Consider the following 72,089-nt stretch of genomic DNA (forward strand, 5'->3'; position numbering starts at 1 on the left):
CTGACTTGACTCTTAAGAGTCCGAAGATATATTTCAATGATCTGATTAATTTTTGTGTTACTTCAAATGTGTTCTTTGAACAACAGAGAATCAATGAAGTCTGGGGTATTTTCAGCTCATTTACAAACATTTTGGAAGCATTCTGTGAAGATTTTTCCTCTAAATCTACAGATTATGTGAATATATTTGGGACTAGGAAAATGTTTTCCTTTAAACTACAGGTTCTTATTTTTTATAGTATAGGATAATTGCCATAATTTTTTTTCCTGTTATGAAGACAAGTGCAACGAGTGTCAGGGTGAGAATCATAAAGACAGGTGTTGCCAAAGTATATATACTACAAGGAACCCTACTCTTCTACATTTTTTCTGTTCTGCAGGTTAGAATTTGAAGATGCATGTACTTATGACTACATTGAGGTTTTTGATGGTTCACTGGATGGTGCTTCCTTTGGAAGATTCTGTAAAGGTCCCATTAGGACACTGACATCAAGCACCCACCAAATGACAGTTTTATTTAAAACCGATGGCAGTATCACAAATCGAGGGTTTTCTGCTTCCTATAGTACCAGCCACAAAGGTAAGAAATATCCAGGACTAATATTTTGTTGTAATAAGTAATGTAATCTGTTCTTTCTTTTTTTTAACGTGCCACTGATTTGATCACTTATTGTTCATTGTGTTCCCCTTTCACTGGAGCTAAATTTGGAAAATTTCCATGTGCAGGTCACCATATCCCAAGCCATATCTTATCAATCAAAATGGAACAGAGGGCTGAAACAATTATAGAATTAATTAACCTAGTGATAAGATTTTTTGGAAACAGCATCCTGCACAAAACTCCCTATAAGAATATTGCCACTGATCATTAAAACAGCAAAAAATGGATAGGAACTCAAACAATTAATATATTTTTTGGTGTGTTTCCCAGGTAGTTCCTTGACATTAAAAGGTTCCGACAACAAGTGTGAAGGCCGAGTAGAGATTTATAATAATGGAATGTGGGGGACCATTTGTGATGATAACTGGGACCTAAATGATGCTCAAGTAGTCTGCAGACAACTGGGCTGTGGGGAAGCTCTCTCTGCACCAGGAAATGCTTATTTTGGCCAGGGCTCGGGACCCATATTAATGGATGAAGTACAGTGTAAAGGAACTGAAGGCTACCTTTGGCAGTGTCCCCACAGTGTCTCTCATAACTGTGGCCACCATGAAGATGCCAGTGTCATCTGTTCAGGTAACATCTTTTTCTCATCATCTTTCCCATCATGGAATAAAGAGTTTCTCCCTGAGAAATGACATGGGCATATTTATTACAATCAATATTTAAAAGAGATAAATTTAATGTTCTATAATTGGATACAAAAATTTTGCTGCAAAAATACAAGATGAAAGAGGCATGGTTAAATATCAATTTATTTAAAAATAAAAGGTCTAAGAGATGTAGGGGATTCCAAGATCAATGTGAGTCAGCAGTTTACTATGACAGCCCCCCCAAAAAAAATGAAATAAGAAATAGATACAATCTTAAATTGTACCAAGAGAGGTATACCTTCAATAATAAGGTATTGAGAGTATGGCAAAATAACACACTGATCAGTTCACATGTGGAAAATCATTTTTAGTTTGAGATAATATAGTTAGGACACTGATAAGATGGATACCAAATAACGGGCCTTGGGACCATCTTATATGAAGATAAGCTGAAAGAATTAAGGATGGCCAATCTAGAGAGAAAACTAAAGGACAGGAAAACTGTGTTCATATACTTAAAAGTCTATCAAATGAAAGAAGGCTTAGATATCTTCTTTTTGGTCTTATAGGGAAGGACGACAATGGAAGGAATATGAAATTTTAGGCTTGATGTAGAAAGAAAATGCTAGCAATCAGAACTATTTTAAAAAATGGAATGGGATGCTTTCCTTCCATAAATGCCTATAACACTAATCATCCATAATGTTATGGCAGGGATTCTTTGTAGGTATGTGGATTGATCTAGATAGCTCCAGAAATCCCTTCCATCTCTCAAATTCTATGGTTTTGTGGATCAAGTGTTATCAAAATAGCAAATAATGAAATTAAGAAGATTCTAGGAACCAAATTGCAATAATATCCTTTTCGAAAAAGCCTATTCCATATGAAATAACCCACTCCTCATCCTTTTTGATCTCCCTGCTGATTTGAAACTGCTGTCTATCCTCTCTTCTGAATCATCTCCCTTTCTGGGTTTTCATGATAACTCATTCCTGGTTCTCCTATGTCTGACTACTTCTTCTCTATCTCCTTTGCTGGTTCATCATCTGTATTACACCCCTTCCCTCTGAGTCTTCCCCAAGATTCTCTCCAAGGTACTCTTCTTTTATCTTTCTACATTCTCTCTTGATAGCATCATTTCCCATGCGTTATCATCTTTGTGCAAATAAGTGGTAGACCAATATATCCAGCCCCAACTTCCTACCTGAGTTTCAATCCCAAATCACTAGATGCCCATTGGACATTTCAAACTAATTATTATTGATGTATCTCAATCTAGACACACCTTTTTCCCCAAAATCCATGTGTCTTCCAAACTTATACATTTTCATCTTTTCCCAAAAAATCCATGTGTCTTCCAAACTTATCCATTTTTATCAAGGCACCATTATTTTTCTAATCTCATAGATGCATAACTTTAATACTATCACTCTCAATCTGCCCACACATCCAGTTAGCAAATCCAACACAATATCTAGCCTATCTTACCCTTTCTCTCTATTCACACAAAACCATTATCTTTATTTCTGCCCTCATATCTCTACTAAGCTATAATGATAAGCTCTTATATGATCTCTGCCTTAAATCTCTCACATTCCAATCTATTCTCCACAAGGCTAATAGTGATATTCCTTAAGATCTGGCCATGTCACTTCCCTTAAGACTATGCAACAAACTCTCCTGGTTCTCACTGTCTCTAAGATAAAATATCAACTCCTCTGCCTTGTAAAACGCTTTATGAATATGCTTCCAATATAATTTTCCACTTGTACTATATATTACTCTCATATGAGAGAATGTAAATTTCTTAGGAATAGGGAACTGTTTCATTCTTTGTATTTGAGACTCTAGGATCAGCATAGCCATTGGCACAAAACAGATGCAAATTCCTGGTAAATGATTAATTAAACTGAAGTTTTCCCCCTAAAAGTACCAACCTTTTTCAAAATGTTAGCCATTTTTGCGTAGAAATTTTTCCAAAATACTTTACACACTTCCCTATCTCCTTAAGCAAAGGATACTGAATAGAATAGAACTACTTCTTGAAGATTCCATGATAACAGCTTCAGGAGCTATTGAAGTGGGTAGGATTGCTTATCCTCAATAATAAACAATTTCCATAGTACTGCAGGATTTGATTTTTCGTTGCTGCCTTTTAATTTTTCTTTCTTCTCTTTTGCTGTCATTCCTCAATGCTAAAGAAACCCATGCTTCTTTCTCACTTCTAAACCCTTCATTTATTCATTCACCAAGTATTTATTAAGCACCAACTATGGGACAAGCAATGTAGTAGGCACTAGGGATACAAAGTCAATATCGAAATATTTCCTATCTATTATTTATTATTTAAATAATATTGGAATCTTAAATCTACTATAACCTGAGGAATAGAAAAAGAAACTTGTTGAAGCTTCAGGAAAAGAAGAATTGATGATTTGGGAGGCAAAGGATGGTTACTACTGAAGTTACCTTGGCCTACATGTTAATAAATGCTGAATGAGGGCCTAAAAGTCTCTCTTGTGAGTAAAGTACATGAAGCCTTGCTCTAGCCCATCTACCTTGGTTGCTTTTTTTACTTTTTATATGATTCCTGGCTGGGTTATTGACAGATAAGGTTGCCAGTTAGGTGATTTCTTGGTAAGATTTCTTGCATACTATATACAAAAAGAAGAATATAGAGAAATACGTGTAAGGAATCAGATCCTTTAGAGATTTAAAAAGCAAAAAGAATGGGCTTAAGGACATTGTAGGACAAGCAAAGACTGCAAACGTGATTGATCTTCATCTGTCTCCTTTCTCAAACAGAAGGATATGATACCACTACTTATGCTACTACTACACCTATCCCTACAACTATTGGACCAGGTAGGTCCTAAGAGCTTGTCTAGGCTCTCTTAAGAGCCAAAGTCAAAGGTTAAGTCCAAAAGATTTATTTAGTAATGGTCATTGAACTCTAGATCTTGGTGGTCAGATTAAACTTGATAGAACTGAAATTTCCTATGAAAATCACCACAAATACCTCATAATGGGCCAAAAGTAAATGGGTCTCAAGAAAGGAGAACTAATTTGGTTGTTAATTGTTTTTCAATTGTGTCCAATTCTTCATGACTCCTTTTGGGGTTTTCTTGGTGAAGATATTAGAGTAATTTACCATTTCCTTCTCCAGTTCATTTTACTGATGAGGAAGCTGAGGGAAACAGGGTTAAGTGACTTGCTTGGAGTCATACAACTAGTATGTGTTTGAGGTCAGATTTGAACTCTGGAAGATGGGTCTTCCTGACTCCAGGGCTAGCATTCTCTATCCATGGTGCCTCCTAGACACCCTCAGAATTAATAGGGCCATTATATTCCCCAAATTCTACTATAATAAATGAAAATCAAAGTGGTGAAATAGAAAAAAGAGAGATGGCTTTGAAGCTAAGAACACCCAAGTTCAAGGCACCAGCCTCTGATACACATTGGCCATATGACTCTGAGCAGAGGCTCTCGCTGTTCCAAGCTAGGAGGATGGAAGTTGCCAAGAATGTGCCAAATCTGTATTGTTCAAAAGAGATCTCACACTTGAGAGTTTCCTACACCAGATAAATCACGATTCCAGTGTCTGTCCTCCAGTCAACAGCAGGGAGAAAACCCTACACCTGTGTCAGGAACTATACAGGTTTCAGAAACAAAAATAGTCTGTGCCCTCAAGAACCTTATATTCTTCTAGGGGGAAACACCACATGCTCACTTCTCTCCATATGGGTCAATAGGCACTTGGACACATTTTCAGACTTATCAAGATAAATGTTTTTTTTTTTGTCTTCTTAATTTATCTCACTTTTGACTCTTTTCTTCAACAGAATGCAATACAGGGATGGGTAAGTCCAATCTTCTCTTGGTTTAATGAATGGAAAAGCATTTAATCAGTATTTCCTGTGTGCTAGGCACTAAGCTAATAGTGCCTAAGGTGATTTCTTGGTAATTTTTTGTATACTATACACAAAAAGAAGAATATAGAGAAGTACATGTAAGGAATCAGATCCTTTGAAAATTAAACAAACAAAAAAAGAATGGGCTTAATGGAATAAGCAAAGACTCCAAATGTGATTGATCTTCATCTGTCTCCTTTCTTAAACAGAAGAAGAAGATACCACTACTTATGCTACTACTACACCTATCATTACAACTACTGAACCAGGTAGGTCCTAAGAGCTTGTCTAGTCTCTATTAAGAGCTTTTTTTTAATTCCTAATGGTCATTGGACTCTTGATCTTGGTGGTCAGATTAAACTTGATAGAACAGAAATTTCCTATGAAAATCACCACAAATATCTCACAATGGGCCTCAAGGAATGCGAATTTTCAGTACAAAAGGGAGATAGTCCAAACCTTTAAGAAATTTAAAGGGACACAGATAAAAGTGTGATGGTTAGAGAAGTGAGTTTTTGGACCAGAGAGTTGTAGAGATGATGAGTTCATCCATAGAGCAATCGCTTCTGCCCTTTCTAGACATGGTGGTACCAAGGATGACCTCTATGCCCAGAGCAAAAGGGAAAAAGTAGATAGGAGTGGGATACATACATGACATCAGGACAGACAGGAAGATAGCCAAGACAGAGAATTAGATGGAATATAAAGCAGTTCGGTCTAGGGGTCAGCTAGATATGATGGCTAGATGCAAGATCATGCAAAAAGTTACTGTTTTATATTCCCAAATTTCCAGAGATCACAATCTATAAAAGACCCTTATTATGCCCTCTTTCTCAAACTACACTCCTACCTTTAACCAAAATTGTTGAGAAGCCCTGACTTCTCTGGCTTGTGTGAATGACTGATGGCAAATATCAACCCCCACAAAAAAATCCAAATAAGTATTGCAGTAGCTGTCTATATTTTGTCTTTGTATTATAATAGCACCTAGAATTTGTCATAGCACTTAAAGATTTGCAACGTGATTTACATGGTCTCATTTTATTTGATCCTCAGCAAACCTGTGAGGTAGATGCTCATTTACATTCATTTCGTAGATAAGGAGACTGAATCTTGAATAACTTGTCCAGGGTCACAGAACTAGATTCTGAGGCATGATTCAAACTCTGGTCTTCCTGATTTCAAGAATAATGCTCAAAGAGCCATAACACCTAACTGCCCTCTAGGCTCCTTATTTTATATTTTAAGATCATATGTACATATGTACAACTGTCCATTTTTTGATGTACAAAAGTCTTAAGATTTTAAAAAAGTATTTGTAATATATGCTAGTCATATGTTATGGTTAACCATCACTAATATTAATATTAATTATATATTTTGCTGATTGTTAATAATAGTGAATCATTAATACTAATAATATTAATATAAACATTATTAATGAAGAAATTACTTTTTTTACTATTACACAATTCTTTTAAAATTGGTGTATTGTAAGATATCTATCCAAAAAATGTTATGTGACACATTTTGTTTACAAATGTAACATGTGTAATAAACAGAATGTGTTTAGCTGGGGGGGGTGATTATTGAATAAATTTATTATCTTATTTCTTCAGAAACTGTTCAGGGTGCTAGGGATATAATAATAAAAATTAGATAGTTTCTGTCCTCAAGGTGCTTACATTTTCCTGGAATAATTATATGGGAACACAAATAAATATAACATAAGGCAGGATGAAACAGTATGAAATAAACAAATAAACACAAGACAGAAAGAAATCATTTTAAAGCACTCAAGACAAACAGGGCAGGTCACTTTGAACTTCAGAGTTAATAGATTGCTTTTTCATTTGAGATATCTAATAATTTTTAAAGTCCCATAATTCAGACTCTTCATTAACTTGGACTCACTCTTCTCTCCACTTTGATTTAATGAAATTTAACTAGGAGTATTTATAAAAGGTTTTTCCTTTCATTTCATAGGTCTCTTTGAGGATTGTGGAGGCTTTCTATATGTTTCTGAAGGCTCATTCTCTAGTCCATTTTATCCAGAAGACTATCCTAATAATGCCCATTGCGTGTGGCAAATAGCAGTGGCCTCAGATTCACACATAAACCTCACCTTTGTTGATATTCAGTAAGTAAACCATGGCATGGCAAAAAATGACAATTAATACCCAAATTGAAAATGGCTGCCATCTTTGCCTTTCCTCCCAGGACTGTGAGGCAGTTCTTTTAGCTTGTTGCTAAAAGTCTAATTGCTATTGTGATCAATAAGGCTAACTTCATCTGAAACCAGAACCAGGCAGGGGATAGTGGGATTCACTTGGCCATGGCCCTTTCTGTAGTCATATCACATTGGGATGAGGGGATAAAAATCTCCTTGGGGAGAGCAGATTCAAAAATTTTATGTCAGATTCTGTAGGCTTAATCATCACTAATTTATTAAGTGCTTAGTATGTGCCAGGCTCTGAGTTAAGTTCTAGAAATGAGCTGAAAAGAGTTTCTATAACTTGGCAATTGCCTATGGGAAGAAGAAGAAGCTACTCCAGGATCAGCTCCATGGTACATACTTGATTAATCTTGACTAATTCTTTCTCTATAGTAGACAATAGAGAGATTTAGAATCTAACAAAAACAGAACTGGGGCTGGCTGATTGGTATTCCCAAAATCTCCCTCGCTGACATCAATTATAATGGTCCATAGAATGCTAATGTCAAGATATTTGATATATTTTATACTCATTTCAACTATTTCTCTATCACTTTTCATTTCTTTTTAAAATTTTAAATTTATAGAAATGCTGATGATGATGATTTCTCAGCATTTCTCACATATTTTGCTATTCTGATAAAATTAATTACCTCAATTAATTATTTTATTGATTGGTTTGGGTTTTCTAAATAAACCATCACATTATTCACAGGAAAAAAAATTATAATGGTCCATATGGGAAGAGAATCTAACCTCTCCATTCCATGGCATCTTATAAAAATGTGCCAATGGTCCTAGGTTAGGGGAAGACAAGAATGAGTTATTAGTCTCTAATCATAACCTTTGCAAACCCCTCATGAGGACTGTATTGACCCTGCCTTGAAACATTGGCATGAACTGAAGATCAAAAAGCATTCAGTTTCTGTGGAATTGTTAAGGCAAATAGGATAAAAAAAATAACCTACAACATATTCTAGTGCTTGCTACAGTGGGAAGATATGTGTGCTTGTGTGTAAAGACTAGTATAAGAGTGAGGTATTGATATATAGTTATTGCAGATTTATACAAATATAGCACAATCGATAGGATATCTCCTCAATTCTCTTCAGGTTAGAAGGCTGCAATTTTGATTATATTGAAATCCGAGATGGATCACCAAATGGGCCTCTGTTGCAGAAAATTTGTGATGGCTCCCCAAATACAATTTTATCAACATCAAACAAGATGACAGTTATATTTAAAAGTGATACAAGTATCCAAAAACGAGGATTTCAGGCTCGATTTCATAGTTTTCACAAAGGTAAGTGTCTTAATTATTCCTTTATCATCATTAAAATAACAATAATCCAATATTTCCCTAGCAATTTACATTATATTATCTCATTTAAACTTAATTTTAAAAGTCCCATTTTGAACCTCTAGTCCATCACTTTTCATCCAAAGAGATGGAAAGCATGCTTCCATTATCAGTCTTGTGGAATCATGTTTACTTATTGCATTGATCCAAGTTCTGATTCTTTTCCAAGTTATTTTCTTTTATATTATTGTTATAACTGTACCAGTTATTATCCTGGTTCTGTTCTCTTCACTCTGAGATAATTCATATATGTCTTCCCTGCTCCTTTTAAATTTTTCATTATTTATTATATGACAATTATTATATTAACATAACACAATTTATTCAGTCATTTCTCAACTCATACATAACTATTTTGTTTCAAGTTCTTTGCTTTAAAAAATGCTGCTCTGAAAATTTTGTATATCCAGATCATTTCACTCCATATTTTCTAAACTCTTTAGAGTATATGCCTAGTAGTGGGATCACAGGGTCAAGGGGAATATTGTTTAGTGAGTTTGGAGGTTTAGTGCTTTCCAGAATTCATTTCCAAAAATGGTTTTCCAGAATGGATGGAGAAATTTGTAGCTCTATCAACAGTGCATTAATGTGTCTATCCATAGTCCTTCCAACAACTACTATTTTTCTTTTTTGTCTTTTTCAACAATCTGATAAGTAAGAAATGGAAGCTTAGAGTTACTGTAATTTGAATTTATCTTATAAGTGATTTGGAGCATTTTTTCTTATGGTTATTTATAGCTATTTCTGTTCTTTTCTAGATGGCACCTTGAGACTAGGAAATTCCTCCAACAGATGTGAAGGCCGGGTAGAGGTTTATCACAATGGACTGTGGGGGACAATTTGTGATGATGACTGGGATCTGCAGGATGCCCAAGTAGTGTGTAGACAACTTGGCTGTGGGGCAGCTATTTCTGCCCCAGGAAATGCCTATTTTGGCCAAGGATCTGGACCCATTGCTCTAGATGATGTCCAGTGTACAGGGAAAGAAGATAACCTCATTGACTGTCCTCACAGAGGTTGGTTCTCCCACAACTGCGGTCACTACGAAGATGCCAGTGTTATCTGCTCCAAAGTCAAATAATAACTTTTTAAGCTATTACCTAAAAAAGTACTAAGCAAAATTATCTTCTAAGGAAATAACACTGTGATCAGTCAATTTTGTTTTTGTCCTGAAAGGACAACACTGAAAGAACTAGAAGCTTACATGATCTGAATGATTTGAGACCTTAAGCTTGTACAATTCCCTGACTCCCACTTTTCTTCTATTAATGAGCTCCATGACATGATTATGTTGGTCTTTCTTGTTTCTCACTGCCCAAACCACACAATTCCACCCAAGCCTCCCTGATTCTAAAGCATTGTCTTTCTCCCCTTCTTAGAAATGATAGAATCACCTACTGGTATAATTGGAAAGCTCTCCACTCACTCATCTAGTCCACTCACTTTCTTTGATATATGAGGAAACTGAAGTCCACAGATATGAAGTTATTTAACCCAGTTCCTATATCTTGGACTAGAACCCCTGGCCTCCCATCGCCCATTTCAATGTTGTATTATAATATTCTATGTAGTCATGTTCTTGGAAATCATTGAGCAATCCCTCTTTAAATATTTATTCCTTTTCATGATAGAGAAAAATGAAGTGGGGTTAAGGAACCAAATAAAAGAGCTTTGGTTTCCCATTCTCTCTTCTGATAGAATCACTTTTACCAGTTCTTTTCTCCGAAGAATGCTCAATAAATCTTGTCTGGATTAGATGTTGAATCAGGCTCTGTTTCTTGCCAAAATGACAACTTGGAATCAGAAGATCTGAGTTCAAGTCTTTGATCTATCATTTATAAAATGTGTGATCCACAGATCACAAGGTACATAACCTCTCTAGGTTCATTTTATCTTTTGTAAAACAGGAACAATAATACACTGCTACCTTCCTCACTGGGTTGTTGTGCTGGATGCATTTTAAAAGACTTAAAGTGCTATACAAATGCGAGGTATGACTATATTTACAGATAGGTTCCCATTGGTACAAAAAATTAATCCTATAACGTGTTGCATTATTTGAATTTGAAATGTATGTTTACATTGGAATGGAACTAATTACCATATTTATATAATTACAACAATGGGGTAAATCTGAATTCACATTAAACACTTTACAGGATTCATTACCTGCTTCCCTGACTTTAGATCTGGTTGATGGATGTTCCCCACTGGCCAAAGTCTCTACTTCTCTAGTCACTCCACCTCCCCAGAAACAAGATTCTAAACTTCAGGTTATTCCACAAGGACCTTAGAATCTCCTTCTTCATACCTGGTCACAATGAGTACATATTCTTCCTTTAAAATCTTATTTTTGCTCCTGGATTAGAAATCCTATATTTTATCTGTCCTCCAAGGATTCACCTCCTAGTCCTGCTGCCCCAACCTGACAAAGCCCAAGCCTAACTCACTTTCTTTAGCCTCTTGTACTTAATGACTCTAGCTTTTGGGAGTCCTTTCACCTTTGACCTATCATTCTCTTCCAGGTTGGTTTTCCTAGGTACAACAGCTGGTTCTGTCCTTCTGGTACTTAGTTTTTCCAATTCCTGCCCAAGACTAGCACCTGGGAATTGTGTTTTCCAAAAGTCATAGAGCCTGAGATCTTAAAGCTTAGATCTCCATGATTCTCCCTCCAAATGAGTTTTGCTAGTGAGATTTTCCTGGTTTTTGTCTGATCAGAATCCATATCCTGCTCAACCTCCTTTTCTCTTGCTTGTCAAGGAAACTGATCCCTTAATCTCCTAGGGCCAACTTTTTCTTCCTTTCAATAAAAAGAATGCAAATTATAGTTTTTGAGTGACATGAATTTTAAACCATTAGTTCCTGTGCACTTCAGTTTCTCTCTAATCACTGACTCTAGAATAAAGTAGAATGAAAAGGGTCAGAAAATGTGGGTTCAAGTCCTAGGTCAGCTCCTTGGGTGGCATGAGGCAAGCACCTACTTACCCTGGGACTCAGTTTCTGATTGGGACAGGACTCTGCCCTGATTAGACATAAGAGCACAGGCCCAAGCTTCTGGACTCTTGATAGGAGTACACATCCTACTGGACACACAAGACACCATTCATTTGTGTGCCTATGAAACTGTAGAGATGGAAAGTCATACACTTGCATGCTGTGATAATGAGATTAAATCTACCTTGCCCGTTCTCAAATCTAATCACCAAAAGTGTAATCAACTCCACTTAACTCACAAGTTGGGAGGTCTATGGCCCACTTGTGCTAGAGGGAATGATGAATCAGAATTGACTAACTGCCTCCTGGGCAGTCCTAAGAAAAGCATCTGTTGTGTTGGACATGTAAACTAGGAGGAAGGCACAGGAAGTGATGTGTAAGAGCCCCTTTAAAAGAGAGTCCAGTGAGTTCAGTTTGGCTCTCTTCTGGTTTGTGTCTTGGATCTGAAGACTCTCTTCTGGTTCATGACTTGGATCTGAAGGAGCTCTTCTTGTTCTGGACCTGGGACCCTAAGACTTTAGTGAGACTGTTCTTAAATCTTTCCTTTGGAATTTCACATGGTGAGTGTAAAGACTGAATCTTCCTGAACTTCTCTTAAGGAACTTCCCTTTCAAAAGAGACTCTGTGACTGAAGCTTTTGCTTCATTCACCTCCAGGGCCCTCCCGGCCTCTGGCCCTCTGACTTTCCAGCCTTGGGCTCAAGGCTGAGTCTCCCTTGGCTGAAGACTAATTAGATCTGTCTGGGTTAAACTAGGGGCCCATAACAAATTACCTAGTGTGTTCGCTTACTTATCCTATCTTATCCTCTTTCTGATTTTCTTATTTTCTCTACCTCTCTTCATTTGTAAATAAACTTTCATTAAGGTCATTTGACTTGAGGTTATTCTTTAATTGGGGACTGATAATTCTTCAATTCCCTGGAGACCAAACCTTTTAATATCCAACTATCCAAACCCCTTTTTACCCCTTACAATGTCTTTGAGTAATAAATTGCCTAACTCATGATCTTTCAAGCATGTGTGTTTCTTCTTGGTACTTCATTCAAGAACTTCTCAGAATATTTCTAGATACAATTCACACATATAAGTTATCAAAATCCATTCTCCATGACTGGGCATAGTATAGTGGTAAGGGAGTCCCATTTATGATAGGGTTATCCTCAATTTAAAAAGGGATAGACAACTCATATTCAATCCAACTCATATCCAATCCAAGCCAATCCAATGAACATTTATTAAGCACTTTTTATGAATGATGCAGTATTAGGTGCTGGGAATAAAAATTAAAAGGCTAGAAACACCTGAAAGGGAATATTTTATACCACTTGCTCTCATAGTACATGTTTCTTTCTCTATTTCCTCTTTTTTTCTTTCTTCTTCCCAGCTTCCTTATCACCCCTGCTCAAAATATTGTGCCTCCACCATATATACGTGCTACATTCCCATGAACAGTTCCCTGGCATTTAAAGTTTAGGATTCTCTCTAATGAATAAAACTGTTCAGTTGTCTTGCAGAGGAACAATAGTAGTCCAGGAAAGGCATGGCATCATTCCTGGATATGATCTTAATTGCTCTAAGAATTCAGGAAATATCCCTTATACCAGAATATCTAAAAACCAAACCTGCTATTAATAATGAGAATAGAGAGTTTTACTTTATATCCTATTCTTAATGGAAAAGCTTTCAGTGATTCTTTGTTATATATAAGGAAGAAATTGGTTTCAAATAAATGCTTTTTATCACAATTAAGGAAAAGTACTTACTTTCTTGGGCAGCTAGGTAGTGCAGTGGATAGCCCCGTGGGTCTGAAATCAGAAAGATTCTTCTTCCTAAGTTCAAATCCAGCCTTGTACACTTACTAGCTATGTAATCCTGGGCAATTCACTTAACCTTGTTTGCCTCAGTTCCTCATCTATAAAATGAGCTGGAAAAGGAAACAGCAAGCCTTTGTAGTATCTCTGCCAAGAAGCCACCAAATGGGATCAAGAAGAATTGGACACATGTCAAAGAACCCAACAACGGCAACCTCCCTTCTTATATTTTTTAGGAATTTTTCAGTATTAATTGGTATTAAGTTTTATCAAAAGCCTTTTCTGCATTCTCTCATACTCACTCTCACAAGTCCTCACTGAGGTTGAGTCTCTGGAGAACAACTGGTTACTGCTTTCCTCAGGGTTCTAGCAGTAGAGGGAAGTGAGGGAGAGAATAAACATTTATATGTGCACCTAATAAGTGTCAGGTACTTTGCTAAGCACTTTAGGGAAGGGCTAGTTTCTCAATCAGTCCCCAAGTGTGTTTCCCTCAATATCAGTCACTAGTTAGTATCTCTCCAATATCTGCTAACCAATTGATCTCTCCTCAATATCAATTAACATCAATTAGCTTTTTAAAATGGATTATTTACTGAGAAATTGTAGCAAGAATCAAAGTACAAAAAAATCTCCCAAATGGGCAGTAAACTTTCCTCTACTACCTGAGTCCCTGGGGGGAGACCAGGAAGAAGAACTGCTCTCCCTCAAATCCATTACTGGAAGTGGGCTCACCTAACCTCCATGTAGAAATACAGCAATCAAAGAATCACAAGTTCTAAGGACTGGGTCTTCACTTGCCAGTCCTCTTTCCACCCCATTACAGTTACCAGCAAATTTTCCCCACAAATACTTCGATTCCCACTCTTACCTTCAATTTTCCCTTAGCTGCTCCAACTTCTCTACTTCCAACAAAGATATTTATATTTATTTATCCTTAGAAATTTTCACTTGATCTTACCACTTTTGAAAGATATCATCCTGGTGGGAAGATGATGGAATAGGTCATTTACTAATGTTGAGTAACTGTATTCTGTCACACCCATTACATTTTATTGCTTGTTTTTTTTTATTTGTTTTGCCTTAAGTTTGTAAATAAATCTAATCCAGAGTATTCTGTTACAAAATGTTACCTTCAGTTAGTATGTTTTAGTTACTAGCTACAAGTCATGGTACAATTTCTTCATTTGTATCCTCGTCTCATGACTGAACTAAGGATAATGCTATTATAGAAGTCCATAGTCAAGTGGGACATACTCTCTTCCAAGGCAAAACCACCGGACCTTATGGATGTTGGGTCTGTCACCAGATCCATCGGAGCTCTGTTTTGTTGTAGGCAACAATTCTAGTTCATATGTTGTTTACAAGAAATGCATTTGAGTCAGGGAGACACACACAGAATAAGGGTAAGGGGATGGAGCAGAATCTATTGTGTTTCAGTTGAAGCAAAAAAAAAAAAGAAGAAGCAAGAATATCAATCAGTATCTCTGATGAAGCTAAAGCAAACATAGATCTAATTAAAATCCATAAGGAAGGAAACTACATCTTGATAAAAGGTACTGCTGACAATGAAGTAATATCTATAATAAAAATAGGCATCAAATGGTATAGACTTCAAATTTTCAATAGGGAAATTAAATGCGCTTCAGGAGGAAATAGACAATAAAATTATACTAGTGGGAGACCCCAACCTTCCCCTCTTAGAACTAGGCATATTTAACCAGAAAATCAACAAGAAAGAAGTAAAGAAAGTTAATGAAATTTTGTAAAAGTTAGATTTAATAGATCTCTGGAGATGACTGAATGGAGATAAAAAGGAATAAGCCTTCTTTCCAGTAGCACATGGCAGACACAAAAACTGACTATGTAATAGGGCATAAAAACTTCACAACAAAATACAGAAAAACAGAAATAATAAATATATCCTTTTCAGATCATAATGTAATAAAAATTATAATCAAAGGATCTATGGAAAGAAAAATTTTAAATTAATTGGAAACTAAACAATCTAATTCTAAAAAAGGAGTGTGTCAAGGAACAAATTATAGAAACAATAATTTCATTAAAGAGAATAACAAGGAGACAATATTTTATTAATAATATTATTATATAGCATGTATGCTATATAATAATAATGATATTATTATTAACAATCAAAATTTATGGGATATAACCACAGCATCACTTAGGTAAATTTATATCTATGAATGCTTACAACAATAAAATAGAGAAAAAGTATATTAATGGCTTGGGCATGCAACTAAAAAAACTAGAAAAAGAACAAGTTTAAAATCCCCCATTAAAGACTAAATTGGAAATCATAAAAAAATCAAAGAATAAATTATTAAAATTGAAAGTAAGAGAACCATTGAATTAATAAATAAGATTATGAGTTTGTCTTTGGGTAGGGGAACAAATAAAATAGAGCATTGGTTTATTTGATTAAAAAAAGGAAAGGAGAAAATCAAATTACCAGTATCAAAAATGAAAAAGGTGAATTAACCACCAATGAAGAAGAAAGTAAAGCCATCATTAGGAGCTATTTTGTCCAATTACATGGCAATAAATCTGACAATCTACGTGAAATAGATAAATATTTTCAGAAATATAAACTGCCTGGATTAACAAAAGAGGAAATATAATCCTTAAATAATCCCATCTCATGAAAAGAATTTGAACAAGCCATCAAAGAACTCTCTAAGTAAAAATTCTGCAGGTCCAAATGGATTCACAAGTGAATTCTATCAAACATTTAAAGAACAACTAATCTCAATACTATATAAACTATTTGGCAAAATAGGCAAAGAAGGAATCCTACCAAGTTCTGTTTATGACACAAATATAGTGCTAATACCTAAGCCAAGAACAGTTAAAATAGAGAGAAAAATCACAGACCAATTTCCTTAATGAATATCAATGCAAAAATCATAAATAAAATATTAGCAAAGAGACTACAGCAATATATCATAAGGGTCATTCACTATCACCAAGTGGGACTGATATCAAGAATGCAAGGCTGGTTTAATATTAGGAAAACTATCAGTATAATTGACCATATCAACAATAAAACTAACAGAAATCACCTGATTATCTCAATTAATGCAAAAAAAACCCTTCAACTTAATACAAAACCCATTCCTGTTAAAAGTATAAGAAAAGAAAAAAGTATAAGAAAATTTCAGGAATAAATGGGCCTTACCTTAAAATTATAATGTATCTATCTAAAATCATCAGCAAGTATCATTTGCAAAGGGGATAAGTTAGAAGCCTTCCCAATAAGATCAGGGTAAAGCAAGGATATCCTTTAGAACCACTACCATTTAATATTGTTCTAGAAATGCTAGCTTTACTTATAAGAAAAGAAAAAGAAATTTAAGGATTTAAAGTAGGCAATGAGGAAAATAAGCTATCACTTTGCAGATGTTGTGATAGTATACATAGAGAATTCTAGAGAATCAACTAAAAAACTAGTTGAAATAATTAGTAACTTTGGCTAAGTTGCAGGAAATAAATAAAACACATTAAATCAGCAGCTTTTCAATATGTTACCAAAAAAATGCAGCAACAAGAGATGGAAAGAGAAATTCCATTTAAAATAATGCTAGACAACATAAAATACTTGAGAATCTACTTGCCAAGACAAACACAGGAATTATATGAACACAATTACAAAACACTTTTCACACAAATAAAGTCAGATCTAAACAACTAGAAACACATTAATTGCTCATGGGTAGACCAAGCCAATAGAATAAAAATGAAAATTCTACCTGTTTATTTACTTATTCAGTGTCATACCAAAAAAACTACCAAAAAAATGACAAAAATCTTTTTTTTTAACAAAAGGCCAAGAATATCAAAGGAATTAAAGAAAAAAATGTGAAGGAAAGTGGCCTAACAGTACCAGATCTCAAAGTATACTAAAAAGCAGTAATCATCAACAATCTGGTGCTGGTTAAGAAATAGATTGATGGATCAATGGAATAGATTAGGGGTAAAATGGCCTTAGCAATCTAGTGTTTGATAAACCCAAAGATCCCAGCTTTTGAGATTAGAACTCACTATTGGACAAAAACTGCTGAGAAAATTGGAAAATAGTATGGTAGAAACTAGGTATAGACCAATATCTCACACCCTATACCAAAATAAGGTAAAAAGGGTATATGATTTAGACATAAAAGGTAATATCATAAGTAAATTGAAGGAACATAAAATAGTTTACCTCTCAGATCTATGGAAAATGGAAGAATTTATGACCAAGCAAAAGATAGAGAACATTATATTTTGTAAAATAAATAATTTTGATTGTATTAAATTTTTAAAGTTTTGTACAAACAAAGTCAATGCAACTAAGATTAGAAAGGAAACAAACTGGAGGAAATGTTTTATAACATGTCTCTAATAAAAGTCTGATTTTTCAAATATGGCTAAAATAACAAAAGGGCAAAGCAACAAATGTTGGAGAGGATGTGGGAAAATGGGAGCATTTTTTAAATTTGAAAATCTTTAATTAATTAACTTAAAATATTTTTTCATGGTTACATAATTCATGTTCTTTCCCTCCCCACCTCCCAAATCCCTCCCATAGCCAACGAGCAATTCCACTGGGTTTTACATGTGTCATTGATTAAGACCTATTTCCATATTATTAATATTTGCACTATGGTGATCATTTAGAGACTACATCCCCAATCATGTCCCCATCAAATCATGTGATCAAGCAAATGGTTTTCTTCTGTGTTCTTTCTCTGGACGTGGATAGCATTCTTTCTTATAAGTCCCTCAGAATTGTCCCAGATCACTGCATTGCTGCTAGTAGAGAAGTCCATTATGTTTGATGGTGCCACAGTGCATCTGTCTCTGTGTACAATGTCCTCCTGGATCTGCTCCTTTCACTCTGCATCAGTTCCTGGAGGTCATTCCAGTTCACATGGAATTCTTACAGTTTGTTATTCCTTTGAGCACAATAGTATTCCATCACCAACAGATACCACAATTTGTTCAGCCATTCCCCAATCAAAGGGCATCCCCTCATTTTCCATTTTTTTGCCACCACAAAATGTGCAGCTATAACTATTTTTATACAAGTCTTTTTCCTTATGATCTCTTTGGGAAATAAACCCAGCAGTGGTATGGCTGGATTAAAGGGCAGATAGTCTGAAAATGGGAGCATTAAGGCACTGTTGGCAGAGCTGTGAACTAATTCAAACACTTTGAAGAGCAATTTAGAATTACACCCAGAGAGTTATAAAACTATATATATATGACTCTTATACCTCTTATGTAACTCTTATTGTAATGAATAAAGGGGCTGTAGCTAATAATGATAATAGAAGGAGGAGATAGCTGTGAAGAAGAAGGTATGGGCCAGTACCAGGGCTGGGCTTGAAAATGAATGTAAATGATCAAGGATCCAGCACCCAGGCTAGCAGAGAGATAGGAGAAACTCTTGCTAGGCACCAAGCTCCTTTAAGATGAATATTCTACAGCCCCTGTCCTGATGAGGAAGTGACTTCCTATTGGTGTATATAGAAGTTTGACCAGAAGAGAATATGGCACTTCGTGTTCAATCAGTAATGGAGTTTATCTCTGCTGTAGCTCTTCAGAATCTTTAGGTAGCTGTCCCTTCTTGGCCTTAGATGGGGTAGGCAGTAATCACAAAGTTCTTAGATTAAAGCTAAAGAGGTTTATTGATAAATGGGGTTTAAGTGAAAGGGTATTGGAAAGAGGGTTAGGTAAAACTAAGAACTAAAGACAGATGACTTCTCAGACTTAAGATGCTGTAAGGTTTTTCCTGAATGCTCTTCTCCTGACACAGGGCACACAGTCCTGGGTCAGAATAATGTGGTCTCTTTGGTAATAAAATAAATTATTCTTTGGCTAAAGGATGGTTTGGTTTGCCAGATGTGATGTTAGTATTGCCCTGCAGAATTGGTTTCACCCTATTCTAGCCTAATCTACCCACATTCCCACTTCCTCCACCCTGGATCCCACACCCAAAGAGGTAGAAGGGCAGAGTGAGAAGAGAAATAAGACGGGGTCTGCCAGCTCTTCTTATACCTTGGCTTCCAACTGCCAGGTAGCACCAGCCAGCTGGCTCATGCCAGGTTCCACATTCTAAATAGGGCAAACTACCAAATTGCCTCATGCAAATAATGCAGTATGATTTTGCATATTACATTGTATACTCTTAGACAAACAATATCATTGCTAAGACTATTTCCCAAAGAGATCAGGAGAAGACAAATAGAACTCATATGTTCCAAAAATTTATAGCAGGTCTCTTTGTGGTGGCAAAGAATTGGAAACAGGGGATTCCCCTCACTTGGGGAATGGTTAGACAAACTATAGTATATGATTGTGATATAATACCACTGCACCATAAAAAACAATGAACAGACTGATTTTTTTAAAACTTAAGAAGAATTACATAAGATAATGAACAGTGAAATGAGTAGAACCAGGACAACATTATACACAGTCATAGAATTAATCCTGGAAAAATAAAATGTGAATGTTACCTCCAGAAGGTTAACAGAAAGGTGAAAAATGAAAGACTTGATTTATATGTACATTTTAGCCACCTTGATGCATCTTTTGTGAGGTAGGAAGAGTGGGGAAGTGTTGGGACACTGGTGGATGGGATTTATTATATAGCTATGACAAAATGTAAGCTAAACTTACAGATTTGTGGTTTCATTTGTTTACTATTTTTTCTTTGTATATGGAAATGTTTGTTTAATTCAGTTTTGTAAATTTTGGAATAAAAAAAGATATAATCCTACATTTTCCTTGAGAAAAAAATAATGAGAAAGTTATTTATACTCAATGTCTCCATTTCCTCTACACTCACTCTCTTCTAAATTATCTGGCTTTGAACTTCTCTTCATCTAGCTGAAATTACCTGCTCCAAAATCACCACTGGTATCATAAAATGATTTTTTAAAAAATTGAATGAAATATCCAGAGCAATTATAGAAAAGAAAAATATAACAGACAAAATAGATGAACCTAATTATAAAGATTTTTGCATGTGAAATGCCAATAACTACAGAAGGAAAAGAAAAAGAATGAACTAGAGAGAAAATTTTTGCAATAAGATTTCTTTGCCATACAAAATATATGAGGAATTGGAGCAAATTTGCAAACGTAAAATCTATTCCCCAATACAGAAGTGCTCAAAAGATATGAACAGTTCTAAAAAAGAAGGGACAGCACTTAAATGTCTTATCTCTGGTGGAGCAATGAATTGATATAATCTTTTTAAAAGGCAAAAATACTCACACTTATTGACCTACTAGAACTATACCATAGAGATGTTATGGATGGAGGTGGGGGGTTGAGAATTATCATTATGAATAAACAAAACATCTAGGGGCTGGAAGTAGAGGGTCAAGTATACAATTCTGCCAGGCTGAAGCCTTGTTCCAGTGGAAGAGTCAAACAGTAGTTTTGATTATGAAACCATTGGCATGTCTTCTAACCTTGTAAATGGTAAATGAAGTGAGAACAGGTTGGTTTCCTGGAGACAAAGATAACTCGATTTCAACAGTGACCTATGGAAAACACCTGCTATTTTCCCACTTGTATCAATTATCTGCTTGTCCCAAAATCTGACAAGAGCTTCTGATCTCAAATAGTAAAGTCACCAATCTTCATGTAACTAAACAATTACAAAACAGTATAAAAGATGAGAGTCTCCAGGGTGAGTTAGCCACTTACAAGAATGGCGGCAGTAAGAAGGCTCATTTCTTTAGCCCTTTTAATTTTGTCATGTCAGGCAGAAAAGAATCTGATGGAACCTCAAGGTAAGAAAACCAACCTAGAAGACCTAAGCGGGCAAATTGCTTAACCTCCATGACCCTCCATTCTCTCATCTGTAAAAATGAGAAGAATGCACTCCATGATTCTTCCCAGCTATGCCTTGCTTTAACTCCAAGACCCTGGAAAGACTTCAGTTTCATACTTTTCTTTGAAAAAAAAAAAAGGCGCAAGTGGGGTTAGTCTCTTCTTGTCAACTGAAAAATGAGTTAGTCAACAATATGATTTCTGAATAGAGGTATAGTTAACAAGAAGTCTTTTTCATCATAAATACTTGACTTTCTTATAAATTCACTGTATGGTAGTAGTGGGGGGTGTATATTTGTGTGTGTGTGTGTGTGTGTGTGTATCATTCCTTTGCTCTTCCACTTTAATAAAGGTAAAAATCTTATATATTTTCAACATATAAATTTCAGGAGATGGAAATTAATTTCTAGGCTGAACTAGTCCCTCTATTGTTTTAGTTTTGCCAAAGGGCATTTTTAAAAATTGAGTTTGTATTTGTTTGTATTCATTGTTCATTATGTAGGGAAGTGGGGGTGGACGGAATGACAATAATTACTAATCAATACAGTGGGCTCTGAACCATTGTCCCAAATCAGGCAAATCAAGCTGCGGTGCCCAACTGGGAGATATCCAAAAAGCTCTGATCCTGAACCTCAATGCCAATGAAAGCTGCACCTGGACGATAGAAAGAGCAGAAAACAAAACTGTCAGACTCATCTTTTCCTACTTTCAGTAAGTATCTTTAGTCTCCAAACCAATGTCGCCTGTCTTCCCTTCCGATGTCTCCCCAGGAAATAAACCAGATTTCAGGTCATGTAACCAAAGCACAAGGGCAAACCTAGAGAATCTGGCACCAGGGCTGGATGGAACTGTTCGAACACTGGGTGTATTGTGATGAGATGGGGCAGGGAGGTGTCAGAAAAGAAAGGAGACAAATTATAAAAGACAGCTGAAACTAAAAAAGGATAGAAGTTCCAAGGAAAGAAAGATAGGATAACCAGGGAAAAGCAATACAATGTAAAGATAATAATATAACAAATAAATACGACTTTAGAAAGTGAGGAGAGATGGGGCAGCTAGGCTCAGTGGATTGAGAGCCAGACCTATAGATGGGAAGTCCTAGGTTCAAATCTGATCTCAGACACTTCCTAGCTGTGTTACTCTGGGCATGTTGTTTAACCCTCATCGTCTAGCCCTCACCACTCTTCTGCCTTATAACCAATACATAGTATTGATTCTAAGATTGAAGGTTAAAGGATTTTTTGGTGGGTTGTGGGGGGGGGGAGCGGTTTAAGCAAGGAAAGAGAAGAGGAAGGAGAGAAAACAGAAGGGACGAAAGGTTCTAATAAGGACTGTTGTAGGGAGAGTTATCCCGAGTTATCCTACCTAAAGCAGATCAACTGGTCACATTACTTATGAGTGAGGCTAACCTAATCAGAGTCTGAAGATATATTTAAAGTAAAGGAGAGGGAAGACTGAAAGGTTGATTAACTTTCACTTACTTTCAAACTAAATTGAAGTTTTAAAAAGGCACAGGTCCTAAATTCAAGTATAAGTCAAGGGAAAGAAAGGAAAAAAGAAGCAAGGGCAGTTTCTTTCAAGACAACATCGATAGATTTTTAAATTCTTAGGAGCTCACTAAATACACAAAACATAGATTACTGGACCTAAAGGCAGGAAAAACTGGGTTCAAACACCCTCTCTACCTCTTAGTAGCTGTGTAACTGTGGATAGGACAGCAAGCCTCAATTTCCTCATTTATAAAATGGGGAAAATAATATCTGTTGTTCCTACTTCTTGGGGTTGTTGTGAGGCTCAAATGAGAATAAGGTATGTCAAGTTCTGTGCAAAGTGCTATGTAAATTTCGACTATGATATAATGTGTAATAAGGGAGAATATGTGTTCCCTTTCCCCTAAGAAAGGAGAGCTAAGGGGAGAGCAAAAATAACATTAAATTTGTTCATTTCCACAGAAAATTAACAAAGTAGAATCATTTGCTAGCCCTTCACCCTCCCCATTTAAATATGTTTCACAAAACAAGATGGTAGGAAGTGCAATCTCAACCCAATAGGCATTTATTAAATGCCAATTGTGTGCAAATTATGCTGCTTGGTGCTAGAGATATAAAAAACAAAAATGGAAACAAAAAATTGTCATATGTATATATTTTTGACATTTTGTCATTTCCATATATGTGTATGTATATATCTGTGTGTACTTATATATGTATGTGTATATATCAAACAATTCAAGGAAGGAGAGAGTTCTAACTGCTAAAGGTAGGAGAAAGACTTTCTGTGGAAAATGGTAGGTGAGCTCTGCCTAGAAGGAAACTTAGAATTCCAAGAAGTAAAGATGGTGAGTACTTTCCTCTATGCAAGGACTATAGGGAGGAGATAAATTGCTGTCTTAGGGATGCAAAAATAGACTGTTTTGTATGCAACACAAAAATCAGGAAGGGAAATGATATGAAATTAGCCTGGAAAGGTAGGTTGGAAATAAATTATAAAGGACTTTAAATGCCAAGCTAAAGACAAGATCAGAATGTAACAACAACAAAAAAGTTTAGAAAACCAAAATTTAGACTAATTCCATTTACACAGACTTAAACTTATTAGATAATCAGGTATCTTTGGAAATCAATTCTAAAATTCTAAATTCATTGGGAAATTATTTTTTTAATTTCATCAAAAGCTCAGCAATCATATATTTACAATAAATTCCTCCACTTTCTTCCTATCTTCTTTTTAACCCCCCCCCCCACAATCCAGTTAGTGGTCTTACAAAAACTTCTCTCTCCAAAGTTACTAATGATCTCTTAACTGCCAAATCCAATGGCCTTATCTTATTCCTCACTCCCCTTGACTTCTCTGCAGCCTTTGGAGCCATTGTTCATTCTCTTCTAAATATTCTTTTCTCCCTAGGTTTTCAGGACATCACTTTCTCATGGTTCTCCTATCTGAAAGTTCATTCTGGGTCTCTTTGCTGGATCCTCTTTCAGATCAGATCAGATCATGTCCTCTAACCATGGTTAATACCTCAGAGCAGGGGTCAGCAATGTATGGCTTTCGAGCCATATCTGGCTCTTTTGAGGGCCAGATATGGCTCTTTCTGCAAGAGCCATAAAATCAATTTTTTTTTCAGGTACTGTTACAGGAGCACACACTGGAGCACTGCACGGCTCTCACAAAATTACATTTTAAAAAATGTAGCGTTTATGGCTCTCACAGCCAAAAAGGTTGCCAACCCCTGCCTCAGAGCTCTCTCCTGGGCTCTCCTCTCTTCTTCTTCTATGCTGCCTTGCTTGATCTCATCAGCTCTCATGGATTTAATTACCATCTACTCTGCCCCAAACTATCTGTAGACTCTAATCTCACATCTCCAACTGCCTTTCAGACATTTAGAATTGGATTCCAATAGACATGTTAAACTCAACGTGTCCAAAATATATCTCAATGTCTTTTCCTTCCTTCTACCTTCCCTGTTACTGTTGAGGGCAACATCATCCTCCCAGTTCTTCAAGTTCACAACCTAGGAGTCATCCTGGGTCCCTCACTATATCACAGTCCCCATATCCAAGATGGTGGCAAGGTCTACGGATTTCACCTTTGTAGCATCTTTCAAATGTGCCCCCTTCTCTATTCTGATACTGCTACCATTGTCATCCAGGTCCTCATCACCACGTCTAGATTAGTTCAGTAGCCTGCTAGTAGATCTCTTGTCTCATCTCTCTCCACTCTAATCCAACTTCCATTCAACCACTGATTTTCCTAAAGCATAGTCTGATCACACCAGCCCCTCTACTCAGTAAACTTTGATGGTTCCTTATCTCCTCTAGGATCAAACACAAAATGCCCTTTTTGACATCATTCAAAACTTTATTTAACCTATCACCCTCTCACCTTTCCATTCTTCCTATACCTTTTTGGATAGATAATCTTCCATCCAGAAACATTGGCTTCTGGGTAGTTCCATGAAAAGGAATCAGTCTCTTGGCTCCAAGAATTCTGTCTGGTTGTCCCCTATGCCTGCTATACTCTTTGTCCTCCTCCCTAATTACTGACCTCCCTTACTTCCTTTAAGTCCCAACTAAAGTCTCACCTCCTACAGGAAGCCATCTCCAACCACTCTTCAATCTAGGGTCTCCCCTTGATTAATTATTTCCTATTTATCCTGGAAATAATTTGCTTTGCATGTATTTGTTCGCTCTTTGCCTTCCCCATTTTATTGTAAACTCCTTGAAGGCAGAAACTCTCTTTTGCCTCTATTTGTATCCCCAGTGCTTAATAGAGTATCTGGTACATAGTAGGCATTTAATAAATGTTTATTGAGTGATTTATTGAGGCCTCCGTTCCACCTCTGCTACTTACTCCTTACATGAAGTTGAGAAAGTTGCTTAAATCTCTCTAAGCCTCAGTTTCCTCATCTATGAAAAAAGTGATTAGTTGATCTTTAAGTTCCTTTCAAAGTTTAAGCCCTTTGATGCAAAGATAAACACGAAACTTTTACAATATGCTTGGGAGAGATGAGACATGTAGACAGATACTTATATCACAGTATGGGTACCTAAAAGAGTTTTAAAAAAAAACTACTCTGAAAAACCTTAAGAGTGAGAGATTCCTTATAACAGACACCTTGATTCAGCTGTAAAGGACAAAGTTCAAATTCAATAAACAGTGGTGAAGAAAAAGGCTTTCTGGGTTGGAGGATAACATGAGTAAAGATATAGAGCCACAAAAGGGCAAAGAATGGTTTGGAAAATGGCAAGTAGACTAGCTTGACAAGTAGCATAGAGTAAAGGAGAGGGAATAATACAAGAAAAAGCTAGTAAGGTTGTGCCACCAGATTGGAGCAAGGATTAAATGCTACTCTTGGGGCTTAACCTGGTAGGCAATGGTGAAACATGGAAGGTTTGGGGTAAAAGAGTGACAATATCAGGGCTGGGTCCTATAAATATTGTTCTGGATGGCAGTACAGTATACATTTTGGATCAGGGAAAGGGTTGATGCAGGAAAGACAAGTTGGATGGATATTACAATGGTGGGACCAAGTTATAAGTGAGATGATAATACATGTATAATGCAAATCAAATTGCTTACCATCTCTGAGGAGAGGGGAGAAAGGGAGGGAGGCAATCTGGATATTATATTTTTGGAAAACATATGTTGAAAACCATTATTATATTTAATTGGGAAAATAAAATATAATTGAATAAAATCATTTTAAAAAAGATGTAAATGAGGAATTTGTGCATACTATATATAATATGTGCAATTTCTTCTTTCAGAGTATATACCCTATCAATGCCCAATCATTTCACAAGTATTTTTTTGCCCACAGACTTGACCCAAATGCAAGTTGTGAAATTGAAAACATCAAAGTTTATGATGGTGCCAGCACTGATTTGCCTCTTCTTGGGAAAATCTGCAGTAAAGTTGACTATGTCCCAGTATTTGAATCATCATCTAACAGCCTGACATTTCAGATATCCACCAGCTCTTCAGTAATTCAAAGAAGTGCCTTTGTTTTCTATTACTTCTTTTCCCCAGAAATACGTAAGTTGGTGTTGTTCTAATGAGAGAAACTTGAAGAAAGATGCCAGGAAGGTTTTAAAAGACCCCAAGCACAATGTGCTGAAGTTTCAAGCTAGGAAGTTCTCAAATATGGCTAGAAAAATGGTGGAAAGGTGGAAAATCTTGGGGAAGTTTGTAGTCTGGTTCAAGTCCAGTTACTGGATCTTTGACCTTGGACAAGGCCCTTTACCTTTATTAGGGTTCAATCTCCATATTTGTAAAAGAATAAAAACATTAATTTCGTGTAATATTGGGATTTTGTGATTTCAAATGATACATAACTTACGTTAAGTGCTTATGTTACCAAATGCAAACTATTATTGATAGCGTAAAATTAGTCTGGATGACAGGGGGCTGAAACAAATCAGATTTTCTCTCTCATAACCTGACTAGAGATCCCACAGGAATGTAAGGGAACCAGACAACTGTAAGATTACACTAGTGGTGGGGCCACAGTCAAATCTCTTCATCTTTCTAGAGGAAGGGAATAATAATTATTTTATAATCTAACTTCATGCTAGTCAAGGTGCACGAATAGTAAGTCTGGTTAATATTTGACAAAGGGATTGACCTTGCTTGCACCTGGATTAATGGATTTAATTCTTTACTTTGTTGTTTCAGAGATTAATAACTGTGGAGGCTACCTTGATGCTTTTGGGGGCTCCTTTACCAGCCCTAATTACCCAAAGCCACACCCAGAGTTTGCTTATTGTGTATGGCACATACGAGTCGACAAGGGATATAAAATAAATCTAGATTTCAAAGAGATTTTGTAAGTATTATATCCAGTTCAACTTACATGTTATTGTAGTTATGCAAAATGCAGTACATCTCAAGTTTCTTCTGTAAAGAGAAGAGAATGGGTTCTTTCGATGATGTGATAACAGGATTATGTTTTCAAGGAATTACAAAAAAAAAAAAGAAAATTGATGATGATGATGATGTGTGTGTGTAGGCATATATGTATAATATATACCAAGCTCTATATTTGAAAAGGGTTGGGTTTGGAGTCAAGATCTAAATTTGAATTCTAGTTGTTCCACTCTATTAAGAGGAAATATGAGCTGAATAACCTGGGGTTAATTAATTTATCCTCAATGGATCTTAATTTTGTCTTCTATAAAATGAAGAGGTCAGACTAAGTGATCTCTAAAGCTCCTTCTAGATCTACAGTTATGATCCTGTGAGCTTATGAGTCTAGTGTTAAAAGTTCAGAAAGCATCTTCATTGGCAAGCAGCATAACAAGGGAAGGAATACTGGACCCAGAGTCAGAAAACTACTTTATTTAGCTCCTGGCTTTGAAGCTTACCAGTTATGGGTCTACAGGGAAAGTCACCTTCATCTCTGAATCTCAAGCTTCCTCCTCATGAGGAAGATAACAACGCTTGGACTTTACAGGGATGCTATAGAGAAGTTCTTTGTAAATCAGAAAGTGATTATGTTAGTGTGAATTACTGTCATTTACTTTTTAAAAAATAAATCACCATTGCAGAAACATTTTAATCATCTGAGCTTTTTGGTTGTCAGACAGGATTGTGGGGTCAATAGTTATTTGCACTTTGAAATCTATATATCACATTTCCCTGATTCTCTAGCTTAGAAATAGACGACAACTGCAGATTTGATTTTATTGCTGTTTATGATGGACCCTCCACAAATTCTGGCTTACTTGGAAAAGTGTGTGGTCGGATCACAGCCACTTTTCAGTCTTCTTCAAACATCATGACAGTTGTGCTCTCTACGGATTATGCCAATTCTTATCGTGGCTTCTCTGCTTCTTATGCTCCAGTTTATGGAAAAGAGGTCAACAGCAGTAAGTCACAGTCCATGTTCTCTTATTGGTTTTGAGCAATATTAAGGGCTGCGTGAAGTTATTCCTTCAATAAACTATTTACTAAGTGCCTAATACATACATTGCAATAGATTTGGCATTGTGATAGATTAAAAGATCATTAATGAATTTTTCCTGCCTTCATGTTCTAGAATCAAATGTTTTATCCTTAATTGCCTGTGATTTTTCCACTGTTCATACACCAAAAATACAAGGCCTCATTTCAAGCTCTGGAGCTGGGGTTCTTAACCTTTTTATTGTCATGGTTTCTTTGGCAATCTGGTCAAGACTTTGGGTCCATTCTAAGTGATGTTTTTAATGGCATAAAATCAGAAACGGCATTACAAAAGGTAACAATTACACTGAAATATAGTTGTCAAAATAATTTTTAAAAATCCACAGATCCCAGGTTAAGATCTCCTAAAAGTTTGGGAGTTGAATTTGTCTCTTTAGTCATCTTCCTAAATGTGGATAATACAAATCAATATTTTCCATCCTTCAGCTGTGGGAGAAACAAATAGGATAGGGGGAAAATAAAACTCCCCACTTTGTGGTCCGACTAAATCTCTTTAGAAATTAGTTATATCCCATTTTTAGTATCTTATAAGTCAAACTGAACAACACCAGTAAGCAGTCTCTAATCAGGGGATTTATTGTTAGTGAATTTGGAATAAGCAGTAATATATTCTATAATTAATAAATTTTAAAATCTCAAACAAAAAAATTTTACTTTGCATTTTAGAACCATTACTGCAGTAAGGGCTAAGCAATGGAGATTAAGTGACTTTCCCAGAGTCACACATCTAGTAATTGTTTGAGTCCAGATTTGACCCAGAACATCCTCTAAGTCTGGCATAGTAAGGCATTTTAAAAAACTCAGGTTTCCTAAAGCCAAGTCCTTCAAGTACAACTTTAATATATCTCTATGACTTAAAAGTAGATCATCTAGAACAGGGGTCGGCAACGTATGGCTCTCGAGCCATATCTAGCTCTTTCTGCAGGAGCCATAAAGTCAATTTTTTTTTCAGGCACTGTTACAGGAGCGCACACTGTGAGCACTGTATGGCTCTCACAAAATAACATTTTTAAAAATGTGGCATTTATGGCTCTCACGGCCAAAAAGGTTGTCGACCCTTGATCTAGAAGGTTACAACGAAAAATATTAGCTTTACAGACTCTAATGTGCAACCTAAATTCTTTGGCATCGAGAGAATGCTCGTAACTTTATCCATCTCTGCTACTCACAATTTGAAACAAAATGCCTTTCAGCACTTCACTTTCAAAGCTATTCCTTTATGACAGAGCTTCATGAAAACCAGCAGGCTTCAACTTGCATAAAGCATGACTGTATCCTCTTTTCATTGACAGCATCCTTGACTTGCTCTTCTGATCAAATGACTGCTATCATAAGTAAATCCTTTCTGGAATCCCTTCACTATAATGCAGAAAACTTACAACTGAATGATCCGCTTTGCAGACCAAGAGTATCGAATGTTTTGGAATTTCCTATCCCTCTGAATAAATGTGGTACAATTAAACAGGTAAACAATGACACTGATGTGTACTAATGAGTTTAAGAAATATCCAAGTAGATGCATGTGTCAGCAATGGAATCGAAGGATGTTTTATTATCATTCCCCGAAGTTTAATATTTATATACATGATCCAAAACTGATTAAACATTAAGGGACCCAAAGTTTAACAGTCTAGTGATTATTTATACATTTAATGTTGGCAGCATCTCCTAAATTTAGAATATATCTGCTCAAAAAAGTTCAAAGTACTTTCTACCATATTATCATTTATCTTTCATCCAAAATTATAAAACAAGATAATAAAGATATTGTCTTATTCATTCAGTAACCAGGGGGGGCACAAAGACAAAAATGAGGCAATTCCTGATCACAAAAAGCTTACCTTTGTAAAGAGAGGAAACATGGATAAGTAAGTCAATATTTCAAGTATAGACAAAAATTCAGGAAAAGATCATTAACTTGGTCAACTAAGACTTTATGAAAGATGTGGTACTTATAATGGTCTATAAATGTGTAAAAAGAGAAAAAAGAAATGAGCTTTTATTAAGTACCTACTGTATGCTGGGCACTATGCTAAGAGCTTTACAAATATGATCCTTATAACAACGCTAGACAGAGGTGTATTATTTTCCCCATTTTACACTTGAGGAAATTGAGGCAAACCAAAATTAGGTAACTTACCTGGGGTCAGAGAGCTAGCCATTTTTTAACTCAGTAGTACTGGCATGGAAAGTATGCTAGACTGAGAGTAAGAAGTTAGGAGGTTTGGGTTTGGCTCTGCCACTATTTATATTCCCATCACCAAATCACTTGATTTGTCTGAATCAGTTTATTCATTTGTAAAATGGACCTAAGTACCATCTGCCAAATCTACCTAATATGGCTGTGAGGCTTATTTAGGATAATGGACTTGATACAGCTGTTAAAGTAAAATGATAAACAAATAGAAGTAGAATTACTAAAATTACTTGGCCAAGATAACATGATTGGTATCAGAATTTAGAAATGAGGGTCCATAGTTCCTAAAATTTTCTCTCCTCTAGCAGAGTGTGAGCTTTTGGGGTGGAAAAAAACTGAACTACTCAAATGGGGAAAACAAAAAGAATGATATTACAGAGACAGTAAAAATGAATCAGATTAATTGGTGCTAGAACAAAGTATAGCCATGGTGGTGTCAGTGTTTATGTGACAAAGATAACAAACTTATGGAACTAGAAAGATCCTATAGGGCTACAACTAGATTACCTATGAAGCATTTCTTTGTTGTTCACTGAGCGTAACAGAAATATGCTACACAGTATTCAATGAACAAATTAGGAATACAGTTCTATCCAACAAATTCATTATTCTATTTAACCTATTTAATTCTTTGGAGTTATTTTTTCTAATTGTCCCATTATTTTCAGATGCCAAAAAAAAAAAAAGTTTGTAGTGCACTGTTAAACTTGAAAAATTTTTATCCAAGATTTAAAGTGGGTTGTATCTACTTTCAGAAATGTATTGAGTCTATGTCAGAATTAGTGTTGAAATTGCTACATAAAATGTTACTTGCATCTGGTCCTACAGGTCGAAGATCATACAATTACTTATACAAACATTATCAGCATTACTAACTCCACCAGTTCTGCAGTGATCACTCGTCAGAAACATCTCCAGATTATTCTGAAATGTGAGATGGAAAACAATTCCACTGTAGAAATAATGTACATAACAGAAGATGATATAATTAAAAATATAAGTGCCTTGGGGAAATATAATGTGAGCATGGCACTTTATGAGTCAGAATCCTTCAACAATCCTTTACTCAGCTCACCATACTATGTGGATTTGAACCAAACACTCTTTCTTCAAGTCAGTCTTCATACACCAGATCCAAATCTAGTGTTGTTTCTTGATACCTGTACAGCATCTCCCACATCTGACTTTGCCTCACCAACATATGATCTAATCAGGAGTGGGTATGTATTTATTCAATCACATTTATCTATAGCATTATTTCTTAAAATTTTAGGTTTTTTTTTTACATTATGTACATTCCCCAATGTGTCTTTCTCTCTCCTACTTTCAGAAAGCCCCCATAACTAAAAAAAAAAATCACCAAAGCTGACTAGCCAACCATGACATCAAAAAAAAGTCTGTGATGGCATGCAGTGTTTCACAGTGCAAAGGATACTTTTTCACATCTCTCTACTTTGGGGTCAAGCTTGGTCAATATAATTTTGTTGCAGTAACAAAATTAAAAATGAGTACTATAGAATTATAATACCCAAGGAAATAGCATTTTTCTTATAAATTAGAAGTATTTTAATAAATTGTATACTAACCAAAAAAAAGTTTACAGTATAACTTCTTGATGTTAACCTGGAAGGTTCAAGAAATTGAATAAGAAATTCTTTTGATCTAAACACTTTTCGGTGTTAAAAATATGGGACTAACAATTTTTAATCATATACTTTTATGTAGTACTGTTAAAAGGTCATTCACAAGATAAAATATGTTCAGTGAAATCCTCTATTCTTTAAAAAGAGTAGATTGGAGATCTAAACACAGGATGATTGCTAGTGAGAACAAATTTGTTTTTATGATTGTTTTATGCTCATTTAACTTCAGCTTTTCTTCCAAATTCCTGTGTATTTTCACCATAAGCCCAGTAATTAGTTTAAATGCTTGCCAATCTCTGAAAATAACCTATCCTTTCAATATGTCATTCTATTAGCATATCTCCACAAAGTATTACTCTGATGCTTCATTCAAACATGGAGGTGATCCTGTATTCTCAAAGGCAATGGCAATGGAACATGAAAACTCCCGCAGGTTTTAACATGCTAGAAGCTTCAAATATGGCCATAGTAACATTTTATTTGCATTCTGGGTACAAGTCTGTTCAAATATGAAGAGGCATATAACCAGTAGGCTGACTATGTGTTGATAAATTATTTGATTCATGACAATCCATGAATCTAAATAAAATACAAAATACAAAATGACTTTCTGTCCTGTGTAGCCCCATGCTACTTCTGTAGTGACCATGACTGAATGGGGGGAAAAAGGGGACAGTTTTTAGATCTTATATTAACTTTTTTGTGGGTTCTCTAAATGGAAGATTCTATCCAATGACCGACATATAACTTAAGAAACTGAATCATGTCAATTTTGACATTCTCACTACAAATGAAACGAAAGACAAAAAGAAGATATAGTTATGGGTTCTTCTAAGAGGCAAATAAAGGAGATGACAAAGTTGGTTTTCTCATGCATCTTCAAAGGAAGCAAGAAATATCATTTCATGGGATATTTTATCATCTCATATTACAGCACTCATATGTATTTGCAAAAAAGATCACCTTAAAAATAAACTTCACTTTGAATGTCAACATTTTGTTATATACTGTGAGGAGGTAGAGGACTACAAAGAACTCAAAAGAACCTTCCAAATTTGGTGACTTAAAATGTAGAAGACACCATAAAGGAGAATGGCAAAAAAATGTTGGAAAATAGCTCAAGAGTAAGAAAAAAGGGTCAAAAGAACATAGATGATAAAGAAGCCTCATACTTCTATCTTATCAGTCTGTTTCTTGAGAAAAGAACTGGAAGACAAAGAACATAGAAAGCCCTAAATAACATATGACAAAATTTAAATGATTCTATTTTAACAGGAAGTTATGAATAATATGGAAGTTACTCTCAAATAAGCTTTTTGCATACTGTCAGACCAAACCTGTTAGAAAAAAGAACAAAATTAATAATAAAATGAAGAATATGAATACAAGTTATGCATTTTAAAGGCCTCCAGACCTATGTAAACAAGCTGTTGATGCCCCACGAATGGAAAACGGTAGCAGAAAAGGCAGTAACTAAACATTTCCAAAAGAAGTTGGTGTGTAAAGCAATCACTATCACAAGGATTCAAAAAAAGTCTATAGCCAGGTTGAGTAATAAACGCGACTACCTTAGAAAGTAGCCTATAAAAACTTTCAGAGAATGATGAAGAACATGAGTAGTATTTTGACTCATAAAATGACAAACTCAGAAGGGAAAACTAGTTTAAAGTACCTTTGACAAGAGTATGGACTAAGTAATCATCTCATTGAGGAATGAAACTGAATAGGTAGAAATGAGAAAAAAATAAGATATTTTTAACAAAATGTTTTCCCAACAAAGACAGTTGACTTGACCCACCACATTAGACTCTAATGGAACATTCCCAAATGCACTGTATGAGGAAATAGAAATGGAACTGAAAAAACATATGCTAATCAACTAGACTGGATCAAATGGACCCACAATCAACTGGACAAGAAGCATTTAAGTTATTTAGTTACTTAAGTTATGAAGTTATTTAAGCATTTAAATTAACATACAGATTGTGTTAGAGGCAACAGTTTTGAGGACATTGAAGGACTAATTTTCAGAGTTATCTGAAAAAGGGGAGAAGCATAAAGGCAATCAGATCACAGACATTTAAAAATACTACCATCACGGAAGGATGGGATGCTTTCCTCCTAGAAGTGACAATTTCAGAATGCATCTGCCATGTTCTTGTTCTTTCCTCTTTTTTTGACTAACAGACACAAAAGAAAACATAGAAGCAGAGAATTTTCTCTCTGTATGAAGTTCATAAAATTCCAGAGCTGAAAAAGATCTTTATTAAACTCATGACTTTGATTTATCATATTAGCATTCTGACAAATAGCTAATTAATGCAAACTTGTTATTCTTTTTTGTTTGTTTGTTTAATTCTACATTCCCAAATCTTATTTTATTTGGGGAGAGGTGTTCAACCAGGCCAATGAAAAAAATGTTGTCATCTGTACCCAATATTTAGATTCAGCTAAGCAGTGATTCCCAAACTTTTTTGGCCTACCGCCCCCTTTCCAGAAAAAATATTACTTAGTGCCCCCTGTCACACACTATCACCGCCCCCTTATGGTTATTCACCACCCCCAAATGCACCTGTGGTCATCACCGCTCCCTGGATTGCTGCAGCACCCACCAGGGGGCGGTGGCACCCACTTTGGGAATCACTGAGCTAATGTTTAATTTCTCTATAAATTCTGTTACAGATGTAGTAAAGATGATACTTGTAAGATCTATCCCCCATCTGGGCATTATGGAAGATTTCAATTCAGTGCTTTTAAGTTCTTGAGAAGCCTTGGATCTGTTTATCTCCAATGTAAAGTCTGGATTTGTGAAAGTAATGACACACAATCTAGATGTAATCAAGGTTGTATCTCTAGAAGAAAACGAGATATTTCATCATATAAATGGAAGACAGAATCAATCATTGGTCCTATTCGTCTGAAGACAGATCATACTGAAAATAGCAATTTGGGTAAGCAATATGCTATTTACAAACTAGGGAATCAAAAGGTTAAAGAAAATATTCAAGTGTTGTCATTCTTATGGTATATAAATATCAAGCTTAGAGATTTTATTAAGAATATTTTGGCAAAGTTCTAAATGAGTTGTCTGTGCTTTTATTTTCAAAATATCAGTATTCTAAAACTACTTTCTATATTTGCTAATTACTAACAAAGATATCAAAACATTTTAAAGTATTTCATATGTAGCTCTATCACGACTATATGATTTAAATTAAGTTGTATTATTCCACTTGCTTATTTAAGGAATAGAGATATACCTGGGTCCTTAAAGGCTCTGCTAGTGGAGCAAAAGTTCTGGCAAGTTCTATCAGACCAAAAAGAAAAAAAAAGCTTTGACTAAGTATCCTCTCAGGATCAATTTCATACTCTGCTCCAAATCATCTAGGAATAAGAACCTGAAGCCTCGAAAAAATGGTTTGAGCCTTTTATTAAAGGAAAAAAACCTATCTTTGAAGATAAAATTGTGATTTGTCATTAAAAGCCATGGAGAAAATAATTTATATAGGAATGAACTTGGCATATCACAGTGGTAAAAAGTACATTAGATCTGGAGGCTAATCCCAAATCTGATACTTAGCTATGTTTGATCAGTTATCTCATCTGTAAAATGAAGAGAGCAGTCCATGTTCCATCTACCTTTGAGAACTGCTCCAAAAAACAAACGAGGTAATGTATGTAAGAATTCTATGTAATATGAAGTGTTAAATAACCTAAATTATGAATGGCATGTGTTATTCCTCCTTCCAAAAGTTCATGATTTCTGTTAGCAGGCAACTTATTATTTTGTTAAATTTTCAAATATACACTACAGAATACACTAAGAACATATTCACTGGAAATATTTTAATCACTTGTTTGTAAAATTATTTGATATCTTTGAAATTAAAATTAGGTATAGAAATTGTCTTTGGAAAGAAATTATCCTGTTTGATTTTCAAAGAAAGCTAAGTTAATCAGGTAAATGCTTATGATATAGATTTTGTTACCATTAAAGAAGACTGTCCTCATTTCAAAACCATGCTTGAATCCCAGGAATCAAATATCCAACCTGGTTTCAGAGCTCAATTAATCCTATATGGAAAAACTTCATTCTAAAATTTCAAACTGACAAACTCAATGGAATTGAAGTATTAACAGAAATTTGTTCGTGGTTCTTCCTCTAATTGTACTAGTTGTCATTATCATGTATGTGTATATGTATTTGTGTGAATACATATGGATATATATGTTGTTTAGTTGTTTTCAGTTATGCCCAATTTTTCATGATCCCATTTAAGATTTTCTTGGCAAACATACTAGAATAGTGTGCCATTCTTCCCAGCTCATTTTACAGACAGGGAAACTTATGTAAAAAAGGGTTAAGTGACTTGTCCAGATCACAATGCTACCAAGTTTCTGAGACCAGATTTGAACTTGGGGAAGATGAGTCTTCTTGACTCCAAGCACAGCACTCTTATCCATTGCACACCATCATGTAGCTGCCCTATGCATATGGATAGATATGTGTGTGTGTGCGTGCGTGCGTGTGTGTGTACCAAAGATTTATGTATTGTCATCCTTACTAGAAAAATTCTAACTCTACTCTGAATTATGCCCAAAAAAAACCTTTCTTTTTCTGCATCTAATGTCTTTTTTCTAATTAAAGAATTTCAGAATCAAGTCCATGCAGAAGAAAATCAATGGGTTCAGCTTTTCAGCAGTTTACATCTTCTTTCCTTTATGATCCTGACTCTGAATGTAGTGATTGTGGCGGCAATGCTAGTGAGACAGTACAGAAATCGTGTAACAGAATACCAATACCAGAAGCTACAGAGCTACTAACAGAAGTATCCAGCCTAAAATGAGACACATTTCTCTGAAACATCTAATAAAATGTAATTTTGTGGCTGGACAGTTTATGAATACCAAGAATTTACAAAATAAATATGAAGAGAATCTAATAAAATGAACAAATTCCTAAGACATTTTGGTGAAAGTATATTTCATTTAATGAGACACCTTTAAGTTATACCTTAAATTGAATAGCCTACTATACTGCCTCCATTAAGGCTACAGGAGTGAAATTCACTAAAATTACTGGTAAACATATATTTTATAATAAATAATGCCAAGATTGCTTCAAATAAATACAATCTAATATATGAACACAGTATTTTTGGTATGAGATTTTTGCACACAAAAAGGACAAAGTTGGCTACCTTCTATGTTTTGTTTTTTACACATTCTAATGAAGACAGATTCACTTCTCCAAATAGTTTTAAATACAAAATTGGATCAAGAGTTCTCTGTACCACAGCTCCCCATATTACTTTTAATTTCAAAATCCCACTCAAAATAGTATGTGTTGGAAAAAGCTTGTTTTATTGTTTGAGTTTTTGTGTTTTAAATGTAGATGAACATTCTTTAGTGAATATTCTATAGGACTAAAGATTTACTTAGCCCTTGCTTAAGGAAACAATTCAACAAAAACATTAATCAAGAAGAAACATTATATCTCAAGAAAAAGGAGTCAAATTTTACCTTAAGCAAAAATATTACCTACCATTCAAATGTGTGGAATAATGGATTCTCATTCATCCAGATAAATGGTTTCAGAATGAACAGATTTGTTTTTAAAAGTGAACGTATTTTCCTAAACATATGCACTAGTAGCAAATTCTGGAAATGTGTCTGAAAGAGACCTGCAATGGCCCAAATCCATTAACTTAAACCCTGATAATCCTACCATGTATCATTATTTCATATTTAGTCATTTCAGCAAGTAACTGTGAAAGGAGAGACTTGACCCTGAACATAAAAAGAACTTCACTTTACTAATTAGGAATAGGGTTAGAATGAGCAAGCACAAATAAAATCATAAGACACGGCTTACTTAATGAACACCAGAGCCCAAAATGACTATTCTACCAATGGGGATACCAATGTTGATTTCTACTTCCCTCTTCCATACAACATAGCCTAGCAAGTATAATTTTACAAATGCCAAACGTTATAAATATAGTTTTCCATCTCAAGTAAACTATACCATGCTACATTTAAGATGGTGACCTAAACATCAAAGTCTCCATGTCTGAGAATATTAAATTTTCCAATAATGTTCAATTAGAAACAAAATAAAACCAACACATCTAATCTTTTTTAAAGCACTTTTTCATAACTTTAAAAATTACAAAATAATTAAGGTCATCATTTATATAAATAGAAAAAAAGTTGCTCTCTTTAAAAGGGTATATGAGATCACAGTTAATTTTGTTGAGCTGAATTAGAATTCTAAAAGTGGCTCTTTTAAAACAGCATCTTTTTAAGTAATAAAGCCATAGAAGTAAGATCTTATAAGAGTGAAAAATATTGCTAGTAAAAAATATTTTATGACACTATCAGGTTAACTTTTAGTGTGCAATACTGAGAATTACAGTAACAAGTGCAATAAAATATCAAACACTGAGGTTGTTCTACATTAACCAGAAAATAACCCTTGGAAGGCTATCAGACTGAAAATTTCCCTCCAAACCTTTTGGAAGTTTGGGGTATGTGTGCATGTGTCTAGCAGACATCTGTTGCTCATAACAGTATTAAGTAGTTATCTCTCTCCATTTGAGAGTCTCTCTCCAGAATCATAATGTTCTTGCGTCACCCGAGTAGATGTGGAATTGGAATTTTGCAGCAAGTCCATTAATAGAACAACTTTATTATCTATGTGCTCTTGTAATTTGTACATACGCTGGTCAATGTAGTCCATAAGTTTCTTCTCCATCAGTTCCATATTTTTAGAAATTATCTTTTCCAAGTAGGAACAAACAGGCTGCTGTTCCACTCTGTAAATAATAGAATAAGTTATCATTTTCTAGTTTCACCCAGTTCAGCCAACATAACATATTCTTGAATCAATTCCTCACCTCTCCTAAACTCCATTCCTCCCATGCCCAGTTTTTGCTACGTCTCCCACCTCATTGTGTCACAGGCAATTCAACATGTCCAAAATGGAAATCACATACCAGAAAATTCATTCAGCTACCTGTTCTAGCTAGTTCTGGCTCATCTTCCATATCATGCCACATCCTTCTCTTCACTCATATGGCTACCTTGTTCACACCCTCATCCTCTTTCCTGAACTAGTTCAGTAACTTCCTTATTGGTTCCTGGTTTTTAAGTCTCTCCCCTTTCTAATCTATCATCTATATAGCTATCAAAACCTTTTCCTATAAAGCTCAAGACTGGGAGTGTGGCCCCCATTTAAAATATTCTTAGTGGCTCCTTATTCCTTACAGGATAAAACAAAGTCCTCAACTTAGCATTTAGAGCCCTTGTTTTAACTCCAGTCTTATCTTTCAGACTATATCTGTTATTCCCCATCACAACCACTATATTCTAACCAAACTGGCCTAACTGCTATTTCTTATGGTACCTCTCCAACATTGCAGAGGTAGATGGGCATTCCGTCTTTGTCCTCCAAGTACCTCTGCATACAGAATGTCCCCTCCCACTTCTAAATGCACCTCTTAGAATTTTATCTTCCAAGTATCAGCTCAGGTGCCACCTCCTACTTGAATCCTTTTCTGACCACCTAGATGGGAGTGATCTCTCCCTGCTCAAAATGTCTTCCACTTACTTTTTTGATTACATGTTATATCGAACCAAGTAAGAAAATAAGGTTCTTGAAAAGATACTATTTTTCATTTCTTTGTTTCTCTACTACCCAGCAATGTGGTGAACATTTTAAGTACTCAATAAATGCTCATAAATTAAATCTGACCAGGAAAAACTCTCAATTTTTAGATTTAAACACATACCCAGTAAATTCCAGCCATTAAAAAAAAAATCTCCCAGGTTACTTTTGAATTTTGAAATTCAGATGAAAACTGAACTCCCAGCTTTAAAAATATTTTTATATCTCTCTGGTAGTCCCACCCAGAGCCAAGCTGAGGCATCTGTATATCTTAGACAGCATTAAAAAATTATCATTTTGGGGTAATTGAATTGGATAACTTTAAATGTAACATCACTAGACTATATAATATGAAGACAGGGAATATTCTAGCATAAAAATATATACATTTGTAAAAAGCAATATTCAAAAGTGAACCTTGTTAATACAAATAGTACTACTAAAAAACTTGAACCAGAATATGTGACACAGAAAACAACTGACAAAAGTTAGGTTCTCTCCAGTCACCATTCCCAAAACTATCATGTTATAAGACTTACCCAATGCTTACAACACTTTCATTTGGCTTTGTATTGTTTCCCTGAGGCTTATTCTTATCTCCTACTCGGAGATGGTTTACTTGACTACACAGGTTTTGAAGGAAAGGAAGCAGCTCAGAACTAGGTGTATTTGAGTTATCATTTGCTTTCTTTTGCAACCAAGAGGATATTAAAAATTTAAGATCATTTTCAGGAAGAATCTTATTTTGTTGTATAGTTTTATTCTCTTCAGGATACTGAATATTTCCTATATTTCCTCTAGCAGAAAGTTCTGTGTTTTTGTCCATGTAAGCTTTTATATCTTCTGTGACCGCTCCAGATGTCAATCCAAACTTACAAGAAAAAGATGGAGTGGATGACTTATCTAATACTCCTGAAGTTGTTGACTTGTGCAATCCATCAAGCATATGTTCATCTCCAAAAACAGCTGGGTCTTTCTTTCCCAAGATACACTGAAGTTGTTCTCCAAAAGGAATACAATTCTAATAGGAAAATACATATGTAAAGAAATATATTTTAAAAGAGAATAGTATGCTTAGCAAAAGTGCCAAAATGTTTACTTTTACAGTTTTACAATATTAAATAATTCCATCAGCATAGTAATTTTTATTTGAATGAGTCACTCTAAAGGCATTTCCCTATGTGGCCTTAATAAATGTACCCCCTTGAATCTGTTTCTTCTTTCTTAAAAAAAGTTTGGACTAAATGAGCTAAGGTCCTTTCTAGTTCTACTATGGTCCTATTAACTACTCAATTATAAAAAGTTAGTCATGACTACATTTAAGCAAGCTCTCTTGTCTTCCTCTGGAAAGTTGCAAAGCTCATAATTATTTTTTGCATAACTGCAAGACCTCACAGGAATAGATTTATGATAACCAACCTTAAAATGTGATTATCATAGTAATTTTATATCTGTGCTATTATTATTGCAATATATGATTGTAACAAGTGTGAGCTGTATATGACCAACTACTTCTTCAAACTATCTTTTTTTACCTATTATGTCATTTTTATTTTTTTAGTTTAGAAGAAATTTAATTTTTTTATGTATCATTATTTTATTTTTTAAATATTTTCCCCCTTATGTGTATAAATAATTTTTAACACTAATTTTTTTTAATTTTGAGTTCCAAATTCTCTCCTTTTCCTGACCCTTTTTCCCACCCTGAGATGGTAAGCAATCTGATATAGATTCTTTGCATAATCATATAAAACATTTTTCCAGATCAATCTTTTGGTGGAAGAGGTCTCAAATTAAAAAAAAAAAAAGAAGGAAATGAAATACAGTACATTTCGGTAAGCACTCAGAATTCACCAGTTCTTTCTCAGAGATAAGATGGCATTTTTCATCATGAGTCTCTGGGATTGTCTTGGATCACTACATTGCTGAGAATAAGTCATTCCCAATTGTTCATGAAGCAATATTGTTGTCACCATCTACAATGTTCTTCTGGTTCTGCTCATTTCTCTATGTATCAGTTTCAAGTAAGTCTTTCCAAACTTTTCTGAAGTCATCCTGCTCATCATTTCTTATAGCATCATTGTATTCCATAAGTATCATATACCACAACTTGTGCAGCCATTCCCCAATTGATGGACAGTGTCTCAATTTCCAATTCTTTACTACCACAAAAAGAGCTATAATAAATATTTTCTATAAGTAGGTCCTTTTTCTTTTTTTTTTTTTAATCTCTTTGGGATACAGACCTATAAACTATCTTTTTGATATAAGGAACAAAATACTAAATTGGTATATTTGCCATGTATTCTTCTATTTGATCTATAAGAATGCCTTTTTAAAAAAAATAAGAGAATAACTTTAAACATAATAACTAGGCAATGAATTCCAGGGAGAAAAAAGACAGATTCTTTATTATAGAACATTTATCAAGGGTTGCTCCAAGGAAGAGAAAAAACAAACCTAATGACTGAACTTAAAAAGCCCAAGTCCCTAAAGCATCTTCTATCTATAGGGAATCATAGTAAAGTCTAGTCTTTAAAATTACAATTTTAATCCATTAAAATGAGTAGTTCATTGAAAAGTTAAGATCTAGAGGAAACATTCTAAAAGCAGGCAATGTATATGCTTTTTTAAAATTCCCTAAAAAGCAACTGCTAAATCAATGGAAAAAGGGAAAATATACAAAGATTCCTAGAGTCACTGAATTTTTTTTTATTAAGACCAAACGTTTCATGTAATTTTCCATTAATTTCTAAATAGTTTCCTAATATCATACAGCATGATGACTTACTCGCTGTTGAAATCGAACCATGTTCATCAGTTGTTGAGCACCTGGTGATAATTTTGATCCCATGGATTCCATCATGGTTTGAACCCTGTCTAGATCTATCCTTGATCCTAGAGCAGGAAAACTTGTTGAAGAATTTGCAGAAACTGTCCTTACTTGTACTATAATTTTACTCACAAATATATTTTGTTTATCACCAAAAGAAAGTAGCTGTTAAAAAAAAGTTTTTCAGAAAATTAGAATGAGATAGTTATACATTTTTAAATATGTCTAAAATAATGTCTACATGGTAACACTTCAAGAATAAAATTTTCCTTTTGGTGTTAATTTTTGATTATTTTAAAATAAATTACAGTTCTTATTTATTCCATCTCTGATACTCTGGAACTTGCCACTGTGTTATTCCCCAAGGAGTTTATCTATGAAAATTCTTAAAAGGGTTCTTTTAAGTTGAGTCAATTGCAGAGAACCTTCCAGCAACATATCAGTGAGATTCTAGGATGTTAAGGACACTTTTTAAATTTATTTTTCCCCAATTTTTTAATATTCATTTTCTTTAAAATTTGTAATACCGAATTATCTCCCTACTTTTCACCTTCCCTCTTTCCCACTCTCCTTTCTTGAGAAAAAAGCAACCTAATACAGATTTTACTTGTGCAATCATATAAATATTTTTCCACATTAGTCATTTTAAGATACAATGTTTTAACACTATTAACTGCTATAAGTGGGTCAGACACACAACCCATTTAGCTCAGTATTTTGGCTTAGAGAGTAACACAAAGCAAATTGTTAAAGGTTATCCTTTCACAAGACGAAGTTGTCTTTTAACCTCACAAAGATTAGAGATACCTTAGTATCTCAGGCATTTTGGTTTCCATTAACTGTGAATGTTATTCATCAATTATTCCGAACATGGCAGGTTTCTTAGCCATTTTTGTAATGGACCTCTCCAGAAGTATGGTAAAACCAATGGACCCCTTCTTAGAATAGTTCTTTTAATGGAATGTAATAAAATACATATAATTACAAAGGAAACTAATTATACCAAACTATAGTTACCAAAATGATTTTAAAAACAATTTCATGAAAATCAGGTTAAGAACCTCTGTTCTAAACTGATTCTAATCATTTCAATCAATAGCACTTTTGTAGGTAACAAGTTACATAAAGTTGAATACCAGGTATTTTAAATAGTAATTCCTTTCACTTGTCCTCAACTCTCTCAAGCTTAATAGGAAACCTCATAGGATTTGGTGAAAAAGTTGGTATCCACTTGATTCATAAAGTATTATATGAACTTTCCAGGCTGACTCATCCTAATCTTCTTGCTGTATCTGAATAAAGCAGCTCTCACCCCCTGAATGTTTTGTTGTCCTGCAGTGAATCCTATCCAGCCATGTTAATTTTTTCTTAAGAATCACTCATAATCAGAGAATTCCAAGGATACAAAGGAAAAAGCATATTTTATTACTTCCAGTACCCTTTAAAACATATATGACTAGGGCAGCTGGGTAGCTCAGTGGATTGAGAGCCAGGCCTAGAGACAGGAGGTCCTAGGTTCAAATCTGGCCTCAGACACTTCCCAGCTGTGTAACCCTGGGCAAGTCACTTGACCCCCATTGCCTACCCTTACCAATCTTCCACCTATAAGTCAATACACAGCAGAAGTTAAGGGTTTAAAAAAAAAACATATATGACTAGTCACAAAAGTAAAAATATCATATATATATATATATATATATATACTAGCAGCTATAAAATATATGCAAAAAAATTTTGAGAATTTTAGGGAAAAACTTAAATTTTTATGGTTTCAAATGAAAATTGAATAAAACTAAATTCAATTATGATAGCTAATGATAAGTGCTAATATTTATTTTTTAACTTTAAGGTTTATGAAGTGCTTTACACATATATCATGAGTTAGGTATTATTTTCACTTTACAGATAAGGAAACTGAGGCTAAAAGAGATTAAGTGATCTGCCTAGCATCCAAGGCAGAATTCAGATTTTTTCTGTCTTTATTCCCAATGTTCTAGTCCAGTGAAGGGCAAACTACAGCCTGTGGGCCAGACAGGGCCCCCAGAAATGTTCTATCCAGCCACTCAACATTATTCCTAATCTGACGAATACAATGAGTAGGATACAATACAATGAAACTTCGAAAGAGTTGCCTTAGAAACAGACTGACAGATTAGCATTTCCTTTCCCTTGGCCCCCCCCTTTAAAAAGTTTTCCCATCACTGTTCTAGTCAATATACCAAAATGAAAAAAGTAAAATACTGAAGTAACTTTAAAAGTTAAAATTAAACCTTTAAAAGACTATTAATGAAATGCCTTACCTTAATTTTACAAGAGTCTGTGGAACATTCTAATTTTAGATATTTCTTATACAAAGTAATCTCATTTTCACTAAAAAAAAAAGAAGAAATAATAATTTTTTATTCCATGCATCATCACTTTTTAATGTCTTATATTTCAAAATTAAATATTAATGAACCAACATTTAAAGAAATATGGGCACTATTTTCCAGCACTCTGCCACCAGATTCAAAATGGTGGAAGAACAAGGAAAGAATCAGTAAATCTTCCTTTCACTGACTTCTAAGTCAAAAAATGCAGCTTCAAATCCATTATCTCTCCTTCCAATCCATATGACAAAAACTGCCACAAGTCACTCCCTACCCCCAAAATGTTTAACAATTCCCCAATGCCTACTAAACCAAGCCCACAAAATTCAAATTCCTTGGTCTGACATCTATTTTCTTTTTTTTTTAACTGTGTTTTGAGCCATTTTATTTTTATGCTGTAATCATTTCCTAGTAACTCCCCTATCTCCTGCCATAGTTAACTACTCAAAAAAGTTAGGCAAACCACATGATTCTATAATTGGGACTAACCAAGTACATTCTACATTTACCAAAAGAAACATCAGCCCTCTGGAACCAGAAATGGTCATGATCTAAACTCCACTGGCTTTTAATGCTATCTTAATTTACATTATCACAGTCATTGTATAAACCAATGGTCGGCAACCTTTTTGGTGTGAGAGCCATAAACGCCTGCAGAAGAAGAAGGATGGAGGCAGAAGGCGCTGGAATATGGGGTGGGGGCTGAAGGGCCCCCTGGGGCACATCCTGGGGCTCTGCCCCAACTGGCTGGTCAGGAGGTGGAGCCAGATATGGCTCGAGAGCCATTCGTTGCCAACCCCTGGTATAAACTGTTCTCCTGGTTTTGATTTCTTCATTGTACATACAGGTTTCATGTTTCTCTGAATTATTCATATTCATCATTCCTTCTGGTAAAATAATAACATGAATAAACCAATTTGTTCAGTCAATGTCTAACAGTTGTTTTAAGTGTTTTGCTAAAAAACATTGTTGTGAATATTGTTATATATGGGGCATTTATTTCTCTCACTGGCCTTGCTGAGTTTGGTTCTCTGGCTTGATATGAATAGCTGAATAATTTTCTCATGTGCTTCCAAATTTCTAGTTCAATGAACTCTAATAACAGTGTTCCAGGCTTTCCACATCCTGAATAGACCCCCTTTTCTAGCTTTCTTCACACACAACCCAGCTATATCGACCTACTTACTGGTCTTTAAACATGAAAGAAACTCCATTTTCCACTTAGCTGTTCCAGGGGATAGAGATTAGGCCCAGTATCTAGAGGATCTGAGTTCAAATCTCATCTCAAGTATTTATTAGCTGTGTCCCTAAGCCAGTCACTTTACCAGTTTACCTCTGTTTCTCTAACTGTAAAATGGGCTGTTTTAACCAACCTCCCAGGGTATTGTTGTATAGTTCAAAATGGAATAATATTTTTAAAAAGATTAGCATAGTACCTCGTACAAAGCAAGAACTCTATACCTTTTTCCTTTCCTCTCTCTTACCTTTTCACTGCTTGGTTTCTCATGCCTACAATGTTCTCACTCCTCAATTCAGCCTCCTAGATTCCCTGCCTAAGCTTAAAATACCTCTTTCTCTAAGAGGCTTCTACCCCTGTGGTGCCTTCCCTGGGATTGCCTTCCATTGCGTTTGAGTGTGTGTGTGTGTGTGTGTGTGTGTGTGTGTGTCTACCCCTGTGGTGCCTTCCCTGGGATTGTCTTCCATTGCGAGTGTGTGTGTGTGTGTGTGTGTGTGTGTGTGTGTGTAGTCAAAAGACACAAATATTTTTTGTTGAATTTCCCTCAGAATTCACGCTCTGGAAGGACAAAGACTATTTTTTACTTTCTTTGTATTCCTAGCACTGGGCACATAGTAGGCACTTCATGCTTGTGGATTGGAGAAGCTCTAGTTTGTGTTAGTGGAGGAAGAAATATAGAAAGGGAATTATAGATCTTTCATAGATCGGTGTCTAGTACTTTGTGTTATTTATTTATGTAGCCATCTTAATTCTCCTATTAGATCTTATATTTCTAAAGAGCTGGGACCAAAAGAAATATCCAATGGACAAACATTCCTTACATGTAGTTAGTAATAATGGCAAGAATGTCCTGCTTCTGACTCTTTATATTACTTATCTGTCACAGCAGGAAGGTCTCTGTTTCCCTTTATAAAAAAAGAGGCATGAACAAAGAAGGAAAAGAGCAAGAGTGAAATTACTCAAGTGGAGAGAGAAGCAGCCTGTCTGCCCCTGTTTGGAGAGAGAAAAGGGAAAAAAAAAAACTTCCATTACCTAGAAGGGACTAAAGACCAAGTATTTCCAACTTCAAAATTTGTCAAACATCCCAGTATACATTTTCCCACATTAAAAATGGGAAAATAAAATACTATTATTCAGGGGCATTTTGAGCTATATATAGGCTTTTGTAGGGAGCATGAAAACTTAACCAACACATCTGATTTTGTTTATATGGTAAAAGTCATTTGAAGTTCTAAATAACCAACTTGCAAAAAAGCTTTTGGACTATATAACCCATTTGAAAATTGGAGGCAGTATGGTGAAGTACAAAGAGCATTAGAGTTAAGGTTGGGAGACCTGAACCCTGCTCTGGACAATGTTTCTAGCTAAATGTGATCTCTAGAGCTCCGAGCTCTATCAGGCTGGAGGTTGGAGGTAGGAATAAAAAAATCTAAGATCCCTTTTAATCTCTAAAATGCTGGTTTTTGGTATGCCTTTGTAACCTCAACAGGATCATTGTGTACTTTCTCAATAAACATTTGAATAATGAATTGAATACTGATTCAAGGGTCACTGATTAGTCAAAGATCTGGGATAATTAAAATATAAGCAAAAGATTTAGAAAAATTCGAATTTTAAAGACACAAACCTGTTATTCTGGATAGTACAAACATTCTCTCCTCTACTGGTTCCACAATATTCCTCTCTGGCATACACTTCCATATTCCTCGCTTCACTTAAAATCCTGAGTGAAACTATTTCTTCACATCTGTGAGGATTACACTTCAGGTATAGGAAGCAGAAACTTTCATCTTCATTGTCCACTTTCCTCTTCAAGAGAACAAGATCCTCACTGAAAAATGATTGTCAATGTATATTTAGTTAACAGTATGAGCCATTATTGGATATTATAACTTTTGAGTTTTTAACACCAAGTTATGCCCACAAACTGAATTCTATACTGCCAGTGCAGGTTGACAAACTACTAGCTTTTCTGGGATATCATCCTTCTAACTTTCTGTATTCTCCATTCTTTTTTTTTCCCCTTTGCCTTTCTTTTTTTCTTGGTAAGAAGCAATAGAAAAATGTGAAAAAAAAAAAAGTAAGAAGACTTTTAAAGATCTTTTTTCAATTCTAAGAAAGAAAGAAAAAGTTGCTTTTTGGAAACTAAGCAAGTAGCCATACATACACACATACACCCTTCCCTTAGGAAATGGTCACAACCTATTTTGGACAATTTCCTCACCTGTAAAATAAGCATAATTAGAGGAAAAGTCAATAACCACTGAGAATTTAGAAATACCTTCAAGGTACTATTTCTGAAAGAAGTAAAAAGACAAGTTTTTCATTTTTGTTTTTTTACTGAATTAGGAGTAAAACATTCAGATAGAGCATGTAACAACTGTAGAAAAATATTATTCATAGCAAGCATAGGGGAAAGAAGGAAATTGAGTCCTGACTCTACCACTTACTACTTGACACTGGGCAAATCATTTTAATCAATTTGAACCCCATTAGTAAAATGGGGCTAATACTTGCCCTATGTTACAGAGTTTATAACATCACAAGATTTTGAGCTGAATAGATCATCATATCTACTCCCCTCACTTTAGAAATGATTAAATATTAATAAGTATAATAAAACAGCTGACATATATATCAAGAAAAGGTTTAAGAGCATTTCACATACAGTATCTCATCTGAACTCCACATCCCTCAGATAAGTATTACAGACATTTGGGGGCAGCTAGGTGGCTCAGTGGTTTGAGAGCCAGGCCTAGAGACTGGAGGTCTTGGTTGTTCAAATCTGACCTCAGACACTTCCTAGCTGTGTAACCCTGGGCAAATCACTTAACCCCCATTGCCTAGCCCTTACCGCTCTTCTGCCTTGGAACCAATACTAAGGCAAAAGGTAAGGTTTGTTTTTTTGTTTTTTAAAGTATTACAGACATTAGTTAAAATGAACCCATTGTACTGAAACATTGGGAGGCTAGGTGATCTGGCTGGTCATACAGACAAAACAGAGTTTTGAACTTACTGCTCTTCTACACAATATCATGCTAGTAAAACATGAAACTATGAAAAAAAACACTATGAAAACATAAAATGACTTCCCCAGGTCATAAAGGTGAAAAAAGAAGCAGAGCTGAGTCATGAACCTAAGTCGTCTGACAAATAGTATTCTTTTATAGTATGCTACCTTCTTCTTTTGAGACACTTTGCATGCTGTAAAGCTCAATAAAAATGTGAGCTATTGGTATTATGAAAACGATACTAGGTTACCGAATCCCCTCTGCGCACATGTGTATGGGATCATAGTATTTAAACTGGAAGGGACCTCTTTATTGAAATAAATGTATCTTTAAAGTCTGCAAAGTGTTTTGTACCTATTATCTCCTATGAGTCCAATGACCTTAGAAGTAGATACCAAAAGTATTGTTATCTTCATTTTACAATTTAGGAATTTGAGGTTCAGTGAAGGTAAATCAGTTGCCAATGATTGAACAAGGTAGGATTTGGATGCAAGTCTTCCTGATTCCAAATTCTATGTGTAGTACTATATCCAATAGTCTACATATCCAACCCCATTATTTTGCTGATGAGCAAACCAAAGAGGTTAAGTGGCACTATGTACAAACACAGAAATATCTATTCATCTACTCACACACAAACAGATATAAAATACAATATAATGTATTTGTTATGCAAATATATTTATACAATACATAACATACACAAGCCTGTATACACACATATGTATCTGGAAAGAATAATGAATCTGATGTCAAAGGAGAGCTGGGTCCCAATTCCTATTCCTACATTATTAGCTGTCTAATCAGCTAGTCAATAACAATGTAGTAATCATATATTCTGCACCAGGCACTGTTCTTAGAACTTAGGATATAAAGTGAGTCAATAAATATCTATTAAGTGCATCCTGTAAAAAAAGTTCTTGTTCTCGAGAAATTCACAATCTAATGCGAACAATTCTATACATACAAGCTATATACAGGCTAAGTTGGAGATAATCAACAGAGAAAGAATACTGACATTAAGGGGTAAGAAAAGATTTGAGCTGGGACTTGAAGATATGTCTATGCCTGTCTTTACCTGGAAAATGAAATTAGCAATAACTGCACCACCTACTTCAGAGAGTGATTTGATATGCTTTCTACATATTCAGTTCATTTTCAAATGCACTCACACCTTCCCGTGTACATGCCTTTCTGCGTGAACCTAAATATGTATGCATGTGCATCTATACACAAATCCACATACATGACCTAATGTGCCCGTGCACACACCTGTCCACATATACACCTGGGGCACACGCTCCTCTCCCACCGCCTTCTCTAGGGTCCGGCTTCGGAGAAAGGCTCTTGGAGCCAGCCCTCTCTTCCCTCAGCCTGCAAGCTCTCCCACCCCAGCCGGGGCTTCAGGAAAGCAAGGAAGAGATCCCCGTTCCCGACCTTCGCGTCCCTTCACCTACCCCGGAGCCGGCGGCCCCAGCACCTCCTCATCCCTGCCGTCTCCGCCGCCACCATCAGGGCCTTCCTGGCCAGCGTTAATCAGGCGAAGGCTCTGGGTCAAGCCCCATCGAGGAGCCTCCCAGGAGGAAGAGGCCACCAAACGGGGAACCTCCCCGCCGTCCTCAACCCCAGGCTCCATGCAGCCCTCAGGCCCTTCAGGCTGATGCCACCTCTGCCTCCCGCGCCAACCGTTCCCTTCCCGCCCTGGCTGGGCCGGGACGGCCCCACCCCCACCCAGAACTCGGACCGAACCGAACTGACTGGGGGCCTGAGGAACTTCCCTATCAGGGGCACGTGTTTCAGACCGGGCAAAGTTCGCAAACGAAAGGGCCACTTCCGGATACTCAGCCAGCGAATAGATCACGTGACCCAGAAGGGTCGGCTACAAGCTACGCATGCGTACAACCCGGGCCGCCCATTTTTTTTTTTCCCCCACAGAAAAAGCTGAGGGAACGAAGCAGGGGAAGGAACCAAAAGGAAAGGACATGCGCATTTCTATCCAGTTCTTCACATCCCCTTCTTTCCTGCTTCATTAGTTCGTTCCACCAAGCTTTATTAAGCCTCAGCTGTGGACTAGAAGCTATGTCAGACGCTGGAAATAGAAACGCAAACTTTCCCAGAACTTAAAAACCTCCTTCTCCTTTGCTGAATAGGGAAAACCAACTATATAAACTATATAGATATAGATAGGTATAGATATATATAGGTATATAGATATAGATATATAAATAGGTATAGATAGAAATAGATATATGAAGGTGAGGAATTAAGAAGGCCTTGTAAAAAGTGGCATTTAACCCGAACTTGGGCAGAAACCAAGAGATTCTGAGGCAGAAGTTTGGAAAGAGGTCATTTTAGACATGGGACAACCTGGGCAAAGGATCAAAGAGAAATGTTTAGCCTAGAGTACTTAGGCCAGGGGTGGAGCAATCCACCTGGCTTTATCATTGGGAATCCATGCCATAAACAGCATTTCACAGTGAAGCATCAATCTTGGAAGAAAGGTGATATTATCCCTATTTCATAGTTGGGTTAACGAGGCCAGGAGGGATTAAGTGACTTGCCAGGGTCAAAACACTATTAAATGTAGAGCAATTTTCAAACTCAACCCCCTGACTCCAAGATGACCCCTGCCACCTAGATACTTCTCTAAGAGGGGACTTAAGAACTATCGTTGGGGGAATTCAGAGCCTCTGAGGTTGACACTGTGGCTCATTTGCTAAGTGAACCCATTTTAAGAACCTTCGTGTTTTAGAAAAAACAAGATATATCGACTTTGGGAGGAGATTGTGAAGGGAAAAGGAATTTCTGGCAGGTAGAATTTAGATTGCTGGAGAAGGTTACAGAGCAAGAGACAATTCCTGACTCTCCCTCCACACCTCTTTCCCTTACTCACTGGATGACCTTAGGCAAGTCTTTTAATCTTAGCCTCAGTTTCCTCATTTATAAAATAAGTTTTGATTAGAACATGTAAGATTGTTTCCGGTTCTAAACCTATCTTCCTATCATTTTCTAACTTTCCTCCTGATTTTTGTATTGACAGTTCTCACAAAGCCTAAACTTGTTTTCTATAGTGTAGAATATTAATATCTGCTTCAGGTTCTTGATCAAGTTAAAATATTTTCTACCCTTCTCATTCTAGCTTCCACTTAGCGTGTCCCAAGTTAGATCTGATGGGGTGCAAAAATACTGAAATATTTGAATTAGGTGATTGCTTTTACTGAGAACTGATTGCTACCATTATCTATGAAGATATACTTAATAACCCTGGGTGGAAGCATCTCTAGTGTAGTTTTATCCAGTATGAAAAGCTTCTGAGGGGCCAGACCCTAATTATTCCTTGGAAAAGTCCCTCTCCCCAAAAAGCTAAAAAAAAAAAAAAAAATGGGCCTTCCTTGGACCTCAGGGTATCCACCTGAGAGCAACTTCCCCAAAGCTGCACCTTGTTGGTTATTTAACTAGGCCTATTGCCTAATTCTACCTTCATTTTTCTAGTGTTTTTAGTATAAAAATAAGTATTGTATTTCATATCATTTTTCTGCATTTATTGCTACAATATGGATTGTTATATTCATAGATTTTTTTCAGTTAGTGTGAACGTGAGTTGTTAAATTTCTCTACTTGTTCTCTAATCTGTGTTTTTTACATTTTCATAAGTATTTATTTCTTTTAAGTTATCAGTTTTCTTGGCATATAATTGGGCATAATAATTTCTAACAATTTCTTTTATTTCACTTACATATGTTGTAATTTCTCCTTTTTCATTGGTGGTTTGATTTTTTTCTCTTGTCAAATTAGCTCTTCCTTCTCTTAATTTCATTTTCCACTTTAGCTTCTCCTTGGCAGTGGCCAAAGAACAGGCTCATCAGAAACATAGCAGCAAACAGGCACCATAGATGATCTAGAAAAATGAACTCTTTAGAATCTCTGAATTTCTGTCTCCTAAGGATTTAGCTGTGTCCCTTGGTCTTCCTACCTTTTTCTCTGCTCACCCCAAATCAAAGTACAAATCAGCACTGGCATCTCATTTTCCTAGATTCCCAAGATCTTTCTAAAGTCCAGGGAGCACATTCTCCTATTCTGTCTTTATGAGAAGACACCTTCCACCAAATTCTTTTTAGGGCCCCTAAGAAGGTCTACTTGATTATTTTCTCCACCCCCATTCCCCCATTCTTCTACCATCACCCAACCATTGAAGGACCATGAGATTATTTTTAGATAGATTTTTTCCAATTCATTTTTTTCATGCCATACTAAGTAACACCATAGAAAGCCTGTGAATGGTTGAATGAGAAGCCTTAAGGGCAGAAACCACAGTTTAGGAATTGATAAGCTCTCCCTAAAAGCTACATATCAGGATGAGTTGGGGGTTTTTTGTGGGGGGAGGGAAGGGTTATTTGTTCTAGTGTCACATATACATTTAGAAAGGGTTGTGTGTGTGTGTGTGTTTATTAGTCTTTTCAAGAGACCAACTCATTTTTTAAAACTAAAGTTAAGTTTTCATTTCTTTATTTGATCAATAAAAACTGTCTTAGTGATCAAGTCAATAAATATTTTCCTTAAAGAATAAAATTTCCTGGACATTTACACCAATAAAATCTGTTGTGCTCACCTAGGTTACTGAGTAAGCTTTTCTTTGAGGTAATCAGTGGATTGGAGGGGTGATGTGGTACAGTGGCTACAAGTCCTTTATTATTTTTTCACATGCAATTTCCATACCAGGAATGTAATCACACCAATGAAATTGCAAGTAAAAGAAATATATGTATATATATATAATATGTATGTGTATGTGTAGGTATACATGTATATGTATATATATGCATATATATATACCAGCTAATCCAAAGTAATTATTACATGGATCTGTTATGGTTTATATTATTAATTGTGGAAATCTTAATTCTCATTGATATTTTAATGTAATTGTATTTGGGGCAACAAACATGCATATATAACTTCATAAAATTTTCTTCCATGTACATTGACTACAAAGTAGTTGTTATTATTAGTGATGTCTATTTATACCTTTTACTATATAGTACCTAGCAAAGTGACTGGGACATAAGCATTTAATATTTATTGATTAATTTTAAATGCAACTGTATACTTGTTTGATCAATGCAGTAATATTGTGCTTATTAATACCAATTATCCAAGCAAAATTTTAAATGGCTTCCTTCATCTTATCAGGCTTAGCTATGGTTTTCCTATACATACTCAGTTTCGGATCAAGCCTCTACTTAATCATTGGGTAGATGATAATGTTTTTTACACTGAAATCTGAGATTCTAAGTTGCATTATTTCAGTCAAATCAATTTCCTTCTCTGGACTTCAGTTCCTTTTTTTTGGGGGGGGGGTAAAATAAGTGGGGATAGTGAGTCTTCTAGTTTCCAAATCTTGTGGTAATTCCATATTTACTGATGATGTTTGTAGTTTTTAAAAATGTGGAAATTTTAGGCAGGTACTTTTTTCTTTAAAAGGAAGGTGTATTAGACCCCTGTTTTCCAATTACTTACTATCCTGGACTATTTTATTAGACTAGATGTATGATACTAAATGTTTCAACATGGATATTCAGTGATAATTCAGAGATATATATTGATAGGAACAATAAGAACACTTAACCTGGCAGTTTGTTGCCTTATGCCTAAAATGTATGAAAGGCAAAAGTGTCCTATTTAATCTGACACATTAAAAAAACCACAGCAGCCATCCTTCAAACATAACAAACATATATGCTGACAATAAAATGGAATCTTTGTTTTGTTTTTCCAAATAGCATGACAGGGCATATGCAGAGCTGCCCTGCCCCCTTTGTGCCAGTTATTTGTGCAGGCTCAGCTCTTGGGAGGTTTGGTAAAGCGAAATCCTTAGATGCTCCCAGCCTGCCACATTTAATTTAAAGGACTCCAGCAATTCGGGGAAGGAAATCCTATATCTGATCACTGGCAGGAAGAGAGGATAACTCTAGGGACCTTTAAAAAAAAGAGTGCCTCCAAAATAAGCTGAAATGGAAAAACAAAATGTTGCTGGCCTTCTTTCTGTTCCTTGTGCTTCGACATTCCCTCTCTCAACTCTGCCCATTCACTGGCAGTTCTCCATATTGGGATGACCACTCTCCTTACCTCTGACTTCTGGCTTTTTTGGCTTCCTTGAAGACACACGACAATGATGATCAGATGTTGATGATGATGATGATGATAGCTAGCATTTATGTAACACCTACTAGGTACCAGGCACTGTGCTAAATGCTTTACAAATAACTCATTTGATCTTCACAACCACTCTAGAAAGTAGAGGCTGTCATCTTCATTTTACAATAGAGGAAACTGATAAAGAGGGTTCTGTTGTGACTTACTGGAGGTGTCACCTGACTCCAGGTTCAGTAGTCTATTCACTGTGCCACCTAATTGCCTTTGATTCCCAAATCAAATCCATCTCTTTTACAGGAATTCTTTTATGTGCTCCCCTCACACCCATGATTGCCTTTCTTTTGAATATGAGACTTTTTGCATTTTATATCAAATGCCCTTCTACTTTCCTCTTTGAGGAGACTTTAGATATGCATCTTAACCTAAGCTTTAAGTACATCTTCCTATGGACACTGGGAAAAGAATAAGAAGCAAAAGAGTGAGAAAAAAAGTCTAATCCTCCATGAACCCTTCAGGTTCTCCCAAGATTAAACTTGGGGATCCCTTAGTAGAGAAGTAGAGAGTAGTAAATTTTTTTAGAATATTATGTAGAAACCTTTCCACCAAATGTAAGATTTCATCCACTACAGTAAGGTTTCATCATTTTTTGTTTTGTTTTTAATTAGAAAATAAATAGTTTGAGATATAGATTCAAATACCACCTCTGAAATTGCCTTTGGAATAAGAAAAAGTCACTTAATCTTCCTGAACCTCAATTTCCTCATCTTTAAGAATCTTTCAGTATATTGTAATTCTTTCAGTGATAGAGCCATAAAGATACCTTGGGAGGTGCCTGAACTTCTTCTCTGAAATAATTTTGCAAAGCCAATTTTGAGAGAACTACGGCACTTTGTTAGGATCCAAGATTACATTCCTCGAGTTGGCTTCAGCTATCTGGCCAAAGTCCTCAGACAAGCAATATCTGCAAGACTTAGCACTATTTTAGGCAAGACACCTTGAAGTTGTATCTTAATGGACACATGTATGCTAAGACCAAAAACCCTTTGTATTTTGTGATGACCAAATGGAACCTGTGTTTTCCTACCTCTTTACTAGTTCATAACTCATGATTGGCTAATCCTGATGTAATGTCTATAATTCCTGATTGGCTTTCAAGGATATACTGCTTCTTTAGTTACTGGTGCATAATTTCTTATAAATATTGAATCTGCTCTATAGCAAAACGGAATAATATGGAAATAGGTATCAAGTGACAACATTTGTACAACCCAGTGGAACTGCTTGTTGGCTCTGGGAGGGAGGAGGGAAGAGGGGAGGGAAAGAAAATGAATCATGTAAACATGGAGAAATACTTAAAAACAAATAAATACATTAATTTGAATTTAAAATAAATTTTAAAATGATGGGCCTGTAAGTTCAATAAAGTGGAATACGAGATCCCATTCACAGTCCCCTCGAGCCTGTCGATTTCTCATCCACCGGGACCTCCCCTCTCTCTCCTCTCCCTTTCCCCCCAGAGCTGGTCTCCAGAGAGAACCAGCTCTTATCATTTCAAATATGAGCTTATGTGTAACCATAAGATGTATATTGGAAGCAAAAAGAAAAGTTAATTTTCTTGCCCCTCCATACTTCACAGTACGGTAGTAATTCAAATATTTAGTGTCATAATTAGGAAACTATTCTTTTTAAAATTTTATTTATTTAATTAATTGATTTAGAATATTTTTACATGGTTACATGATTCATGTTCTTTCCCTCCCCTTCTTCCACCCTCTCCCATAACCAACAGGCAATTCCACTGGGTTTTACATGTATCATTGATCAAGACCTATTTCAATATTATTAATATTTGCAATAGAGTGATAATTTAGTCTACATCCCCAATCATATCCCCATCCAACCATGTGATCAAGCAAATGTTTTTCTTCTGTGTTTCTGCTCCCACAGTTCTTTCTGTAGATGAGGATAGTGTTCTTTCTCATAAGTCCCTCAGAATTGTCCTGGATCATTGCATTGCTGCTAGTAGAGAAGTCCATTACGTTTGATGGTGCCACAGTGTATCAGTCTCTGTGTACAATGTTCTCCTGGATCTGCTCCTTTAACTCTGTATCAATTCCTAGAGGTCATTCCAGTTCACATGGAATTCCTCCAGTTCATTATTCCTTTGAGCGCAATAGTATTCCATCACCAGCAGATACCACAATTTGTTCAACCATTCCCCAAAGGACATCCATCCCCTCATTTTCCAATTTTTTGACACCACAAAGAATGCAGCTATGAATATTTTTGTACAAGTATTTTCCTTTATTATCTCTTTGGGGTACAAACCCAGCAGTGGTATGGCTGGGTCAAAGGGCAAGCAGTTATTTAAAGCCCTTTAGGCATAGTTACAAATTGCCTTCCAGAATGGTTGGATCATTTCACAACTCTACCAGCAATGCATTAGTATTCCAATTTTGCCACATCCCTCCAACATATATTACTTTCCTTTGCTGTTATATTAGCCAACCTGCTAGGTGTGAGGTGATACCTCAGAGTTGTTTTGATTTGCATTTCTCTAATTATAAGAGATTTAGAATACCTTTTCATGTATTTATTGATAGTTTTGAGTTCTTTATCTGAAAATTGCCTATTCATGTCCCTTGCCCATTTATCAATTGGAGAATGGCTTGATTTTTTTGTATAATTGATTTAGCTCCTTATAAATTTGAGAAATTATACATAAAGATTTTTCCCAATTTGTTGCTTCCCTTCTAATTTTGGTTGCATTGGTTTTGTTTGTACAAAAATTTCTTAATTTAATGTAATCAAAATTATTCATTTTACATTTTGTAATATTCTCTATCTCTTGCTTGGTCTTTAATTCTTTCCTTTCCCATAGATCTGACAGATATACTATTCTATATTCACCTAATTTACTTCTTTATATTTAAGTTGTTTACCCTTTTTGAATTTATCTTGGTATAAGAAAACCATTCTTGATAACAAATTAGTGACTCAGCCACATTCTTTAAATAACTGCTAGGTGAGGAATCTTCAGCTCTGTTAAATTTCTTTTTTTTTTTTCTAAAGTTCCATAGAACAAACCATTAAATAAGAAAACAAAATAAAGAACACTGAATATAGAGTCAAAAAACCTTGGCTCTGAGTCCTTGTTTTTCACTTGTCTTGCATAACCCTGCAAAAGTCATTTAAACTCATTTAATCTACATTTTTTTCAACTGTAAAATGTGAATAATGGTTGTTGTCCTTTGTACCAAAAATGACATTACTATGTCAGAGTCAGTGTACAATGTGTCTACCTGTGGCTGATCAAATAAGTATGAAGTTTTGAGGTTCTACTAAGGTTTATCCACAATCAGCCTATGTTAACATTTGGAATGGAGATTGTCTCCATATTTGCTCATCTCATGTTTCTTTTGAACCACTATAATTCCGTTTTACTCACAGAGCACACGCAGCACCTTGTTTGATACAGTCACACCATACTGGGTAGTCCTATGCCAATGACTCTCAGAAGGACTCTTTGTGTCCTTCTGTTCATGGCATGAGGTTAAGGGACAGATACCACACAAGACACAGTGACCTTGAGTTCAAACACACACAAGTCACTCATATAATAAGTGATTGAGGCTTAATGGAAGGAAACTGCTAGTGAACTGAAAATCATTGAGGTCTAAGTGATAGGCAATGTCAGAGTGAACTGGTAAATTTAATTTATGGAAAAACAGATAATTTATTATGGTTAATATGTTTGATAGGGCAGAGAATGAAGTAGCTGGTAAAAATGGGTATTGGATCTTAAAAGATTCCTAACTTATAATGATTTGAAGTTATATGATTAATGTCAATTTGCCAAATCAAATGGCAATGGCTTAAATCATTATAGTAGGGTAACAAATGGAAAACACTTTGCAAAACTTAAAGTCCTATATAATGCTAGCTATGTGTAATGACATTTGGGAAATTTAATTCCAGATTCCACTTGATTTGAGACCATTGTTGCTTTTCTAAAAATATGTCTTGCAAAATTAAGAAAGCAAATTGAAGAAAAAAAGATTCTGGGAATGTAGGAACTTCTTACAGTTATCTAGCTAGCTCTAAAAAAGGTTGCCAACTCAAATGACCCATTTTCATCTTTTGCCATGGTTATAAAACAGATTTAATTTACCTACGAATAACACATTGTGAGAATTTATGAGAATTAATGTGGCAGAATGTACTTTAAAATCAGTACTAAGATATAGTTGGGCTTTTTTCAGGGGAAGATCATGAACTGAAATAATTTAAAGTTGGAATTGCTATGACAGTTAAAAAAAAAGCCACAATATTGCTGATGTTATCAATAAGCTAATACTTATATAAGCTAAGTAGGTACTTTATACCTTATTGCCTCAGGGTAGAGAAGGTAGGTTTGACTTTCTTTTGGTATCTTTTATGTAATATATCTTTAGGAGAAGAATGAAACTCAAAAGTTTCAAAAATATGAATCATTACATTCAGACAGGGAAATATGTTGACAATGTTTAAAAACATTTGTTATGTTTCAAAAGACTTAAAATTGGGATCAGAAGGAAAATCTTATAAAAGATAGAGAGAGAGGCTTCAGTTGGAAACAAAGATCTGAAAAAGGGATTTTTTTGTTGATTTCTATTGGATTATTCATATATTATATTCCCAGTACCTAATAATTAATACTCATATACTTTTATTTGTTTTTTTTAGATATATTTTTAAACTCTTAACTTATGTGTATTAGTTCCTTGGTAGAAGAGTGGTAAGGGTAGGCAATGGGGGTCAAGTGACTTGCCCAAGGTCACATAGCTGGGAAGTGTCTGAGGCCAGATTTGAACCTAGAACCTCCTGTGTCTAGGCCTGGCTCTCAATCCACTGAGCTACCCAGCTGCCCCACTCATATACTTTTAGAATAGATAGTAGTAATACTAATTTAAGATTCTGACATTTTTGAAATAATTTAAAATGTGAAAGAGGTAGTTTAAATTAGGCATTTTGTTTCCACTTATGAATAGGCAGTAATTATGTTGGAATATAAATTTTGACTCTACAACTTGATTAGGAGCATTGCTTTATTGTTTTTAACAAAAGGTGAGTTTTAAGTTTGTTAAAATTTAGGTGGGCAGCCACTTAACCTTTTTTTCTCCAGGCCTTTCTTTCCTTCCAGACTTTTTTCTACACTGAATTTGATTCATTAGCCCTTTACAGCTAAGACATAGAGATGTATTCATTTCAATGGATCATAGTATAATTGCAGTCTGTCCTTAGCAGAAACTCTCTAATACAGCTTCAAGTGAAAAGGAAAGGGAGCTACTGTTTCTTGGGAAATATTCCAGATCAGACTTCTATTGGATGGTGTATGGGATGAGATTCAGTGTACAAATCTCAGAGTAGTATTTAGCTTGTTGTAACCCTAATTTTCACGACCCCTTAGGATTAATATTCCTTAGACTAAAACTGCTCCCACACCCTATAAATTTTTTTTGTTTTCCTGACCTATTTTCAAAAACCTTGAGAAGAGTTTATCTGTACCCTGGGAAGAAAGTCAAACTATAAGATAAACTGAAGGAGGGAAAGTACAGGGAGTTTCAAAAGTATCATTATAGTTTCAGCCTGGGAATCCCATGATAGTCACGGGTTTTTCTTGATCATGGGGGGGGGGGGAATCTTTAAGAATACATAATATTGAAAATCACATGTCACAGCCTTCTCCTCCCCTCACTCCCCCACCCCCTTCTGTGGGATTGGACAGAGGGGAAGAGGAGAATCTAGTGTCAGGATTGTTATAAAACTCTGTGATTATACCTGGAAGAAGAGAGGACATTTTTTTTTGCCCTGTGCAAGCTGCTTGTGTGGGCAGAATCCCTATTCCTTCCCTTCCCCCCCCCCCCCATCCAGTTTTTTTTCCTGGATAAAGCAGCTTGTCTCTGCCAGCATCTTATCAAGTCTCCTGTCCGCTCATTAGAGTGATTTCTAGGGGTACTAGATATCATGCCAGAGAATGTTAGCCCCAGTAATTTAGGATTTAGAAATTAGAATTTAGAAAAGGAAACAAATAGGGATTGGAGTAAAAAATTAGGAGAGAAATGGATGGGAAAAGCCATTGCCTGTATCCCTGAAAAAACATAAGACTGTCCCAGTCTAACTTGAGGCATGTGGTCTAAACTGAGATGACTATGAGACCCTGGCAGGTCAGCTCCACAGAGGGAGCTGGACTACCACCTCATCACTAATGTACTTTGGAATGTCTGCGAACTACTTCGGAGTCAAGAGGTATAGAGGATTGCATCCATTTGCTTTATTGCGGGTGGCACAACCTAATCCTTGGTGTTCTCTCGTTTATTATAGTTTTGTGTCTTCAATGTTTTTGCTTTTGGATTGGTGATTCTTGAAATTAATTTTTAACTTGGTCTTTTTAAAACAGAAAAAAATTATTTTGCAAGTGTTTTGGACGTTGGAATCTGAATACATTTATTTACTCCTAGTTGATTTCTATAGCTTCAAAACACATCGTTCTTGAAAACCCTCCAAATACAAGAGCCCCAAATCACTTAAAATATTCCTCCTTTTACAGACCCTACTTTGGCACTCTGCACCGGCCAAAGCACTATCTCCTATCGCCCCCTGGTGGTGTAGTCAATTGCTAACATTTGTAAGGACCCCAACATTTAGGGCTAGATGAGGCGGGGTGCTTATTTATGCCAAGCCGTTCCTTTTACTCGCATCAGAAGCTTACTGGCAAAGGAGATACTAATGTTGATATTGATGATAATTATCGCTTCAAAGCTTGCAACGATCTTTACAAATAGCTCATATTAATAGCTAAAAATTAGCAGTTAACGTTTATATTATGCTGTGTACCAACTAGATGGTTCACTGGGTAAAGCGCTGGCTCTAGTCAGGAGTTCAAATTCGACCTGGGACACTAGCTCCGTGACCCCTAGGCAAGTCACTTAATCCTTATTTTCCTCATTCTCCCTTCTGTAAAATGAGTACACACAGGAGGAAATGGCAAACCACACCAATAACTTTACCTAGAAAACCCCATTTAGAACTAGACCCGATGGAACAATGTGCGCAACGCGCTTTGCAATTAGATTATTTAACAACCTCGGGGAGGGAAGTGCTATTATCCTTATTTTATGGCTGACAGTTATTAAATGTCGGAGGCAGCACTTTGTAGGGGTAGGGGAGAAGAAAAGGGCTTGAGAAAATGTAGAGGCACCTTGGCTTCCCTCATCATTATACCGATTGTGGCCATTAGAAAACCCCAGGCAGCTGGTAGGGATCCCACCACCCTGGGATTCTGGCTCCACGTGGCATTGTGGTCTCTCCCCCGATCCTTTCTCCGTTGGGTAGAGGTGAGACCCCGCTAGCTCCGCCGTCAATTCCATCTATTAATCAGTGCGCTTTAGTCCTCCCCGCTCTTTTTTCCTGGAGAAAAGAAGCTACTCGCCGGACTTACGTTTGCCTAGGTATAAGAGGGTCTCATGATGGGAAAACCCCACTTCTCGGACCTATTGAAAAAAGTTGGAGTAAATAAAAACTCTACACGAATCACCGAGTTAAGCATTGTAGGGGGTAGAGGGGAGGAGGGGACTCGGGAAAATGTAAGTAAGAGGTAGTTTATTGTGATTGGATGAAAGGTCTGTCCATCAAGCTCTCCACGCAAGGCTCGATCTATATTAAACCATGCGCATGCGTCCCGAGCAGACGGGCCGTCTAAGAAACCTGACGCGTTCGGTTCGGGTTCTTTTCTCCCTACATCATGAAGAGGGAGGAATCTGGGGAAGCCGAAAGTGAGGGGGGTTATCAGCTGGGGCTCTGCGTCCTCTGTGGCCTGCCTGCCTCTGGCAAATCTACTCTGGCCCGCTCCCTTAGCGACCAGCTGAGGCGGAAGCAGGGCTGGGACGTTGCCGTCATAACGTACGATGATATCATCCCAGAAGCGTTCTTCGAGGGAGAGAACGGGCCGACGCTGGTTTGTAGGGCAAGTCCCTGAAGTGGGTGGGCTTGTGGACCCAGTGGACCAAGGACCAGCCGCTTTCTGTTTTTCTGATCCTCTTGGGTACCGCTTCAGGGATTTCCAGGGGCGGAACAAATCGCTAGGCCTGGGGCCCTACTTAGCTACATCTATTTCTACCAGATATGGCCCATCACAGTTCCTCTCGCCCCGAGAACATGTTCAGTCAGAGCCTGTTAGTTCTGGTTTGTGGCATGTGGAGGGAACCCAAAGTCGGGGATTTGCATTCACATGTCTGATGATGACTTTGGCCAACGCACTTAATCGCCCTACCGGGATGGCTCATTATTATGCCTTGTAAGGGTTACATCTTCCTTATTACACATTATTCGGGGCCCTGGGAGAGGAGTGGAGAAACTAGTTTTTTCCACACCCTGGAGTTGGGAGACATCTCAAAGGTCATCTAGAGCAGTGATGATGAACCCTTGGCCGTGTCCCACCCCTGTGTACCATGCCCCGCCCCTCCAGACCTTGTGTTGGCCCCTCCTTCCCCCCTAGACAGCAAGGTAGGGAGAAAGTGAAGGCAGTGGCCCGGGTGCTCCTTTCTGGGAAGGAAGTAAACCCTTCTTCCACTGAGCTGCTGAGCAGAGGGGAGGCCTGGTGGAGAGGGGGAAGGGAACGACGTGCTGGAGTCCCTCTGCCTTTAGAAATGCCATCTTCGGCTCCTAGGCCACAGGTTGGCCATCACAGATCTAGAGGTTCAGGACATTTGTTTTGTGCCAGGGACCTGTGGGTTACCATCTAGGAGTGATTCAGGTGGTGCAGCAGGTAGAAAGTTGGACGATGTCCTATCTGGAAAGAAGACTGAGTTCAGATTTAACCGGAGTGGCCCAAGTGGCCCTGGCCAAGTCACTGAACCATTGTCTACTTGGGTGTCCTCATCTGTAAAATAGGAATAATAATAATGGCACTTAACTCACAGGGTGGGTGTGAGAATAGAAAGAGGCAACATTTTTAAGTGCTTTACAAATCTTAAGGTGTTATATAAGCACTAGCTAGTGTTAATGATATTTTAAAGCCTTAAAAAAACATAGGATTGCAAAGGAAAACAATCATTTCCTTGATATGCAGTTATCAACATTTTTTTTTAAAACTTACTGGACCCTAGATTAAGAATTACTGATCTAAACCAATGCCCTCATTTTACAGGTGAGGAAACTGAGGCTCAAGAAGGTTAAGTCACTGCCCAAGGAAGGTAGTAAGCATTTAGTAAGCACCTACTATGTGCCAGGTACTGTGTTAAGTTCTTTCTTAAATTCTTTACAAATGTTATTTTATTTGATTCTCACAAGTGATTTTGGAAATTTTATTATTATCCCCATTTCATGGTTGAGGAAACTTGGGCAGACAGATGCCCAGAGCTCTCTCCAGTCTCTATAAAGCTTACAAAGTTGGGAAGCTGTGTAGATGGGATTTGAATCTAGGCCCCCTGGGACTAAATCCTTGACTCTTTTGGGATATCTTATTTTTAGTGTTAGTAGCTTGCATTCTTTTAGCCACATTAGAATTTGTAAACAGCCCTGTGAGGTAAGTAGTGTACTATTACTATCTCCGTTTTGTAGTTCATGATAATAACAATAACAATAATAACTTTTATTTAGCGCCTACTATGTGCCATTCAGATACTATACTAAGCCCTTCATAATTTCTGTCTCAATTTGAGTTTCACAATATCTCTGAGTGGTAGGTGCTATTATTGTCCCCATGTAACAGATTAGGAAACTGAGAGGAACAGGTGAAGTGATGTAGATATTCAGTGTGTCTGGCTAGAGATGAGCTTGGTTCTTCTGACTCCTGGCAGATGGATGCTCTGTGCACTATGATACAATACCCTAGTTACTTAGAGAAAAAAAGATTCTTGTCATTCCCAGTCTGAAGCCCCTTGTCTTCTTGCAGATCCATCCCCCTTCCACACTTTGCTGTGGTTTGGGGTTATTTGTCAGTTATTTATCCTTTACAAGCTAGGTACCTGACCTTTTATGATTTAAAGAGAAGGTTTAGTTGAAGTGGATACACAAGTGTGCTCTGTAGGATTCTTCATATTGGATTTGCCATAATCCTTAGACTGTGCTGCTGATGTTCTGACTTTGGTCTTTTACCACTTGCCATTCTAAAAGCTTATGAAGTATTTTCACCGGTGTGCCATTGATTCCCTGGGACAGCCTCATAATTAACAGTTGTTTTTCCTAGTTAGCTGTTTTTCCACTTTCTCTTTTAGACTTTTTCAGTTGAAGTTTTGTTTTAGGCACATGAAACTCATGTATTTGCATAATCCCTCCCAAGCTCTCACCACTTTGGCAAACCTTTGGTGCCATGTATTTAGTTGCATTATTAATTTTGGAAAATTTTTGAGTCTGTCTCTTGCCTGAAGTAGTGATAGAACAATGGTAAAGAAGGCGTTTCTCTGAACTTGGCATCTTTGCCTACTGTGACCTGCTTCAAATCTACTATCAAACATCAAATGTTTTCAAGGGAACTAATGAAAAAATATGTGAAGGATGGAGGCCTAGCATTACCAGATCTCAAACTATACTATAAAGCAGTGATAATCAGAACAATATGTTACTGGCTTAGAGATAGAAGGATGGATCAATGGAATAGACTTGTGTTCAATAAATCCAAAGATCGCAGCTTTTGGGGCAAGAACCCACTATTTGACAAAAAAAATGCTAGGAGAATTGGAAAACAGTTTGGGAGAAATTACATTTAGATCAATATCTTACAGCATATACCAAGATTAATGCAGAATGGGTAGATGATTTAAATATAAAGAGGGAAGTCATAAATTAGGTGATGGGAAAGGAAAGATTTTAAGACCAAGCAGGAGATAGAGAACACTACAAAATGTAAAATGAATACTTTTGATTATATTAAATTAAAAGGTTTCAAATTGGGAAAAAATTTTATAACAAAAACCTCTGAAAGAGGTCTAATTTCTCAAATTTATAAGGAGCTAAGTCAATTATACAAAAAAATCAAGCCATTCCCCAAATGACAAATGGTTAAGGGAACTGAATAGGCAGTTTTCAGGTAAAGAAATCAAAACTATCAATAAGCACATGAAAAAGTATTTTAAATCTCTCATAATTAGAGAAATGCAAATCAGAACAATGTGGTACCACCTCACACCTAGCAAATTGGTCAATATGACAGTAAAGGAAAATAATAAATGTTGGAGGGATGTGGCAAAATTGGGACACTAATGCATTGCTGGTAGAGTTGTGAATTAATCCAGCCATTCTGGAAGGCAATTTGGAATTATGCACAAAGGGCTTTAAAAGAAAGCATACCCTTTGATCCAACAATATCACTACTAGGTTTGTACTCCAAAGAGATAATAAAGAAAAAGACTTGTACAAAAATATTCATACCCGTGCTCTTTATGGTGTCAAAAAATTGGAAAATGAAAAATTGACCCTCAGTTGGGGAATGGCTGAACAAATTGTGGTATCTGATGGTGATGGAATAATGTGCTATCAGGAATGATGAATTGGAGGATTTCTATATGAATTGGGAAAACCTCTATGAACTAATGCAGAGTGAAATGAGCAGAACCAGTAGAACATTGTATACAGAAAGTAAAACATTGTGGAATAATCCAGTGTAATGGACTTTGCTACTAGTAGCAAGGCAACAAGCCAGAAAACTCCTAAAGGGCTTATGGGAAAGAATTCGAACCACATTGAGAGAAAGAACTATTAGGAGTAGAAATGCAGAAGCGAAACATACGCCGTATCACTATCACATGCATAAATGGGTATGTGATTTGGGGTTTAGGCTTTAGAAGATTACTCTATAGCAAAGATGAATAATATGGAAATAGGTATCAATTGATAACATTTGTACAGGGGTTGCTCGTTGGCTCTGGAAGGTGGAAGGGAAAGAAAATGAATCATGGAAACATGGAAAGATATTTAAAAATAAAATTTTTTTTAAATCATATGTTGTGTCTTTTGTAGTCATCCCAGTGGAAATCATTCCGACAAGAACTTTTGATGTACCTTGAACGTTTCTTGATGACCATCATCAACAGACAGGAATTATCTGCCCCAATCACGAGGACTGGAGGAATGTGGGAACGTTTTGTCGACTGCTTGAAAAATCAAGGTCTTATATGTTCTGGAACAGGAGAGGCCCAGTGTTATTCTTTAACCAACACAACTCTGTCTCTACCTTTGTATCTGATATTGGATGACAATTTTTATTACCAAAGCATGAGATATGAAATCTACCAACTGGCTCGAAAATGTAATTTAATACACTTTTAAAAAAAATATCCTGGTAGTTAGGTGGTACAGTGGGCAAAGTGGTGAAATTGAATTCAGGAAGATTTGAGTTCAAATCCTGCCAGGTTCACTTATTTGCTTTGTAATCCTGAGCAAATCATTTAAAACTCTCTCAGTCTCAATTTATTCCTTTGTAAGATCAGTTAATAATAGAAGCCACCTCATAGGATTCTTAGAAAAGTCAAATAAGATGACATATATAAAGCACTTTGCAAACCTGAAAGTTTGATATGAATGTAAGCTATTAAATAGATGATGGTAATTAAATAGGTACTATAGGCAGTATATTAAATTTCCTCATCTCTGATAGCCCTTTAATTCTCTTAAGAAGTTTGTTAAGTTCTGGAGATAATGGCTTTTTGGAAGGCAAGATTATTTTTCACATCTTGTAATTATTGCTATTCATTTTCTTAAGATTATGCATCATGACGATTTTGAAGTATTTACTTACGAATGTTTTCCTTTTAACTCTTCAGATTCCTTAGGATATTGCCAGTTATTTTTAGATTGTCCAGTTGAGTCCTGTCTAGAAAGGAATAAGCAGAGAAGTAAACCATTACCTGATGAGACCATACAACTAATGGCAAGAAAGATAGAATCTCCAAACATTGAGAAAAATACATGGGAACACAAAAGTCTCGTTATTAGGAGTAGAGGATCTGGTTCTGAAGACAGGTATGTTCTTATGGTCAAAGCTTTTGATAGAATATATTATTAGATATTACATCTCTCAATGTGACTTCGGAGCATTCAAAGTGATTGCTTATAAAAAAGGCATGTAACAAACAGTGGGATTGATACCAATTCATTTCAAATTTTGCCTAAAACCTTTAGGAAATTACATATAAAGTATATATGATGTGGACAGATAGAGGATTTCCTATTTATACACTCAAGCACTGTGATAGTTGTGTGCTTCTTCTTGCATACTGCAGCCTTGGTTTCCCCCCTACCCCTAAAACAACTAGCAATGGGTAAAAATACTTTTTTCCCCAAATTCACTAAACAAACATTTAAGTTACTACTTGGAAGAAAATGCAATTTAATAAAAGAGAGAAATAGGCAAATAAGTTAGAATTTGATGGGAGCAAAGGAAGAGTCTTGACAAAGTGATACAAGAAACATGAAAAAAGTCTGAGGTATTCTAGTGTGCCTCATCAGAAGTATCAGATTCACTGTGACCTTAAGAGGTGTAAGGATGGAACCAGAATCAGATGTAATTGGGAAAAGAAAAACAAAAATACAAGGGCAAACATTTGTTTAAGAAAACAAATACAATTGCTGATGGGGATACCTACCCAAAAAGTTAAGTGACTTGCCCCCAGAGTCACATGAATACGAGGTGTTTGATGTTGGATTCAGATTCTCTACCCCTTACCTGACTTTTAATTTCCTCCAGAAGTGTGGCTTTGGAGTACTAGAGGAGAAGGAAGAAGGTAAGGCATATCCAGAATTGGTAATTGGCAAAATAGTAGGAAAAGGGAGCTACTCAGAATGAAAACTAGTACTTTGTTGATATAGCCAATTTCAGGATCAAGATTTTGAAGGAAGTAAGGTAAAAATAAGAATAAGGGTGATAGATTGGGAAAAGAGTAAGGATTGAGAGACAGAAGGTTATAATGATAGCGAAAAGCAGATCCATGAAATGGGAGGCCCTTTGGAAAGGTGGAAGGACAGGAAATGATGAGAGGGATTTCACAACTCTTGGTAGTTGTGACTACCTATCCAGGTGTCATTGTACAGTGAGTGATATAGACAGAACACATGGGAATTAGGATGACCTGAGAGATCCAAGTATTCTAGGATTCCTTAGGGAGAATGTGAAGTGGTTAAGGATGAGGGCAGGTGTTGGGATGTAGAAGATTGTGCAACAGCTGCTGAGCTCATTGAGAAAAGGAAAAGAATGGCCAGAAGGTCAGCAGAGAGCAACAGCAGAGTCAGAGAAGGGTTTTAGGACATGGTATGGTTTTGAGAGAGGGTCATGTTGAGTGATAATGACCAAGTATGAATCCATAAAGTGGACAGCCAGAACTGAATTAAAGGGGTCAACTCATCCAACTTCCTCATTGTACAGATAAGGAGCTTGAAATAAATTGAATTGGATCCTCTGACTCCTGATCTGCTCTGCTCTGCTGACCACAAGGGCTTGGAAGAGGCAGTGGTGAGCCAGGAGGGATCCTCCCAGTTACTGCCCGGGACTATAAAAATGAAAGCTATAGTTTTAGTACTGATTTCTTTAGTCATACGATATAAAAGCAGTGTTTCATTGGATATGAAAGAGACTAGGGTAGAGGACAAAGGAGTCAGGTGAGGAAGAGACCTGGGATGGGAGAGGAAGGATTTTTAGGCAAGCAGTGACTTTAAATAATAGGGAATGGTTAGGGGAGTGGAGGTTGGAATTTGCTAGCTAGAGAGCTGAAGGATACCAAGTAAACCAGAGATCTTGGAATATGTAAAATCAGATGGAAAATACTTAGTCATTGGATAAGTTACTGATATATTTTATAAAATCATTTGGTTCAGCAGTGGCAAGTATTTCAAAGAAAATTGAGCTTGAAAGTCAGAAGAGATTTCCCCCTGGATTCTATGAAATGCAGAATGAACTTCAGACTATATCTTTAGTGTGAGGAATACCTCAGGTTCATTAATTTGTGCTGAAACTCACTTCATAGCCCACCAGTCCCTGTTCCAGCAAAGGATACTGCTAAGCCATACCAAGGAGTTAGGATGGAATCCTTTGTAGCTATGTGACTCTGGGCAGTTCACTTTACTTCACCACTTCCATTTTATTGCCTGTAAAATGAGTATAATAATACTTGTACTACATAGCTCATAGGGCTGTTAAAATTAAGACCTTTGCTAAGCCTTCCTTTATATAAATGTTCATTATTCTCATTAGTATCATTGCTAGGCTTTGCAGATTTTAACCTAAATTAATTCTGTTTTGATGTGAATATTAATCACATCTGAATTCAGTCCACCTTCCTAAAATATCTTTTAAAGGAAAATATGTAGAGAGATAGGCATATATAATTATATATAAGCACTAAAAAATAATGCCAAGTGTAAATTCAGATTTTACAGAAAACTACATTGGGGAAGGCAAAGGGAGAGTGTGACATATATTCAGACCACTAATATGGTTTTGAAAATTTCAGCAGAATTAACTAGTTGCCTGTTCTTAGGAAAGTGTATCAATTTTGTTTCAGTTTCAAGTATTTTGTAGTCCAGTAAGGTAGTCATCCCCAGCTTCTTGAGGATATTTGGGATAGATATCCTTCTAGTCCCCATTACATTTGACTAGAAGCAAAGGAAAATAGTAATAATAGCTAACATTTACATAGAGCTTACTATATGCCTTACACTGTACTAAATAAATGACAATTATTATCTCATTTGATCTTGACAACAATGCTGGGAGGTTGTTGCTGTTATCTCCATTTTAGAAATGAGAAAACTAAAGAACTAAGTGGTGTGCCTGAGGTCACACTGATAGTAAATTTCTGAGGCTGGATGTGAACTTACACTCTCCTGATTCTAGGCCTACTGTTTTATCCACCCCAATTTTGAGTGTCCAGCTCTTACTGTGATCATGTAAATCTTTTGAGTCCTGTAGTCATGATACCACTTTATCTGTAGTCTCAGAAACAACTATTCCACTAAGCAGCTGGAAAGTATTTGTGCTTATCCATCTGCTGCAGGTGGGATGATTTGAATTTCTGTGTCCCAGTAAAACAGGCATGCTAGAAATTGAGTGTCACATAGCATAAAGAACACTAAGCTAAGAATCAGGAAATCTGGGTT

The 72,089-nt window shown here is 36.1% G+C and overlaps 3 protein-coding genes and 1 long non-coding RNA gene across 7 annotated transcripts in view; 2 read left to right on the plus strand and 2 right to left on the minus strand.

Moving 5' to 3' along the window:
* Positions 1-21,266: 21,266 nt before the first annotated feature.
* On the plus strand, positions 21,267-37,513 carry CUZD1 (CUB and zona pellucida like domains 1). The gene is made up of 9 exons (XM_044662610.1): positions 21,267-21,348; positions 21,964-22,099; positions 26,709-26,923; positions 27,563-27,713; positions 28,538-28,755; positions 30,142-30,314; positions 31,875-32,266; positions 35,372-35,640; positions 37,338-37,513. The coding sequence occupies exons 1-9, from the start codon at positions 21,267-21,269 to the stop codon at positions 37,511-37,513; spliced, it is 1,812 nt and encodes a 603-aa protein (XP_044518545.1).
* A 1,372-nt stretch (positions 37,514-38,885) lies between these two features.
* On the minus strand, positions 38,886-51,444 carry C2H10orf88 (chromosome 2 C10orf88 homolog). The gene is made up of 6 exons (XM_044662614.1): positions 51,266-51,444; positions 48,425-48,628; positions 45,492-45,561; positions 43,150-43,356; positions 40,898-41,379; positions 38,886-39,507 (listed from the first exon to the last, which is right to left on the minus strand). Exons 1-6 carry the CDS (start codon positions 51,442-51,444, stop codon positions 39,273-39,275), a joined length of 1,377 nt encoding a protein of 458 aa, XP_044518549.1. The 3' UTR covers positions 38,886-39,272.
* Positions 51,445-63,616: 12,172 nt separating this feature from the next.
* Positions 63,617-72,089, plus strand: part of PSTK (phosphoseryl-tRNA kinase) — a 12,283-nt gene continuing 3,810 nt past the window's right edge. Inside the window, exons 1-4 of one of the 4 annotated variants that reach the window (XM_044665657.1) lie at positions 63,872-63,957; positions 65,149-65,230; positions 67,959-68,247; positions 68,762-68,960. In XM_044665657.1, the coding sequence (XP_044521592.1) occupies positions 65,222-65,230; positions 67,959-68,247; positions 68,762-68,960 (497 nt within the window). In that variant the 5' untranslated portion in view covers positions 63,872-63,957; positions 65,149-65,221. Of the gene's footprint in view, positions 63,958-64,223; positions 64,297-65,148; positions 65,231-67,958; positions 68,248-68,761; positions 68,961-72,089 lie in introns of those variants that run through there. The other 3 variants (XM_044665658.1, XM_044665655.1, XM_044665656.1) reach the window with 3 other exon arrangements.
* LOC123238203 overlaps positions 67,909-72,089 on the minus strand; it is a 7,913-nt gene continuing 3,732 nt past the window's right edge. The window contains exons 2-3 of the long non-coding RNA XR_006505489.1: positions 68,737-68,811; positions 67,909-68,118 (exon numbers count right to left, since the gene is read on the minus strand). This is a non-coding gene — a long non-coding RNA (uncharacterized LOC123238203). The remainder of the gene's footprint in view (positions 68,119-68,736; positions 68,812-72,089) is intronic.

This window comes from Gracilinanus agilis, chromosome 2, assembly GCF_016433145.1.
Source record: "Gracilinanus agilis isolate LMUSP501 chromosome 2, AgileGrace, whole genome shotgun sequence".
NCBI classification, from domain to species: Eukaryota; Metazoa; Chordata; class Mammalia; order Didelphimorphia; family Didelphidae; genus Gracilinanus; species Gracilinanus agilis.

Excerpts from the sequence above, each read along its gene's own strand:
- CUZD1 (XM_044662610.1), top strand. The coding sequence starts at position 21,267 with ATGGCGGCAGTAAGAAGGCTCATTTCTTTAGCCCTTTTAATTTTGTCA. Across the intron at positions 28,756-30,141 it reads TGGAAAAGAGGTCAACAGCA|CATCCTTGACTTGCTCTTCT; the intron begins GTAAGTCACAGT and ends TTTCATTGACAG. Across the intron at positions 30,315-31,874 it reads AATGTGGTACAATTAAACAG|GTCGAAGATCATACAATTAC; the intron begins GTAAACAATGAC and ends CTGGTCCTACAG.
- C2H10orf88 (XM_044662614.1), bottom strand. The coding sequence starts at position 51,444 with ATGGAGCCTGGGGTTGAGGACGGCGGGGAGGTTCCCCGTTTGGTGGCC. Across the intron at positions 48,629-51,265 it reads CTGGGGCCGCCGGCTCCGGG|TGAGGATCTTGTTCTCTTGA; the intron begins GTAGGTGAAGGG and ends ATCATTTTTCAG. Across the intron at positions 39,508-40,897 it reads GAAAGTGTTGTAAGCATTGG|AGTGGAACAGCAGCCTGTTT; the intron begins GTAAGTCTTATA and ends TATTATTTACAG.